Genomic DNA, 72,089 nt, shown 5'->3' with positions numbered 1-72,089 from the left:
AATACTCTTTGCAAGTCTTGTGTTTGATAATAATAGCAGTTCTGATGTCCTCAGACAGCTCCTTTGTCTTCACCATTGTGACAAAGGAACAGGGTCTACAATGTGGCTTTTTAAACCACTGAAGTCATCATTCATGTCACATGGGCACCAACAATTAATCACAGGTGAATCTCTTTTGTGATTTACCACAGGAGAGTCAAAATGTGTTTCCATACTAAATTCATGTAAAGGGTACCAATACCAGTGACACAGCAAGCTTTAGGTTTTTCTATTTTTCCCTCCCATTGTTTTTTGTTTTAAATTATTGTTTATCATTTGCTCTTTTGTATTTAACACGAGTGCTCTATTCAAAAAAACTGTTTCACTTGATTGAGATATTCCACGTTATGTACTGTGAGGCAGTGACCGGGATCGTATACGAGGGACATTATATATCCCCCAGAATGTGTACAGAGACCTATTAAATCCATTGGAGTGCATTGCAGTCACAGACACACCTGCGGCTGCAATGCAGGAATGAAGGTGAGCATTGACCTGGTCAGTCTATCTGGCTTAGGCAGATTAAGTAAAACCCGGCAGGGCCTCCATTTCTTGGGGGAGGCTACAGGAAGGCAGTGGGTCGGCCTCCTCCCTCCAACCCGGGTTTTCCAGTGGCTCTTGCCACAGGTCCTTTAAAAACCCTGCATTAAGGGTTAGTGTTATTCTATGTTGGAATCTGCTAGGAGCACAGCAGGAAACCTCAGCAGGATTGAGTGTGGCTGAACCCACGCCTGGGAAGGCTCTGCACCTGTCAGGCTCTGAGCGGCCCGGAGTGGCCGTTGCCCACGGCAACCGTTGTTTAAAGACTCGTGTTAACCCGGCTGCGAACCGGAGGACTTTTCTGTTTACCCGTGAGTTGCTGAATAAAGCTGTTTATGTTGGACTTGCTTGGGTCACTGCCTCAGTTACTGTACGGTGTGAACACCGCCGCCTTACAGTACTTAAACTTCATGGGTGCCAATAACGATGAGCAGGACTGTACATGACAGAAACTGAAAAAGAACAGTTCTGTACACTATTTATTGGCCACTTCTGAGTACTCGGCTCCTATTAAAGTGAATAGGAGCTAAACAGCAATACCAGGACCAGCCATTAAAAGGTCTACGGAGTTGTGTTGTTCTGGTATTGTATCTATTTACATCCGGCAGCTTTTCTATGTACATTTTTTTCAAATGGAAAAGGCTCACGTACAGGTCCGATTAAAGGCTCTAACAAAAGTAGACATTTTGAGATCAGGAGCTCTCTGCAGTCTATGAGGAAGACTACACTAACAAGTGCAGGAGAACAATTGTAACACTGTAAAGCCTACATATAAGGAAGCGCCACAAAATCATGTCCCCAATGTAGTTGTTATCATAAATAAACAGTGGCAAACCCCTATAAGCAGTCACCCTAAGTCTTAAAAGGCTCTTCCAGAATGGGGAATCAATTAGTTCTTTACTGATGCAGCATTAACTGAAGTATTGGTGTCAATATCCCATAGCCTGTAATTACTTTTCTAGATCTGAAAGATATATTACCCAATGAACAAAGCTTGCACTCTTCACTCCTTAGCCTCATATTGACTCTGACCCATCCTGGTGTTCCTGCTACCTTTCTCCTACTGCCCTTACAGTCTGTCTTTTGCTGTTCAGTTGGGTCCGATTCTGTTTTCTCTTTACACCACTACATCACCTTCTTTCGAGACATCAGGCCCAATTGTCACGCAAGGTGTGGGAAAGACTTAGTGCAACACAAAGGGTAGAGGGAAAGGGAGCCCAGACTCTAGGGAAAGGGTGGAAAGTGGAGACCTTGTAGGTTGATCTAGTGTCACCCTGTTTCCCCTAACGTCCTTGTATTGGCTCTTAACCAATCGGTGCACGCGTACCTTGCCCTGTCTTTCTCTGGCGTTTGGCTCAAGCTAGGGAAGGGAGGAGATGAGCACTAGTCAATCTCCACTAAACACTATAGACAACAAGGAAGGACAAACAGGGGAAAAGTGCTTAGCTTTAGATGACTCCAGACAAATGCACAAACACGTCCTCTAGCACCAGAGAGGAAAAGGTACTGCTCTTGCTAAGCCTTCGCAAGGAATAATGAATATCCCCGGTACCTCCCTCTAGAACACACCAGGTATTTATACACCCAGGCCAGGGAGTTAATTAGCCAGAGGGAGGTAGCCTAGAGACAGCCTCTAAGGACCTCTATGAGTGGCCTCCGAACACTCAGGACCAGGTTTCTTAGGATAAGAGGTGTGGAATGAGCCAACCAATCTGGGAGCATTCACCTCTGACGCTGAAACCCACATCCTCTCCTCTGGACCATAGCCTTTCCAGTGCACCAAGTATTGTAGAGAACGACGTTGGAGACGAGAATCTACAATCCTCAAAATCTGACACTCCAGATTACCATCAAACATTACTGGGGGCAGTGGTAGAGGCGAAGGTTCAAGAGGTTCCACATACTTTTTGAGTAAGGACCTATGGAACACGTTGTGGACCTTAAGGGCCTGAGGAAGTTCAAGATGAAACACTGCTGGGTTAATGACGGAGGTTATTTTATAGGGACCAATAAACCTAGGTCCCAGCTTCCTAGAAGGAACTTTCAATCTTATATTCCTGGTAAACAAGCACACAAAGTCATTGACATTCAGGTCTAGACCTGGCAAGCGTTTTCTGTCAGCCATACGTTTATACCTCAAGAAAGAAGGAATTGTGCGGTGTTAGTGAAGCGCTAGAACAACTAGACAGGGGATTAAGTTATAACACACAAACCTTTTATTGTTTAATACGCTCTCTAACGCCACGACGTGTTTTGATAGCAGAAGCTATCTTCCTCAGGTAGGGTCCCCCGACCTGACACCACATCGGAGGGAACCCCGTGAAGCTTCACAATCTCATTGTAACGGGTCTGGGAGGCGGAACCTCTGAGCTACTATACAAGGGGGCGGTCCTTGTAAGGGAGCGGGTGGCGACCAGGGTAGACGGGCAGGCAGTCACAGCAGGTGACTGGGACAGTCTCTGAATGAACGGACAGGAGGTCACGGCAAGTGACCGGGGCAGTCTCTGGATGAACGGGCAGGAGGTCACGGCAAGTGACCGGGGCAGTCTCTGGATGAACGGGCAGGAGGTCACGGCAAGTGACCGGGGCAGTCTCTGGATGAACGGGCAGGAGGTCACGGCAAGTGACCGGGGCAGTCTCTGGGTAAAGGATTGGTACGACCTGTGGCGGCAGATGATAGACGTGAGCTCCCAGGTGAGCAGGCGAGAGTCTCTGGATAATCGGGTGGTCACAGCATGTGACGGCGGAGCCTCCAGGAAGACCAACAGACAGGTAGCAGATGAGCGCTCCCAGGTGAGCGGGCAGGAGTCTCTGGACAGGCGGGTGGTCACAGCACGTGACGGCAGAGCCTCCTGGTAGGCTAGCAGACAGGCAGCAGATGAGCGCTCCCAGGTGAGCGGGCAAGCTGGTCCTTAGACAGACTGACAGGAGTTGGAAGGCAGACCGTCGGACCTCAGGCAAGCAGGCGGGTAGAAGATGTGCGCTCCCAGGTGAGCGGGCAGGCTGGTCCTTAGACAGACTGACAGAAGTTGGAAGGCAGACCGTCGGACCTCAGGCTAGCAGGCAGGTAGCAGGATATCAGGCAGGAATTAGACAGCAGACTGGCAGGAATCTGGCAGGTATCTGGCAGGTAACTGGCAACGGGACCTGAGGGCTGAAGCAGAGTAGTGAACAGTGCTACAACATTGCTCGGGCACCTCCATTTTGGAGGAGGTGCCTTTTATATGGGAGGTCCTCCGGCAATTGGCCGGGGACTCCTTAGGACGGCGCGCGCGGTCCCTTTAAGAGAGGGGGAGCGCGCACGCGCGCGCCCTAAGCACACTGCCGGGGAAGGAGCGCGTGCCGGAAGCAGCGGGGAGAGCAGCGCTGGAGGACGCCGCGCCAGGAGCGGGGAGGTGAGAGGGACGGCGTCTCTGCCTAGAACGGGGCAGAGACGCCGATGCTACAGTACCCCCCCCTTTAGGCCCCCTCTTTTTTTGGCCAGAAAGAAATTTCTCAAGGAGAAGCGGGGCGTTGATGTTCTCCCTGGGTTCCCAAGTTCTCTCCTCAGGACCAAACCCCTTCCAATCTACCAGAAAAAAGGTTTTTCCTCTTACCCTCTTGGAGGCCAGAATACTCTCTACCTCAAAGATGTCATCAGCGGAAACCGGAGCAGGAGGGGCACCTGGATTTTTGGAAAAAAAGTTAAAGACAACGGGTTTGAGGAGAGATACGTGGAAGGAGTTGGGGATCCGTAGGGTGGCCGGGAGTTTTAATTTGTAGGCCACAGGGTTAATTTGCCTGAGGACTTCGAAGGGGCCGATGAATCGAGGACCCAACTTGTAGGAGGTTACTTTGAGCCGCACATGTTTGGATGAGAGCCAAACCTTGTCTCCCGGACGGAATTGGGGCGGATCCAGACGTCTCTTATCAGCATATCTCTTCATCCGCTCAGAGGAGAGAAGAAGAGCGGACCTGGTGCTCTCCCAAATAGTAGAAAATTCGCTGACAAGAGACTCCGCAGCAGGGTTGTCCACAGAAACGGAGACAGGAAGTGGAATCCGGGGATGTTGGCCACCGACTATAAAGAACGGGGATTTGGAAGAGGACTCGCTCTCATGGTTGTTATAAGAGAACTCGGCCCATGGTAGGAGATCCACCTAGTCCGAGTGGTGAGCATCAACGAAGTGCCGGAGGTAGCTGGACAAGATCTGATTGATCCGCTTCACTTGACCATTGGACTGAGGGTGGTAAGCGGAGGAGAAATCCAGGGTAATGTCCAGCAGCTTACATGTGGCTCTCCAGAAGCGAGAGGTGAACTGAACCCCACGATCCGACACGATGTGGAGGGGCAGACCATGGAGACGGAAGATGTGGCGGATAAAGTCTTTAGCCAGCTCGGGTGCAGACGGAAGACCAGGCAGGGGAATGAAGTGGGCCATCTTAGAAAAACGGTCAGCGACAACCCAAATGACAGTGCAACCGGCAGAAACTGGAAGGTCGGTGATAAAGTCCATAGCGATGTGTTGCCAAGGAGCAGCAGGTACGGGAAGGGGCAGGAGATGGCCGGCAGGTAGATGTCGGGGAACTTTGTTACGGGCACAGGATGAACAGGCCGCGACGAAGTCTACCACGTCCTTACGCAGGGTAGGCCACCAGTAATGCCGGGTAATAAGTTGGAAGGTCTTCTTTTGGCCAGCATGGCCAGCTAGTTTAGAAGAATGTCCCCAGCGAAGAACTCTCTCCCGATCTGGCACAGCTACGAACGTCTTACCGGGTGGAAGACGAGTCAGATCCAAGGGGGCCACATTCATCACCTTGGAGGAGTCGATGATGTGCGTAGGTTCCTCCTCTTGATCGGAGGACAGGAAGGACCGGGACAAGGCATCAGCTTTGACGTTCTTGTCCGCCGGACGGAAATTAAGAATGAAGTCGAAGCGGGCAAAAAACAACGACCACCGGGCCTGGCGAGGATTGAGTCTCTGGGCATTTTGGAGATATGCCAGGTTTTTGTGATCCGTGTAGATAATTACCGGGTAGAGAGCCCCTTCAAGCAGATAGCGCCACTCTCCCAGTGCCAATTTGATGGCTAGCAATTCCCGGTCTCCAATGGAGTAGTTGCGCTCCGACGAGGAGAAGATTTTGGAGAAGAAGCCGCACGTTACCATTCTCCCAGTAGAAGACTTCTGGGTGAGCACCGCTCCGGCTCCGGAAGAGGAGGCATCAACCTCCAGGTAGAATTGTTTATTACAGTCCGGACGGTGCAGGACGGGAGCAGAGGCGAAGGCTTTCTTTAGGGAAAGGAAGGCCTCCTCGGCTTCAGGCGACCATGTTCTGGGGTTAGCCCCCTTACGGGTAAGTGCAGATATGGGAGCAGTCCGAGACGAGAAGTGTGGGATGAAAAGACGATAATAATTAGCGAAGCCCAGGAATCGCTGTATCGCCTTCAAACCTTCAGGACGAGGCCATTTTAGAACGGAAGAGAGCTTCTCGGGATCCATTTGCAGACCTGTTTGGGAGATGACATAGCCCAAGAACGGAAGGGAGGTCTGATCGAAGAGGCACTTCTCGTATTTGGCATAAAGGTGGTTCTGCTGAAGCCTAAGCAGGACCTGACGAACATCCCTCCGGTGTGTGGGGAGATCCGGAGAGAAGACCAAGATATCGTCCAGGTATACCACTACGCAGGAGTACAGGAGGTCACGGAAGATGTCGTTGACTAGTTCCTGAAAGACCGCGGGAGCATTACAGAGACCGAAGGGCATCACAAGGTACTCGTAGTGACCGTCCCGGGTATTGAATGCCGTCTTCCACTCGTCTCCTTGACGGATACCGACCAGATTATACGCTCCTCGTAGATCCAGCTTGGAGAAGATCCTGGCGCCCTTGAGACGGTCAAACAATTCGGAGATGAGTGGCAGGGGATATTTGTTTTTTACCGTGATGAGATTGAGTCCTCTGTAGTCAATACAGGGACGTAGCGAGCCGTCTTTCTTTTTGACAAAGAAGAATCCGGCTCCAGCCGGTGAGGTAGATTTTCGGATAAATCCCCTAGCCAGATTCTCTTCAATGTACTCAGACATGGCTCGGGTCTCGGCTGCAGACAACGGGTAGATACGCCCACGGGGAGGAGTGGTGCCAGGTACCAGGTCGATCGGGCAATCGTATGGCCTATGGGGTGGCAACGTCTCAGCTTCCTTCTTACCGAAGACGTCCGCATAGGGCCAGTAGGGAGCCGGGAGACCAGGTAAGTTAGCTGGAGTAGGCTGAGGGCGAAGTGGACGGACCGGGACCAGGCAGGTCCTATGGCAGTCAGGACCCCATCGGAGTACTTCACCGGACCGCCAGTTCAATACGGGTTCATGTGTCTGGAGCCAAGGTAGACCTAGCAACAGGGAGTGAGAAAGTCCGGACAGCACATGGAATGAGATCTCCTCAGAGTGCAGCATTCCCACCTGCAGGGTTATGGGTTCGGTGACGAGCAGGATGGTCTCCGAGAGAAGTCTTCCATCCACGGAGGCGACTGACAATGGTTCAGCCAGGGACTTGGTGGGAATATGGTATCTCTCTACCAGAGACTGGGAGATGAGGTTTCCAGCAGCTCCAGAATCCAGATGGGCAAGTTCAAAGAGACGGTTTTCTCCCCAAGCAATAGAGACCGGTAAGGTCAGAGACGGAGAGGGCTTACTTTTGTCTAGGACGACCTCTCCGAGTGGTCCTAGACACTGGCGTTTCCCGGCTTTTCCGGGCAGGAACGGATGAAGTGCTTCATACTGCCACAATAGAAACAGCTTCCCTCGGCTCGGCGAGATTCTTGGCGAGAACCGACCATCTTGGTCTGGTCGACCTGCATAGGCTCAGGAGAGTGTAGCTGAGGAGAGACGGAGGGAGTGACGGGTTTCTGAAAAGTAGGAGCTAGACGTGGAAACCTCCTCTCACGGGTGACCTCTTTGGCATGCTCCTGGAACCGCAGGTCAATCCGGGTGGCAAGAGTTATTAGGTCATCGAGAGTGGTAGGAATATCCCGACCGGCAAGTTCATCTTTTATATGGCTGGACAGACCCTCCCAGAAGACGGAAACCAGAGCGTCATTATCCCAGGCCAGCTCCGAGGCAAGGGTAAGGAACCGTATGGCATATTGGCCCACGGTGAGACTTCCCTGACGGAGGCGTAGCAGAGATGATGCGGATGAGGTCTTCCGTCCGGGTTCGTCGAAGACTTTCCGGAAAGCCGTGAGAAAGGCAGGCAAGTCGGACACCAGGGGGTCTCCTCTCTCCCATAGAGGATTTAGCCAGGCCAGGGCCTCTCCGGTGAGATGGGACATGATGAAGGCAATTTTGGCCCTGTCGGAGTTAAACTGGTGAGACAGGAGTTCAAAGTGCAGGGTGCACTGATTTATGAAGCCCCGAGCCTGGGCGGAGTCGCCTCCGAAACGAGGAGGTGCAGAAAGCCGGGGTCCGGGGTAGGATACCATGTTATTAGTGGGCAGTGGAGCTGCCGGATTGCGAGTCATGGCACTGGCGGTGGTTGCAGGCAGAGCAGTCAGAGTGTCCAGGCGAGAATTGACATTCCGCAGGTGACCTAGGATGGACTCCTGTTGGGACCTCTGACGGGACAGTTCATGACACAGGTCCGAGAGCGAGGGAGCTTGGGTGCCACCGGGTTCCATGGCCCGAGCAAACTGTAACGGGTCTGGGAGGCGGAACCTCTGAGCTACTATACAAGGGGGCGGTCCTTGTAAGGGAGCGGGTGGCGACCAGGGTAGACGGGCAGGCAGTCACAGCAGGTGACTGGGACAGTCTCTGAATGAACGGACAGGAGGTCACGGCAAGTGACCGGGGCAGTCTCTGGATGAACGGGCAGGAGGTCACGGCAAGTGACCGGGGCAGTCTCTGGATGAACGGGCAGGAGGTCACGGCAAGTGACCGGGGCAGTCTCTGGATGAACGGGCAGGAGGTCACGGCAAGTGACCGGGGCAGTCTCTGGGTAAAGGATTGGTACGACCTGTGGCGGCAGATGATAGACGTGAGCTCCCAGGTGAGCGGGCAGGAGTCTCTGGACAGGCGGGTGGTCACAGCACGTGACGGCAGAGCCTCCTGGTAGGCTAGCAGACAGGCAGCAGATGAGCGCTCCCAGGTGAGCGGGCAAGCTGGTCCTTAGACAGACTGACAGGAGTTGGAAGGCAGACCGTCGGACCTCAGGCAAGCAGGCGGGTAGAAGATGTGCGCTCCCAGGTGAGCGGGCAGGCTGGTCCTTAGACAGACTGACAGAAGTTGGAAGGCAGACCATCGGACCTCAGGCTAGCAGGCAGGTAGCAGGATATCAGGCAGGAATTAGACAGCAGACTGGCAGGAATCTGGCAGGTATCTGGCAGGTAACTGGCAACGGGACCTGAGGGCTGAAGCAGAGTAGTGAACAGTGCTACAACATTGCTCGGGCACCTCCATTTTGGAGGAGGTGCCTTTTATATGGGAGGTCCTCCGGCAATTGGCCGGGGACTCCTTAGGACGGCGTGCGTGGTCCCTTTAAGAGAGGGGGAGCGCGGTTGCGCGCGCCCTAAGCACACTGCCGGGGAAGGAGCGCGTGCCGGAAGCAGCGGGGAGAGCAGCGCTGGAGGACGCCGCGCCAGGAGCGGGGAGGTGAGAGGGACGGCGTCTCTGCCTAGAACGGGGCAGAGACGCCGATGCTACACTCATTTATGAACACCTGAGCAAGTGTCTTGGCATTTGGAAGTGCAGGCAATGCAACAAAATGAACCATTTTACTGAACCTATCTACTACCACCAAAACCACAGTTTTCCCTGCAGAAACTGGTAGGTCACTAATAAAATCCATGGACAAGTGTGTCCATGGCCTACTAGGGATAGGTAGCGGAAGAAGAGTACCAGACGAATGGGTATGTGAAACCTTAGAATGTGCGCAAATACTACAAGCAGCTACATGCTCAATCACATCCCGATGCAACCCCGGCCACCAAAAAAAGACAAGAGAGGAGGTCCGCGTTTGCCTTACCACCTGGATGCCCAGCAAGCACAGAGTTATGATGTTCCTTAATTACTTTGTGGCGCAGATCAGATGGTACAAATAACCTTCTTGAAGGGCAGGAGGCAGGGGCATGCCCCCGAACCTCCAACACCTCACCCTCCAGTTCAGGAAACAGTGCTGAAATGACTACCCCTTTCTGTAATATCATGGCAGGGTTCTCATGGTCACCACCACCAGGGAAGCTCTGGGACAAAGGATCAACCTTGACATTTTTGACCCCTGGACGAAAAGTGACAAAATTGAACCTAGTAAAAACCAGGGACCACCTGGCTTGCCTAGGGTTGAGAAATTTAGCTGACTGGAGGTATGACAGGTTCTTATGGTCAGTATAACAGTAATAGGATGGACAGCTCACTCCAACCAATGTCGCCATTCTTCGAACGCCAATTTGATCGCCATAAGTTCCCTATTACCCACGTCATCATTTCTCTCAGCCGAAGACAATTTTTTAGAAAAGAAGGCGCACGGACACCATTTACCAGGGGACGGACCCTGAGACAACACAGCCCCAACCTCGAAATCCGACGCATCAACCTCCACAATAAAGGGTTGGGAAACATCGGGTTGACTGAGTATAGGTGCAGTGGCAAAATGATTGTTTAATGAAGAAAAAGCCTGGAGGGAAGCATCCGACCATTTGGAAAAATCAGTCCCCTTCTTAGTCATATCAGTAAGGGGTTTCACAATAACAGAGTAATTTTGGATGAATTTCCAGTAAAAATGAGTAAAGCCCAGAAAACGTTGTAGAGCCTTCAGGTTCTCGGGACGTTCCCAATCAAGGACTGCATGGATCTTCTCCGGATCCATCCAAAAACCTGAAGATGACAACAAGTACCCCAAAAACTGCACCTCCTAAACGGCGAAAACACATTTCTCCAGTTTGGCATAAAGTTTGCTATCCCTTAATATCTGGAGCACCCACTTAACATGCCCGAATGTGTCTTAAAATCAGGTGAGTAAACCAAAATATCGTCCAGATAGACCACCACAAACCTCCCCACCAAATTATGGAAAATATAATTTATGAAATGCTGGACTACCGCAGGTACATTGGTCAAACCAAAAGGCATAACCAGACTCTCGAAATGTCCTTCCGGGGTATTGAACGCTGTTTTCCATTCGTCCCCCTCTCTGATTCTAACCAGATTGTAGGCTCCCCTTAAATCCAACTTGAAGAATACCTTAGCTCCTACAACCTGGCTGAACAAATCAGGAATCAGTGGAAGAGGGCATGAATCACAGATGGTTATTTGACTTAATTCCCGAAATCTAAACAGGGACGTAGACCGCCATCTTTTTTCTTCACAAAGAAGAACCCTGCCACCACGGGCGAAGATGAGGGTCTGATATGTCCCTTCTCCAGACTTTCCGCAATGAAATCCTTCATGGCTTGTCTATCAGAGCCAGAAAGGTTATACAGTTTGGACTTCGGTAGTTTAGCTCCAGGGGTCAGGTTAATAGGACAGTCATAAGAACGGTGAGGAGGCAAATCCTGACATCCCCTCTCAGAAAAAACGTTGTCAAAACCAGACAGAAAAACAGGTAATATTTCCGTAGAGACAGTAGCAAAGGAAATTTTTAAATAGTTCTCATGGCAGTAATCTCTCCATTCAATAATCTCCCCGGTTTGCCAATACACCAACGGATTATGTTTAACAAGCCAAGGAATACCCAAAACAATAGGTGTGGGAAGATTGTCCAGGACATAGCAAGGGATTATTTCCCAATGATCTGACCCCACCCTCAGTTTTACATTATGTACAATCTGAGTAAATGCTTTCTGTGAAAGTGGCGCCGAGTCGATGGCAAAGATAGAAATAGGTTCAGCTAAAGCACAGCAAGCAAGACCGTGAGTTTTCACAAACTCAACATCAGCCATGCTGAATCCGGGTCCACTATCAACAAACACAGAAATTTTCTCGGTTTTGCTCTCTAGCACCACCTCTGCTAACACAACACAGTGGGAACTGCAGGTTGGTAACAAATTAACCCCTTGTTTATCCAACTCCAGACTACCAAGAGTTAATCGAGTCTTCTTTTGTTTAGGAATTGAAGGACAGATCCCAACAAAATGTCCCCTTTTCCTACAAAAAAACACGCCTTTTTTCTTGTGAATCTCCGGGGAGATGTATGATGTAGAGACACCCCCTAACTGCATGGGTTCCTCCATCTCCCCCAGTACTGGTTCACCTCCAGACCGCTCCCCAGGCAGAGGTACACAATCCCGACAAGAAGGCCCTGGAGAAGGTGGTCTCACCCATCTATCCCATAGGCGTCTATCAAGACGTATAGCCAACGACATGGCAGCTTCCAAGAACTGAGTCACAAAATTGACTTCTAAGGGCTGAGTCATTCCATTTGGAATCCGTTGCCCATCTACGGAATTACGATCTGTAAGTCTCCACTGACCGATTTCCCTGCTGAAGATGACATAGCCTAGACTCAGTCAGGGTCATCATAGATGAGGGCCAAAACCCCGAAAACCCCCTCCACTACTGAGGATCTCCCTGCAATAGAGAGATCACAATACAAACCCGTTGCTCCTCATTTCCGGAGGAGTAAGGATGAAGTTTAAAATACAATTTGCATGCCTCCTTAAATACAAAAAACTTGTCCCTACCTCCTGAAAACCTGTCCGGGAGGGCAACCTTGGGTTCAGGCTGAACAGGCCTACCTGCAGAGACCCCCACATTGGCGACCTGTAACCGCTGATGCTGCTGCTGAACCTCACAGCAGAGGTCATTCAGATCCAGAGACAGACGGCGGAACTGCACTGCGAGCTCCACAACTGAACCCATACCAAGGGAGAAAGGAAAAAAAAAGGTCCACACCCAAAAACACACAGAGAGAAAAAAAAGCCCAAAGTGTCAGTTTTTTTTTTTTCCCTTTTAAAAATTTGCTCAGCCGGCGATAATGTCACGCAAGGGCAAGGTGTGGGAAAGACTTAGTGCAACACAAAGGGAAGAGGGAAAGGGAGCCCAGACTCTATGGAAAGGGGGGAAAGTGGAGACCTCCTAGGTTGATCTAGCGTCACCCTGTCTCCCCTAAAGTCCCTGTATTGGCTCTTAACCAATCGCCAAACGCGTACCTCGCCCTGTCTTTCCCTGGAGTTTGGCTCAAGTTAGGGAAGGGAGGAGATAAGCACTAGTCGATCTCCATTAAACACTATAGACAACAAGGAAGGACAAACAGGGGAAAAGTGCTTAGCTTTAGATGACTCCAGACAAATGCACAAACAAGTACTCAAGCGCCAGAGAGAAAAAGGTACTGCTCTTGCTAAGCCTTCACAAGGAATAATGAATATTGTCGGCACCTCCCTCTAGAACACACCAGGTATTTATACACCCAGGCCAGGGAGTTAATTAGCCAGAGGGAGGTAGCCACTGGGTCCTAGAGACAGCCTCTAAGAAGATGTCTGTAATGCCAAAAGTAGAGCTCTCCTGCAACCAACTGCAGGGCGACTGTCTGTCACCTCTGACACACCCGTGACACCAATGGAGTTATACTAGATTCTGATCAGTCCATTTTTCCTCAAACCTCAGGGTGGCACATAGTATCAGTCTTGTAAAAAAGGGTGCCATCTTTTTTAAGGTCTGCTAAACATAGATTAACCATAATGTTTATCATCTGTCTCGGCTCAAGGACCAGAACCTGCTACCTTCTCTCATGGATGCCATCCTTTGATGTGCTCAACGCCAACTTTCACAAGTTGCCCAGTGAACTCCAGTAACATCATTGCCCAAGTCCTTTTAAGGCCAACTCAGACACCCATACGTGCCTGAGTATTCAGTAAGCTTTGAATCCAGTTACTGTGTGCCTTGAAGTCTGTCCCATCAACCAGATATCACAGCAGTCAATCATGTCTGTAAACGCCTATTTGTTCTTCAATCTGCACCTTCTTCCTGGCTCTGATCTTCAACTAACTCTTCATCTGCTGTAAGAATAACACAAACATTAAACTCTTCTCTGGGGCTGTTCACATTTCTAATGCTGCCCCAACAGACTAAAATTTCTCTACAAACTAGTTTGTTCATCACTGCTGCCTGCGACTATCCATTTGCTTGCTGTTTAACCCTTCATCTGCTGTAAGCATACTGAACTCTGCTCTGCAACTGCTCACATCTTCAGTCTCTGTGTATGCCAATACTACTGCTTCTGTGTCTTCTACTCCGCTAGTCTGCCTGCTGTCCTTGTTGTTCCATATGCCATCTGGCAAGTCCTTCATGCTGTGTCATCGCTTTTGATCCTCGTTGCCCACCTTGACCTGAGGCTTATATAATCTACCTCGCAGGCAAGCCCATAACTTCTAACATGGCATGCTTATTGTCTGCAAACTACATCCACTCAGGCACACACAAGGAGGAATGAAACACGTAACATGTCCCTTTTTCCTCACCAGTCACTCAGCTAACCTCAACAGCAGACACAGACAGAAGAGGGTCCCTGTGCAAGACCAGTATATGGGCCCTTGTCAGTCTAATAGCTCATCATAATGCACAATTGCACCTGCTCTGGAGGTATAAGTGGGCCCTCTTACCTCTTAGGCCCCAATGGCATGTCCACCCCTGCTTAGTAGGCAGGCCTCAGGACACCTAGCCACTCTAGTCACTGCTCAGGCCAGTAATGTCAGGGCCAGCTATAGTACACAACACTCAGGCAATGGCTCCCCACATCCTTCAGTCTCTTGCCACCAGCTTGTCTCATGGTCGCTGTATACAGGCCCGCTGCTCTAAGACACACAGCAGAAGAGTACATAACACATAGACGAATAAAACAACCAGGGACACTGTAAAAAAAGAGGGAAGCAGTAACTGGGCAACAAAAAATTATGTAAAGATTAATAATACACTTTTTTAAAATTCTGCCTATTTTCATGATATCTCCGTGTTGCTGTTGGCTATGTATTGCTTTGTGTCCATGCAATGTGATGCCCCGGGGTCACCTGGCCCTCGCAGCTTTCTAGCTGTATATATGTTTTCTCCCTTACACAGGGCTCTGACCAGTGGCTCCTAATGCTCGTGTATACATTTCTATGAGATGTCAGCGGGGGCGGGCTTGGGGTCTGGCCTCTGAATTCAGGGGTGGGAATATTGCGTTGCACAATGGTTCCCGTTGGGTTGCGCAGCCTTCGGGTACATGCACAGCACACGTTGCCGCCATTGTCCCAGGCTCACTGTATGAGGTAAGTGCTGCAGTGCTGCTGGTGTTGTGCTGCCACCAGGCTGCATGAACTGTGAGTTACTCCAGTCACCGAACAGGTTAACCAACAAGCCCTCCTCTTCTTCCAGCTGGCACCGGAAGCTCTTAGTGCAGCTGGCGTTGTCTTCCTCCCGGAAACATTACACAGCTGTTACTGTAAGGAAAGCGACGTGGCCGCTACTGGGTGCTTGTTATTGTGTTCCCTTGCACCTCAGCGCTGCCCGGTCCGCCGCTCCGCAGTGTGCGTGCTCTCAGGCTCAGGACTGCACTGTGCACGGCGAATGGTTCCGGGATTTGTGGTTTCCTAGGGGAATGGAAAACGTATAGACACCGGGCCGGTCACCAAGAGCCACGTCTGATGGGAGAGGTCGAGAGGCAGAGGAGCCGGGAGCCAGTGACAAGGGGCTGCTCATAGCGGGTGAGTATAGTCGTCGTATATTAGTGGTGCCATGTCACTGCCATGTCCTCTGCTGTATCTGCTCTGTCACACAGTGATAACCCATGTCACGTCTGACTGTGCCACCCTGGTATCTGCTGCATCATAGCATACCCTGTCATATATCTAGCGTATTACTACACATCACATCCCCTACTGCCATATATCTAGCGTATTACTACACATCACACCCCCTACTGTCATATATCTAGCGTATTACTACACATCACATCCCCTACTGCCATATATCTAGTGTATTACTACACATCACACCCCCTACTGCCATATATCTAGCGTATTACTACACATCACACCCCCTACTGTCATATATCTAGTGTATTACTACACATCACACCCCCTACTGCCATATATCTAGTGTATTACTACACATCACACCCCCTACTGCCATATATCTAGCGTATTACTACACATCACACCCCCTACTGTCATATATCTAGTGTATTACTACACATCACACCCCCTACTGCCATATATCTAGTGTATTACTACACATCACACCCCCTACTGCCATATATCTAGCGTATTACTACACATCACACCCCCTACTGTCATATATCTAGCGTATTACTACACATCACATCCCCTACTGCCATATATCTAGCGTATTACTACACATCACACCCCCTACTGTCATATATCTAGCGTATTACTACACATCACACCCCCTACTGCCATATATCTAGCGTATTACTACACATCACACCCCCTACTGTCATATATCTAGTGTATTACTACACATCACATCCCCTACTGTCATATATCTAGCGTATTACTACACATCACATCCCCTACTGTCATATATCTAGCGTATTACTACACATCACACCCCCTACTGTCATATATCTAGCGTATTACTACACATCACACCCCCTACTGTCATATATCTAGCGTATTACTACACATCACACCCCCTACTGTCATATATCTAGCGTATTACTACACATCACACCCCCTACTGCCATATATCTAGCGTATTACTACACATCACACCCCCTACTGTCATATATCTAGCGTATTACTACACATCACATCCCCTACTGCCATATATCTAGTGTATTACTACACATCACACCCCCTACTGCCATATATCTAGCGTATTACTACACATCACACCCCCTACTGTCATATATCTAGTGTATTACTACACATCACACCCCCTACTGCCATATATCTAGTGTATTACTACACATCACACCCCCTACTGCCATATATCTAGCGTATTACTACACATCACACCCCCTACTGTCATATATCTAGCGTATTACTACACATCACATCCCCTACTGCCATATATCTAGCGTATTACTACACATCACACCCCCTACTGTCATATATCTAGCGTATTACTACACATCACACCCCCTACTGCCATATATCTAGCGTATTACTACACATCACACCCCCTACTGTCATATATCTAGTGTATTACTACACATCACATCCCCTACTGTCATATATCTAGCGTATTACTACACATCACATCCCCTACTGTCATATATCTAGCGTATTACTACACATCACACCCCCTACTGTCATATATCTAGCGTATTACTACACATCACACCCCCTACTGTCATATATCTAGCGTATTACTACACATCACACCCCCTACTGTCATATATCTAGCGTATTACTACACATCACACCCCCTACTGCCATATATCTAGCGTATTACTACACATCACATCCCCTACTGTCATATATCTAGCGTATTACTACACATCACACCCCCTACTGTCATATATCTAGCGTATTACTACACATCACACCCCCTACTGTCATTTATCTAGTGTATTACTACACATCACACCCCCTACTGTCATATATGTAGCGTATTACTACACATCACACTCCCTACTGCCATATATCTAGTGTATTACTACACATCACACCCCCTACTGTCATATATCTAGTGTATTACTACACATCACACCCCCTACTGTCATTTATCTAGCGTATTACTACACATCACACCCCCTACTGTCATTTAGTGTATTACTACACATCACACCCCCTACTGTCATATATCTAGTGTATTACTACACATCACACCCCCTACTGCCATATATCTAGTGTATTACTACACATCACATCCCCTACTGTCATATATCTAGCGTATTACTACACATCACACCCCCTACTGTCATTTATCTAGTGTATTACTACACATCACACCCCCTACTGTCATTTATCTAGTGTATTACTACACATCACACCCCCTACTGTCATATATCTAGTGTATTACTACACATCACACCCCCTACTGCCATATATCTAGTGTATTACTACACATCACATCCCCTACTGTCATATATCTAGGGCAGTTTGTGGGGAATATTTTTTTCATAAGAATTTGGGAAAGTTCTGAAATGTCCTATAAATGTCTGTCCTATTCCTGATCTAAGGGTCTAGACTTTTAGCTGAGATGAATCTGTGCTACAGTAAATTTATCACTTAAACATGAGCCATGTATGAGGGAGTCGGAGTCATGGAAATTGAGGAGTCGGAGGTTTGGCTTACCGACTCCACAGCCCTGCCTGCTATCCAACCTGAATTTCATGTTGTGTTGTACATGCTTAGATGCCATTCATGCTTAGTACCACATCCCATGTTTATCTCTGTGTCATACATCCTGCCTCTTTTTCTTCAACCAGATGCGTTTTTCTGTATCTAGTGCACTACGCTGTGTGCTTGATCTCCTGACTTCTTACTCCATATAGCAATATTCTTTCTCCTCTGGCTTTTTGTATGCTCCCAGTGTTGTGCTTCATGTTAGTTCCCCATTAACATGTTACTAATGGCATGTCTTGGCTCATGGACATTGTTCTAGTTACATACTATGAATTTTTGAGTTCATAGTTTTTATCGTGACATGCAGAGTCAGGATCTGTTATGGTGCTCATGGATAATATGCTTCTGTTTTCCAGGGAATGCATAGACTTAACAAAGTGGCAATACTTCTGTGGTGTCTGTTCACTGCCCGGTGTCAGTCTCTGTATGGCAGCCAGCCCAGCATGGTCATCCAGTGTCTCACATGAGATTAACAAAACATAGTAAAAGACAGAAGAAACGTATCAAATCAAGACTTTTCCATAAATAAAATAACCCGTAAAGAAGTGCTTTCATGCAGCCTGTGTCCGATTCATCTGGTGTCCTATGTGGCACGGTGACGGGAAATAACATTTCTGGTCACCAAGTGGAACTGGTAGATGCCAGGATAGAAATTGGGAGAAGAAATGGAGAGGATGGTAAGTGTTAATTTTATACTTTTTTTTTTTTTTTTTAATTATTATTTTTAGGCTATTATTATAACTATGTAATATTATAATGTTATACGTTTTAATGTCGTCTTGAAATTCTGACCATCTCAGGTGCAAGAAGTCTGTGCAAATCTATGGGAAATGCACAATCCCCATTTAGCTGGTTGATCTTGCTCACTCAGGGCAATAATGTTAAAGTGAACCTTACAGCAGTTACATGCTGCCCTATCCACAGGCAGCATATATCGGGCACTGGCTGTATAATCTCAGCCAGGTATGTCTTACTCTGAAATGCCGCGCTGCGGCGTTTCAGAAACAAACATACTTTGAGAGACCCCGAAGACTGAGCCATGCTGCACAGTAGTCGCACAGGCTGCTTCCCAGTGGCTTCTCGCTGCCCTGGATTGACGGGTCTCTGCCTATATGTGCACATAGGCAGAGACCCGTCAATCCAGGGCAGGAAGCAGGGAGAATCCGCCAGAGATCCGCATGTTCAAATAGGCTATATCGCGGCTTTTAAAGTATATTTTTCTCTGAAACGCCGCAGCATTTGAGTCAAACATACCTGGCTGAGAGCATACATCAGGCTATATGATATCTGATCCATGGGCAGCATGTATCAGCTGTCAGGATCATTTTAAGCACCTCAACTGTACCACAGTCACTAAAAAGGCTGTGTGCTTTATAGGCTCCGTTCTCATTGCAATAATGATTTCCAAGTTATATATGAGAAATCCTAATGATTTGTAATGGGCCCGACAGATTTTGCAGTATTGCTGGCTCAAGAAAAAGAGAGGGTGGGGTTGAGAGAAGTTATTTATTTTGTAGATATGTCTGCGTATATAAATTAAAAAGCCAAAAATAATGAGCTCATGCACATATGGTTTCATTTATTTTTTCCATGTTGAATAGTGCAGAATACTCCTTTGCTCTTTCTGTCAAGAACCACAATGAACTGCAACCATGTCACTAGTCTGAACAAAGCCTTTTTTTAATACTGTGTGAAAAATGTTACTAGAAATATTATTTTACTAAAACATAAGAGACAGATTTGCAAATTACAGTATGCTAGAACTCATGTTATGTGCTACATTTACTAAGTGTTATATGTACTTTTTGCTCCTTACTAGATACATTTCTAAACTATCTAGAAAAGGGGTTCTGGCTAAGTGTGTTCCAATTTTTGGTAAAAGAAAAAAAAAAAAGTCTTTTGGCCTCATTCAGACTTCAGCGATTTTTCACATAAGCAAAAACACAGTCCAAATGTCAGTGTTTTTCATCCGATTTTCATTAGTGTTTCAGTTTTTAGTTTTCTCAACAGTGATTTTCAGGTATGAAAAATAACTTGCAAAGCTTCTCCTATTTATTTACCATGTTTATCACAGATTGCACAGATCATAAACAGACATGTCTCTGATTTTTTTTTTTCCCATTTTTTTGCAAAAATACGTGGTCCGCAAAATAACACAGACGTGAACAGCTCCATAGATTATAATGAGTACATGTTCTATCTGTGAAGACCACTTACTTGGAAAAACAGACATCTTAATGAGGCCTAAAGTAAACTAACTAATAGGGGGTGTAAACTTAGACAGCATTGTCTAAAAATTCTTCAGATTTATCATCCAGCATGAGCCATTGTGATAAAAGTGCTGCATTGTATGATTATTATCTAGTCTGTTTACTCTGTCTAGATAGTAGGCAGGCTTAGTAATTCTGCTCCATCATATGTAAAAACAAAGTTTCCCTGCTCCATGTTCTCCTTCCAGAGCATGCTGCAGACTGGTTTAAGCATTTATATATACCAGCAGATAAGTCTAATGGCCCCATTCACATTAGGTGGCAGTCAGCTGAACGATGGCTCTGCAGCTCATTCGGCCGACAGCCATCTTAGCCTTCTCTCCCATACACCAGAGTGCTCGTTTGACCACGCGTTCCTTTGTTCTCTGTGAGTCGCTGACTTACACGTTAATTGGCGGCTTATCAACGGGAGAATAATGCGACCAGCAGTCCAAAATCAGACATACCTGATCGACATCTGCCCCGACCATCAGTCAGTTGGCGCTCCCATACACATAAGATTGTCTGCCAAACCCGTCAATATTAGCAGGTCCAACTGACACTAATCTAATGTCTCTGGGGACTTTAATCTTAAATTTATACAGAGTTTTTTAGAGGCATAAAAATCAATTTTTTTCAATTGGAATCTGCTTCAAGAAACGCTGTTTTTGGATGTGGTTATTTTTTTTGGTAAAGCGATTTTCGAAGGGGTTTTTGAAATGTTTTTGTTTCCCACATGGTGTTTTGCAGCCCTTTGCCTTGATGATGTCAAATTTGAAGCACTGAAAAAAATTGACAGGTCATATGTTAGTTTTACAGGGTATTTTTCAAAATCTTGTCTAGGAGGGAAAAAAAATGATGCTATGAACGGCAAAGTGGATTTTACATTGAAATGTTTAGTAAGAGTAAAAAAGTATTTGAAACATTTTTAGAACAGTTTGAGTAGTTTAACTTCAAAATACCCCTAAAACAAAACTGTGACCCTAGTGTAGGGGATACAAGGGCTTAGTTTCTCATAGTTACAGTGGGGAAAATAAGTATTTGTTACACTGCATATTTTGCAAGTTTTCACACCTGCAAAGAGTGGGAAAGAGGTCTGTAATTTTTATCGTAGGTACACTTCAACTTTGAGAGACCTGATCACAGAGCGAGCAAGGGACAATGATGAGGGCAGCGTTCAGCACCCGGCGCTTGGGAACAGCGCTAACTATATACTGATTCCCATGCGCCGGTACTTGTGCTCCTGATGGGGCACACTGTTGCCACACCTGTACCACACACGGACACATATATCTCCGGTATCGGAAAAATCAGGACATGCGAAACCGGCTTAAGGACACCAGGTGCAAAATTGTAGACCTGCACAAGGCTGGGATGGACTACAAGACAATAAGTAAGCAGCTTGGTGAGAAGACGACAACTGTTGGATGATCCAGAGGAGGCATGGGAGAATGTCATGTGGTCAGATGAGTCCAAAATAGAACTTTTTGGTATCACCTCCACTCGCCGTGTTTGGAGAAAGAAAAAGGATGAGTACAACCCCAAGAACACCGTCCCAACCTTGAAGCATGGTGGGGGAAACTTCATACTTGGGGTTGCTTTTTGCAAAGGGGACAGGACAACTTCACTGTATTGAAGGGAGGATGGATGGGGTAATTTATTTCGAGATTTTGGCCAACAACCTCTTTCCCCCAGTAAAAGCATTGAAGATGGGTCGTGGCTGGGTCTTCCAGCATGACTGACGCGAAACACTCAGCCAGGACAACTAAGGAGTGGCTCCGTAAGAAGCATTTCAAGGTCCTGGAGTGGCCTAACCAGTCTCCAGACCTGAACCCAATAGAAAATCTTTGGAGGGAGCTGAAACTCAATGTTGCCCAGCGACAGCCCGGAACCTTACAGATCTGGAGAAGATCTGTATGCAGGAGTAGACCAAAATCCCTGCTGCAGTGTGTGCAAACTTGGTCAAGAACTGCAGGAAACGTCTGATCTATGTAATTGCAAACAAAGGTTTCTGTACCAAATATTATGTTCTGTTTTTCTATTGTATCAAATAATTAATTTGCATTTTATTGCATGAAATATGTAAAAATCATAGTGTGTTTTTCTGGATTCATTTTTAGATTCTGTCTCTCACAGTTGAAGTGTACCTACGATAAAAATTACAGACCTCTCCATTCTTTGTAGGTGGGAAAACTTGCAAAATCTGAAGTGTATCAAATACCGTACTTATTTTCCCCACTGTATGTCATAGACCGCTACAGACATTACAGCTGAATGGTATTAGAAGTTGCTGGACAAGAACTTTCAGATGTCCTAAGTTACGAGTGTGGAATCTGGCATGTCTCTAGTGCAAACAAACGCCTAGTGAAAATAAATGCTAAAAAATGTCAAATGTGACTAAATATAGAAATCTGCAAATATTAATTTTAAGTATCTTCTTCAAGGTAAAGTTGCTACTTTTTGTAAAATCTACTGCAGTAAAAAGTCCAAAAATAATTCCTGTTGATAGTTCCGGAGTCTGACTGATTAATACTCCCTTCTATCCCATCACAGGTTACATTAATATCCAGGAGAAATATGAAAAAATAATCAAAGAATGGATTTATAGATTGAAGCAGTTTTAGTAATGGTCATGCAGTTATGCAGCAATATGACAGCTTACCTGTACCAATTAACTGTCAGAGTGCATTTTTTAGGTGCAATTAAATTTAACCCCTTCCAGCAACAGACAATTTTTGTTTCTGCATTTCAGTTTTTCCTTTCTCTTCTTGCAAAAGCCATCACTTTTTGAATGACATCATCTAGATTACCATACAATGTATTGGAAAACGGGAAAAAATATCTTAAGTGCAGTAAAATTGCGTGTGTGTGTGTGTGTGTGTGTGTGTGTGTGTGTGTGTTTGTGGGGGGGGGATACAATTCCGAAATTCCGACAATTTTTTTTTGGGGGGGTATTTTTACACTCTTCATTGTGTAGTAAAAATGATCTGGCATCAAGATTCTCCAGGTCAGTACGATTACAGAGAAAATGTTTTATTATTTTAGCGGTGGAAAAAAATTTTGATACCATTTTGGGATAAATATGATGTTTTGGTCAATTATTTCATATTTTTGCGGCATTATGGCTAGCCAGAAACTGCAATTTTGTTATTTTTTATTTTTTTTGTTTATGAGGTTTACTGGTCGGGTTAATGAATTTTATATTTTCATATATCCGGCTTTAGTATTGGTACATAGTAAAAATCAAGGTCTCTTTTGAAATCCAGCCATAGGGTGGGAATCAACGAAGCACCATGATGGCAGACACAGGGTTCTTCAGCAGACCCCTGACATATTAACCCATCCGTGCCTTACAATCGCGTCTCGGGGGGCAGGGACAATGGGTGCGTGGGCAGCGGCATTTAACAGGCGAACAGTTGTTAGAGGCAGATCCTGACTGTGTGCCCCCTCTGAGACTGCTCACAACTTGCACTGTACATGTACGGCGGATCTTGGGAAGGGGTTAAAGTCACACCTATTGATAAACTTTCCTGTTTGTTTGTGCTTAAAGTGCCTGTCATTATAGGTGAACTTGCCTGAGAATGTCTTAGTTAGCCTTTAGCTCCTCCCTCCCTTTCGCCATAGAACTTTATACAAAAAATTCACAATGTATAAAAATTATGATCATGCTTAATAAAGTATAATTATTGATTTATTCTGGCTATACCTCCTTCTCTTACTTTTTTTCTGTTCTATTTACTCTTTACAAGCTGTTTGGGTGATATCATCGGCACATCTATACCGTGGTACCAGCACGTGAACCCAGCAAAACAATAAAAACTAGTGACTTGAGTTAATCTTTGTGACCTTCACTATAGGTGAAATATCGCCTTAAGGAAATCTAATATAGTTCTCTCTATACTTACAGAATTATTTGAAAATATATAACTAGCAATAGCACCTTTTGTGTTCATTTGTCTTTGATTTTTTTCAAACAAGGATATCCTATTACAGGTCATGTTGGACTTGAGAACAATCAGCTATTATTGCCAGAACACACTGCAAGGTTTAGCATTGGCGTTCTTTATAATTGCCTTTCTGCTGGGAGCTTGTTGTAACCTTTTAGTGTTTGTGTGATTTTTTTTCTCTCTTAAACCAAAGAAGTTCTGCAACTTTCTAATATACTATGGGGCCTATGCATTAAAGTGTTTACGCTAGAACACGTGGCGTCATGCCAAAATTTGGCGACTTTTGGCCTTTTCACGCCAGTCTCAAGCAGCTCTGACAAATTAGGTGGAGCTGAGGAGGAGTCGGGATGTCTACCTATGCCCGTCAAATTCATGGAAAGTAGCGGTATTTCTTATGCCAGAAATGTTACTCCAGTCAGTGATTGGAGTAATTTTTCTGATGACGCGTACAGAGGCGCACACCACTGATAAGTTGCTGATTATTCCTACATGCCCCTCAATAACGCTGGATCGTTTTGGTTTTTTTTTGCTCTGTTCGTCACCATTTTTTGCTTTTTTTAGCTTGCTGTCTGTGAATAAACACACTCTTGTTGATGTTCAAAGCCTGTAAACCTATAGCTAGTTCTGCTCTCAGCTGAGAAGTGGATGCCATTGCATGCAGTTTATATATTGCATTTATATAATCTATGTAAGCAAAGCAACTTGCAATCCAGTGGACTGAGACTTTGTAGCAAACATCATAGATTTGTGTAGTTGCTCATGCGTTTAGGTTAAAGCATTGGCTAGGCTAGATACAGTTGTCTACTTCTCAGCTGAGAATAGGAGTAGCTGTGCAGGTGGTAGCCTTAGTTTCAGAGTCTAGCAATGTGCCCACGATGCAGAAATGCTCCGGATTTTTTCCTGAGCGTTTCTGCATCTCCCTGGCAGAAAAAAACGAATGCGGGATTGTACATGCGGATTGTACATGCGTTTTTCCTGCCAGGGACAAGCGGATGTGAAGCGTTCTTCACATGCATTTCCGCATGCGGGTTGTCAAGCGCTTTCCAAGCGATTTTAGCATCACTTGGAAAGTGCTTGTCAACTTGGTCACACTATATAAATCCATGCAAATGGCATGGATTTATATAGTGTGACCTTAAAGAATGGTTAAAAATAAAAAAATTAATCTATACTTACCTTCCGATGGCCCCCGGAGTCTTGCTTTGCTCCGTTCTCCCTTGCCGGCAGATCGCGGTACGCTGTACTGAAGGACCTGCCGTCACATGACTATGACGTCAGCGCAGGTTCTTCAGTCCACCGTGATCTGCTGGCAAGGGAGGATGAGCGCATCGGGGGCCGTCAGAAGGTAAATATAACAACATTTATTTTTTATTTTATTCTTTTTTCACAGGTTCTATAGTACCCGGGTCCGGAGGAGAGTCTCCTGTCCTCTAGACCCGGGTACCATCCGCACATTGGAACGCGTGGAATGCGCATCTGTATATGCAGTGATGCGTAATCCATGCGTTTCAATGCAAGTCAATGGCGGCGAAAACGCAGCACTTCTGCAAAATAATTGGTAGTGCTGCGTTTTTTCCCGCAATGATAATCCGCAGCGGAAATCTCCGCAGCATGTGCAAAGCACATGCGGATTATCATTGGGGAACATGGCAGGCCTTCTACCATGCGTTTTTTAAACGTTTCTGCAGCGGAATTGCCGCTGTGGAAACGCTTAAACGCATCGTGGGCACACAGCCTTAAACGTTCTCATTCGCTAACAGCAATCTAATATCTTCTTAACTATGAGAAAATGAAATATAGTGTAAAAAAATATAAATGTTTAATTTACAAAGTGATACTCCTGCTTTGACAACCTCCTCTTAAATGCAACAGTGCCTATATAACAGAAAAACACCATATACTCACTTCCCAGACTGGCACCCTTCGAGTGATGTCTTGCCTGCCGGTTACAGGTGATCTCATAACATTATGTAATGAGTGCTGCAGACCATCAACGTTCTGGGAAGTGAGTATATGGTGTTTTTATCGTTCATGGGACACTGTTCCGTTTTAACTTTATTTTTTTTATTTTTATTTTTTTTACCTAAAACAAGAAAAAAACTTTTTAATGTATGGTAATCCTCTTTATACCCGCAGCATGCTAACATGTAGTATTTTTAGTGGAAAGGTGTACTACTAACTACCAGGGCTGTGGAGTCAGTAAGCCAAACCTCAGACTCCCGACTCCGACTCCCTCATACATGACTCATGTTTAAGTGATAAATTTACTGTAGCACAGATTCATCTCAGCTAACTACGATTCTGACTCCACCAAAATGGACACCGACACTGACTCCACAGCCCTGCTAACTACTACGACTGTTTTTTTTAATGGGGTTTCTTTTTTTTTTTCTAAAAGTTAGAGAAGTTGAAAAGTAAAAATGTTTATGTTCATTTTGGGAGAGAATAAGGGATTTCATTCAGTGGATGCATCAAAAAAATTACCTTTCAGAATACTTTGTATATACATTCTGATTTTATATCTGTTCAAAATTAAATTGTTGTTGGAACAAGTTTAGTATTTCCGTCACATTTTCACAATAGCTGCCCAATAACTTGTGCATATCGTTGGTTAGTAATTGATATATTTGTAGCCTCCTTCTTGGCCACAATTCAAATGGTGTTTTTTTTTTTTTTTTGGTGTGTTAAATGAAAAAAAATCTCATGCTGTACTATCATTTGATTTTACAAAATATTGTTACATTTGTCCTGCAGCACACAATAGAACAGCACAACATAAAATTATATGGAAAAGCTTTTATATAAAAAAAAAAAAAATAAATATATGGTGCAGAAAATTGAACAGACATGCTCCAGTGAGAATATTTTACAGTAACACTGTATAAGTTACACATTTATACATTTTCTTTTTTTTTCCTTTTATGATCTACCTGACATTTGTTTTCTAATTGTATGATCGCAGTATATATAGCTGCTCTACATTCTTTGGATTAAAGGCCACATTGCAAGTGAATGGAGTACAATGAAAGGTGTGACCCTGAGAGAGGTTTATTACATATTTTATGTGTAGGTCTACATATACAGTTTCCTAGGTTCTGTCCTTAAAGGGATGGTCCAAAGGCCAAGTAATTTTCATTCTAAATCCCTATCTATTTAGTTCCATAATCTAAACTGCTTTCTATTATGCTTGCATTAGAAATTCCCAAACCTTCATTGACTACACTATCTAACTGCTTTTCTATTTTTTTTCCCCTACATCCTTTTACATGACACTTCGGTTGAGAATCCCAGTGCATGCTGGGATACGCAAGCAAAGCGACATCAGGGGGCGGTCATTGCCACAGCTCCTGCCACCTTTTTAAAATGAGCTTCATCAGTTTCAGGGGATTGGCTAGTTCCTGCTTACTGTGTAATGTGCGCAATGACAGCGTGTTCTCTGTTGCCGGCAACACAGTGATGTCATAATATCTGGGGTGCAGAGACGGGGACTGCGCAGAAGCACGCTCTCATTGTACTAGCCCAGCCCCTGAAACGAGTGTCACTGATGACTCTTCGTTTTAGGGAGGGGGCAGAGGCTGCAGCAGTGAGCCCACTTCTGCCCCATTGCTGACCCTTCTTTGAGTATCCCAGCATGCACTGGGATTCTCAAAGGAAGCATCATTCAAAAAGAAATAAGAAAAAAAAAAATAAGAAAAGCAGTTAGATAATGTAGTTAGGGAAGGCTATGAAATTTTTAATTCAAGTATATTAGAAAATAGTTTTGATTATGGCACTAATTAGATAGGGATTTAAAATGAAAATTACTTGGTCTTCAGACCACCCCTTTAACAGTAAGTCATTTCAAAGTCTGACCGAGGCTGTAATCCACAAACTGTTGATTGCTTACATTGATGCCATAAACATATATACAGTTGTGCTCAAAAGTTTACATACCCCGGCAGAATTTTTCCTTTCTTGGCCTTGTTTCAGAGAATATGAATGATAACAAAGAAACTTTTTCTCCACTCATGGTTATTGGTTGGGTGAAGCCATTTATTGTCAAACTACTGTGTTATCTCTTTTTAAATCTTAATGACAACCAAAAACTTCCAAATGACCCTGATCAAAAGTTCACATACCCTGGTGATTTTGGCCTTATAACATGCACAGAATTTGACACACAAATGGGTTTAAATGGCTACTAACGGTAACATCCTCACCTGTGACCTGTTTGCGCGTAATCCGTGTGTGTGCATAAAAGCTGAGTGAGTTTCTGGGATCCAGGCAGACTCTTGCATCCATTATCCAGCCACTGACTTTTCTGGATTGTGAGTCATGGGAAAAGCAAAAGAATTGTCAACAGATCTACGGTAAAAGGTAGTTGAACTGCATAACACAGGAAAGGGATACAAAAAAATAACCAAGGAATTGATAATGCCAGTCAGCAGCGTTCAAACTGTGATTAACAAATGGAAAATCAGGGGATCTGTAAAAACCAAACCACGGTCAGGTAGACCAACAAAAATTTCGGCCACAACTGCCAGGAAAATTGTTCAGGATGCAAAGAAAAATCCACAAATAACATCAGCTGAAATTCAGGACTCTCTGAAAACTAGCGGTGTGGCTGTTTCAATATGCACAATAAGGAGGCACTTGAAGAAAAATGGGCTGCATGGTCAAGTCGCCTGAAGAAAGCCATTACTGCGCAAATGCCACAAAGTACAATATGCCAAACAGCACAGAGACAAGCCTCAAAACTTTTGGAACAAGGTAATTTGGAGTGATGAGACCAAAATTGAACTTTTTGGCCACAACCATAAACGTTACATTTGGAGAGAGGTCAACAAGGCCTATGATGAAAGGAACACCATTCTTACAGTAAAGCACGGAGGTGGATTGCTAATGTTTTGGGGATGTGTGAGCTACAAAGGCACAGGAAACTTGGTAAAAGTTGAAGGAAAGATGAATGCAGCACGTTATCGGCAAAATACTGGAGGCAAATTTGCACTCATCAGCCCGGAAGCTGTGCATGGGACGTACTTGGACGTTCCAACATGACAACGATCCAAAACACAAGGCCAAGTCGACCTGTCATTGGCTACAGCAGAACAAAGTGAAGGTTCTGGAGTGGCCATCTCAGTCTCCTGACCTCACTATCATTGAGCCACTCTGGGGAGATCTCAAGCGCGCAGTTCATGCTAAACAGCCCAGGAATTTACAGGAACTGGAGGATTTTTTGCCAAGAAGAATTGGCAGCTTTACCATCTGAGAAATTAAAGAACCTCATGCACAACTACCACAAAAGACTTAAAGCTGTGATTGATGTTAGAGGGGGCAATACACGGTATTAAGAACTGGGGTATGTGAACTTTAGATCAGGGTCATTTGGATGTTTTTGTTTATCATTAAGATTTAAAAAGAGAAAACACAGTAGTTTCACAATAAATGGCTTCACCCAACCAATAACCATGAGTGGAGAAAAAGTTTCTTTGTTATCATTCATATTCTCTGAAACAAGGCCAAGAAAGGAAAAATTCTGCCGGGGTATGTAAACTTTTGAGCACAACTGTATGAGCCTGTTCAATATGTCCTTAAGAAGACCGAGCACTTTCCTGACCCAAATGAGAAGTCCCTATTGGAGAACACCACTAGTCTCTCTATCTCTCTCATAATTCAAATAAGCTTCTTACAGGGACTCTAGCACCAGGCACTACTTGATCGAGTATTGAGCAGTGCCAAGCTTGCTTGCCCATCAATACTGCTTGTCCATTGTTTGTTTTTTGTCATTGTAGTGGCTATATTGAAGTGGATAGGGGTGTGCTGCAATACTGCACACCACATTTGCACACTTGTGGCGCTCTTATTCAAAGACAGATGCCTTGCATGCATAAATGGGTCCATACAACTCATTTATTTATCTATAGCTTTTATATCTGCACAGGGTAGACACATACTGTGGAGAAAAAGCCAGTCCAAAAAGGTTAGGCGCCAACAGCAAATTTGTAGGTGCATTACTTACTTGGCTGTCTGTCATTAGAGCAGATGGAGCACCATGCAGTTTACCCATGTTAGAAGTAAATTACTTCCAGTCCGTGTGTTTAGACCCTTGGGGAAGAGAAAAAAGCGTGGCTAAATAGTATATCTCTTGACTGCAGAACAGCTGTAACATAAATATCCCTGAGGAGTACAAGCCAAGAACACAGCTATAACGTGCAATGACGTGTTCCGACTCAGGGCAGCCATAATATACGCAGCTAGAGTTTATATCTGAGGAGCTGACTCGCATTGGAATTCAGACGTTCCTTTATAGAAGCCTAAAATGATTACTGACAAGTGGTTATTACGAGCCTGGAATATAATTATCCCATGCCTTTTAGTTACAGACTTCATTTGTCATCTTTTATTTATGGGAATAGCTTTGCTGTCACCCACATTACAAACTAATAAGGAATAGCAGATGCAACCATTTTCAGTAGTGGGCACCATATTCCCCAACAGACAGGCACACATCTGGGAATATGATTCTAATTACTCTGATCTAATTTGTGCCTCATTTGTACTGTGTATTTCTCACAATGACTGACTGTAAGATTGTCATAAAGAAGTTGTTCCATCAGGACCACTTTCAATTTCTAAATATATTTATTTTCATCCCTGATGGGACATTTTTTGTTATCCCCGTTAGGCATATGCACTGCAGCTCTATTCTGACTACTGTGCCATTCATTCTCTATGGGGCTGCTGGATAAACCTTAGCACAGCACTCAGCAGCCCCACAGGGAATGAGTGCAGCAGTAGTGAGGCATGCGCCCTGCAGCTCCATTTTAACAGGCATAAAAGTGCTCTGTTCTTCTGACTCAGATCCCCACCAATCAATAAATTATTTTATCAATAAGTTATCACCTATGCTCTTTTTTTTTTAAAAAAAATTTTCATACTACCCCTTTAAGGTTTGTTTACACGAGCCCTAGTGAAAGAGAGAACTAATTGATTGGTGCTTGTTTAAGGTCCGATTCAAACTTTATGGGGACCAAATGTTGTTTACACAACCGTTTTAATATTGTCAGCAGCATGTCTCTTGGTTACAGTAGATAGACTACTGACAATGATGTTTAGTCCTACATTAAGGCTGAGGCTACACAGCAATTTAGGGTGTGACACAGGCCAAGTAAACAAAAATGTCTCTATTCTGCTGCTACAGAACAGCGTGATGCTGGTGAATGAGGTCGAATTCTGACTTGCAAGATACTGCAAAGGTGATAAGCAAGTTGCAAAAAATGTGACTTTTTGTGACTTGCTTGTCATGATTTTGCGAGTTGTAATGCGATCCCATTCACCGGCATCCTGCAGCGATGTAATAGCAGCATAGAGTGAATCTTAGCTGCAGCGACCTGTGTCACAGCCAAAATTTCCATGTAGCCCAAGCCTAATGCGTTATTCTGATGTTTTTTTTGCTCTGGTTTAGGGAGGTAAACATTGTAAAACTAAGCCCCACTTGCAATTACAGGGGTTTCCCCCAGTCAGAAAACTTTCTGCCATAAGCAGCAATAGTTATATAAAACAAACAAGCTAAGTATTGCCGTAACCGGGTCTAGAGCCGGTTTTCTGCCATTCCCCTTTCTGTCTGCGACGGGGGCTGTTAGGCTAAAAAGGGCTCATACACTGTTTTGGAACAAGAGGCACTCACCTGTCTTTGTTCACCCCTGAGCAGGAATAATGTGCTACCTTTCTACCCCCTTCATTAGCAGCAGTGATGTGCTACCTTTCTACCCCCTTCATTAGCAGCAGGGATGTGCTACCACCTACCCCCTTCATTACAGCAGTGATGTGCTACCTTTCAACCCCCTTCATCAGCAGGAGCGATGTGCCACTACTTCCCCCATTATCCGTAGGAACAGTGTGCCACTTTCTCTAACTACACAGGTTTTGTTTGTAGTTTGTTTACCTGGACAAAAATAGGTCTGTGTTGCAGCTGTAGATACAGGACTTCTTGCAAAAGTCATTGTTCATTTTAAATGTATTAAGAATTAGAGTTGGGAGAGTGTACAGAACGCTTACAACTGAGGCCTGTGTTGGTTCTACTATAGATTTACTCATCATTGTTAGTTGGCACTGGGCAGGTTTGATTTACTGCTAGGGTTAGCCACACCACAGATGTCTTCACAGTCAGAATGTGTACCAGGTCTTTCTTCCTATAAAAGCAGAAGCATAATAAATATTGCAGTAAAATCTTTTTTTCTTACCTAAAATATAAATGTAGCTTTGCTGCTTTTATGTATAAAAGTTTTTGATGCGCTGCAGTTCATGTGATTGTCCGTCAGGTAAAAGAACCTGTATATTTATTCTTCATACTGTCCCAAGCTGCATGTGCTTTCCTGTGTGAACAGGTCAGGCATATTTTAGAAGCCAAAAGCATTAAAGTCAAGTGACCACTCTTGGATCTTTGAGCATTGGCTTGTGTTGTTCATTCTGTTAGATTAATAATAACTAAATTGTCTTATTTTATACTAACTGTAACATTTCTTTCTGTGATAGGTATGCATTCAGAAAAACTGCCAAAACTAGGGGGCAGTATGGAGACCAAGAGATCTGGAGACTTGTGTCAGAATGGGCCTCAAGCACATTATTCAGAGCATCCTCCATCCTCGGCCTCTGTCATCGGCTCCTGTAGTACAGCAGCACACCCAGGTGTGGCTGGTTTCAATGCCATCATATCGGAGTCTAGTACTGAGGGCCTAGTTCTTAGAAAAGAAGCTTTGCAGTCGCTCAAGCTAAGCCTTCATATGCAGGAAACTGACCTGTGTAAGCACTTTTTCTAGAAAGCAATTCCATTTATTGCCTTGCACCTTTCAACTTTCTTGCAAATTCTGCATGTAGTGATTTTAGTGTAAAACTAAGTCGCAATAACTTGCACAATAATTATTGACTGATCTTTTATTTTAATCTAGCAAGTAATTAACTACTTGGAAGTATAGAAAGTAGCATATTTGCATTAAGTTTAACATTAAAAACCACTGACAAGTCTCATTCCTCCTTGAAATTGTATGAAGAAATTGACGATTAGTCGTTACCATTACTTGTTTCAATGAAGCGTCCCCACAAACTCTGGCACAATCTGGTACCGATTAGGCAGTGTCACAGTGGGAACTATGCCATTGACAGCTATCAGGTTTTTAATCTATTTGCTAGCGGAATAATGAAGATGCAACAAAAGCAGACAAGTGAGATGCACTCCTTTTAATGTTGCCTCTCTTAGAAAATTGTATTAGATTGTGCTGACATAACAACATAAAATGCTGCTTTATAATTTTTTACATAGTTTTACACAAGTTGCAATTTACTTAAGGCCCTTTTATATGTGCTGATGCCAAATGTATAAGGATCAAATGATTGTTTGGTCACCATACAGTTTACTTATTGTCAGCAGCCTATCCTTATTAAATGGGAGATATACTGCCACCATCAATAATGTGTAGACCCTATCAGCCAACGAACAAGCGGTTTGTTTCTCAGCCAATGGCTGCTATGTTTGCACAGGCTGACGATCAGGAATGAGTATTCTTACAAACGCTTGTTTTGGTTTATTATTATTATTGGCCCATATAGCAGGGATTTAGGCTTTGATCAAATTTTGTTAATGGATCATAACATATCCTTCATGGATCCTGTAAAAATTGAACTTAGTAAATAGAGCCTTCTACTTTTGTGCATAAAAATTTGAAGGAAATATCATATTCAGATAAGTAAACTGCACGATTTTATCAAGTCATGTATAAAAAGTTGTTCCCTAATGTATACCAAGCATTGGAATTGATGACTTTCTAAAAGGGAGGATGATAGAGCAGAGAAGCTAGTGAGAATATTGAAGTAATCTAAAAACATGTCTTTTGCAGAATCTAAACATATGAATCCCCTTCCCTGAGCTCCACAGCTCTGTCTTATTATTGCATTTACTTCACATATAAATGGAGTAATTTTAATAATCAATAATAATACGTTTAGTTCCTTATTATTTAAGCAAGTACTAAAGGTAAATTGATATCGTTTGCATAGAGCAAATAGTTTCCCAAATTCATATTCGACATAGCTGACAAATGAATAAACACATTTCATTTTTTGTACAAAGGGAACCTTTCATGTCTAAAAACGCTATATGCTTGCAAATATAGGGTTAATCTGCAGGTAAATTGCATTAAAATCCTGCCTGGTTCCCTTACTAGAAGAGCAGCTACAGGAATATAATGAAATTATATGCTCCCTGTAGCCACTCTCTTTCAGTCATACAGGACTGTGCCAAGAATGGTTCCAGTCTCCATTTACTATACTGAGTGCGTGACTAATCACTCCCTGGGAGTGTGATAGGATGCCTGCCCTGCACGCACAAATGCTGCACAGCAGGCAAGGTCCGGGGAGTGAGTAAAGTAGCACTCACTGGGTAATGAGCGAGTGACTGTAACCGCTCCCTGCAGCGCCCCTGTGACTGAAAGCAAGCAGCTGCATGGAGGATATAAGTTCATTTTCTCCCTGTAGCCACACTTCTAGTAAGGCAGCCAGGCAGGATTTTAATGCTATTTACCAGCAGAACCTTAGATGTGCATATAAATAGTGTTTATGGACATTACCGGTTTCGTTAAGTATTATACGGTAGTTTCTACCCCGCAGTTAATTAACAAAATCTACATTTACACAAAAGTAGATCTTAAATGAATGTGGATCAGGCAGCATGTATCAGCTGTCAGGTTCACTTTATCAGTGTGAGAAAAATTCATTAATGTAGGAATATAAGTATCAAGCCAGTCTGTGTCCTCTTCAAAGCTGTATATTAGCAAGATGAGTATAACCATCCATGAAGACTCTCACTATTTTCCTGTTTGTCTGCATCTTTTTGCTCATCTTGCATGTCAAGCTTATTGCATTGCCTATTTAAAGGGTAAAAGACTATAAAAAGGAGAAGCAGCAAATGCTGTAAAATCTCCCCATCCCCCTAAAAAAAATACTAATATCTTGAATCCCCCTCCAAACCAATGCATATGCTTCTGTGGTCTGGCGCTGACTTTTACCACTTGCCTGTGATCTGATGTCTCATCAGATGACCTCTGGAGCTAGTCAGTGGCATCAGCAGATATGCTCACTGGCATGACAAAGCAGTGATTGGTTGCAGAGGTCACATGCTGGCAACTTGTAAAGACACACCCTAGATCACAAGCAGATGTAACATTATATTTTTTGTTAGTTTTTTTTTTTTTTTATTAACTAGGTGCACTCTAATGTTCTCTCTAATTTTCAAACGTATGTCTGCTCTTTAGCCTCCAGTGATGCTCCTCTTCCGCTTGAGCGAGAGGAGCAAATACGTTTGCAAGCCAGGCGTCGCTTAGAGGAACAGCTAAAACAGTACAGAGTCAAGCGCCAACAGGAACGGGTGAGCACAAAGTTTACATCTGAAACTCCTCTTTATTAATGAACATATGAGATAAAATTTGAATATTAATTGACCTGAATGTGTTAGGCTGTGTGCCCACGATGCTTATTTGGTGCTTTTTTTTTTTGTGCAGATTTGCAGCGCGGAAACGCTCCAGAAACGCATTGCATACCTTATCCCATGACTTTCTATGAAATTCTGCAAGTTCTGTGCCCATGGTCAGGATTTTTTCTGCACGGATTTTACTTGCAGAAAAAATCCGGATATGACCAATTCTTGTGCGTTTCTGCATGCAGATTTGCCTATACAATGTATTGGAAAAACTCATGGCAAATACGCATGCAAAAACGCATGTAAAAACTGTATGCGTTTTTCTGCCAAGGAGATGCAGAAATGCTCAGGAAAATTTCTACTTCATTTCTGCATCGTGGACACTAAAGCCTTAAGGCCCCGTCACACTTAGCGACGCTGCAACGATCCCGACAACGATACGACCTGTCAGGGATCGTTGCTGCGTCGCTATGTGGTCGCTGGTGAGCTGTCAAACAGGCAGGCTCACCAACGATCAGGGGAGCAGCGACATCGTGGAAAGAATCTTTCCACGATGTCCTGCTCCTGGTTACCAGCCTGCTGAAGCAGGAGCAGGCTGGTAACCATGATAAACATCGGGTTACTAGGGGCACATGCGCACCTAGTAACCCGTTGTTTATCATGGTTACCACTCTGCTACGGTGAGCAGGAGGTTACCGCTCACTTTAGCAGGCTCTTAACCATGATAAACAACGGGTTACTAGGTGCGCGTGTGCCCCTAGTAACCCGATGTTTATCATGGTTACCAGCCTGATCGCTGCTCCCGCTGGTCACACACAGCGATGTGTGCTGACCAGCGGCAGGGCAACGACCAAAAAATGATCCAGGACACTTTGCAGCGATCAGCGACCTCACAGCAGGGGCTTGATCGCTGCAAAGTGTCACACATAGCGACATCGCTGGTGAGGTCGCTGTTGCGTCACCAAAACCGTGACACAGCAGCGATCTCGATAGCGATCTCGATAGCGATATCGCTATGTGAGACAGGAGGCTTTACTGTGACACCTCAGGTCTGACAGTGGCTGTTATCTCTATATTTACATGTAGAGATAACATTGCCTTTGATCAAGCACAGGGCTGAGCAGTTCATGGGGAAAGTGAGCAGTGATAAGGAGAACTAGTCTGATAAAGCAACCAATGGGTGGGGGCCACAACCTTGTGATTTTGCAGGACTGATAACAGCAGCTTTGGATTTGAAGCTGATGGGGGGCGAGGTCAGCACTGTCTAACCGCTCTATAGAAATTAATAGGCTGGAGAGTGGTGACTGGGATTTCAGGAGTTAACTCCTTGAACTGAAATGTAGCTGTAAACCATGTAAGGCTATGTTTACTCGTTGTGGTTTTTATGCAAATTAAAAAATGTTTTTTACAGTACCAGCAAAAGCTATGAGATTTCAGAAATCTCATGCACACTTTTTTTTTCCTGACTGATTTGAAAAATCGGTGCGTTTTTTTAAAACTGCATCATGTTAATTCTTTCAGTATTTTTGCAGTATTTTTTTACCAATAGAAAACAATGATCAGTTTTGGCAGCATTTTTGGTGAAAAAAACCCGCAGGTACAGCACATATTTTTGTGATTTCATGCCCTACATATTCAATGCCCTACTAATGATTTAGGTAAGTAATGTCAGACCAATGCAACCCCCCCCCCACTGTTTTTACATTTACAATTATTTATTTTATCATGAACTCACATGAACTCTTATTGTTCAGAGTAGTCACTATATTTTCAGATATAAAAAAACTTTCCCTACTAAATAATTTGGTCAACTAGTCCTTTATCCCAAAAATGTTTTATGGTTTCACATATGTCTTTCATTTATGGCCTAACTCCTTATACCCTAAAAAATTCAGCAAAAAAAAAACAAATGTAGCAGATCCTATGTTCTGTCTTCAGCCGTTTTACTGCCAAGAGATTACGGTAGGTTTTGGCTGCAGCAAAAAAGTAACGTGTGAACATAGCCTAAGACAAAAGCTCTCCTGGCAGAAAAATGACAGCTGATAGAAAAAGCAAGTCAATTGCAAGCTTTCTTATTTTCATGCCATCTAACTATAGCAACTCCTAGCATGAGAATAAGGGCTCGCTCCCACTTGCAATGCAATCGGACGAGTGGAATCCGATAAAAAAAATCAGATTGCACTCGCCCCAATGTTACCCTATGGTGCAGCTCAAATCTGTGATTATTTTCTCATGCTGATTCGCAAATCGGATTGCATGCATCCATATAAGTCTATGGGTGCTTGTGAAACATTGCACTGCACTCTTATGTCACCTGAGTGCAGTGTGATTCCCGCCGACTCCAGCAACAGAGGAGATGGAGAAATTACTTTCTCAGTCCCCTCCGCAGCTGGGCTGTTATTCCCTCATGTGAGCGGATCGGAGCACAGAGCACTGACACTCGGATCACGCTCGCAGCAAAGCAGGGGCCAAGTGTCATTAGCTTATCGCATCCGATGCTCTTGCATCAGATGTAATTCGTTAGTGTGACTCCGGCCTCAGGCTACATTCCCGCGATAAGCTTTTGTTGCAATAATAAGTGATCAAAAGATCGTATCTACACCAAAATGGTAGCAATAAAAACGTCAGCTCGGTGCACAAAAAATAAGCCCTCACCGTCCCCGGATCCCAAAAAATGGAGACGCTACAGGTCTCGGAAAATGGCGCCATTTTTCTTCTTTTTTTTTTTTTTACTTTGGATTTTTTTTCTCCACTCAAATAAAAAAAGAACCTATACATGTTTGGTATCAACAAACTCATAAGAACCTGGGGAATCACGATGGCAGGTCAGTTTTAGCATTTAGTTAATATGGTAAAAAAAAAAACCAGTTGTGTAATCTGACTTTTTTTGCAATTTCATCACATTTGGAATTTTTTTTCCCGTTTTCCAGTACACAATAGGGTAAAAACAATGGTGTCGTTCAAAAGTCAACTCGTCCCTCAAAATACAAGCACTCGCATGGCCATATTGACTGAAAAATAAAAAAGTTATGGCTCTGGGAAGAAGAGGAGCAAAAAACGAAAACACAAAAAATGGGAAAGGGCTGTGGCGTGAAGGGGTTAAAGAAAATCTTTCACCGGGTTTTTGCTACCCCATTTGAGAGCAGCATGATGTACAAGCAGAGCTGCTGATTCCAGCAATGTGTCACTTAGTTTATTGGGTGCAGCAGTTTTGATAAAATCTTTTTCTTTGCTGCAGGTGTAGCAGAGCTTATAAATTGGTCTGTGTATATTCCTGGCCACACCCCTGATTGGCAGCTTTCGGTGTACACTGTGCATTGAGAGAAAGCTGCCAATCAGTGGTGGGGGCAGGGTTACACAGAGTTTTTGGTCAAGGAGGCACAAGAAACCTAATCCTGTAGTGATAATCTGCTGCTGATAAAACACTGATTTATTTAAACAGCAGCACACAATAAAGTAAGTGATACATCCCTAGAATCGGGGTCTCGGCTCCTACATCATGTTACTCACACATTACATAGCAAAAACCTGCTAATAGATTTCCATTAACGCCCCATAACTGATACATACGTTATGGAGTGTGTCCCCACAAAAGGAGCCACAAGTTGAGGACCCCTGCTCTATATGGTAAAATTAATTGTTGTTTTGAATGACACGATTTGTCCAGCAAAAAAAAACAAGACCTCACACCTCTCCTCTATGTTGATGGAAAAATAAATAAAGTTATGACTATTTGAAAAAGGGGGAAAAAAACAAAGCACAAAAATACAAATTGACTGTGTCCTTAAGGGATTAAAGTAGATCCTTTACCAACTCTTAAATGTAACATTTTTATGAGAAGATGACCAGCCGAGCAAACGTTCATGGGAATTCTAGGTTTGCAAGTCATCCCCATGTGTCATGGGTTGCGTTGTAGAGAATCTACAAAAACTGTATTAGGCTGTGTGCCCACTATGCGTCTTTCAAGCTTTTTTGATGCGGAATTTCCGCAGCGTAAACGCTTGCAAAACGCTTGGTAATCCGTGCCCCATGATCCCCAATGAAAATCTGCATGTTCTGTGCCCATGATGCGGAATTTTCCGCAGCAGATTTTCCTTGCAGAAAAATCCGCAGCATGTCCATTATTTGTGCATTTCTGCATGCGGATTTGAGGTCCCAGTGCATTTGAAAAACGCAAGTCAAATCGGCCTGTAAAAACGCGCCAAAAACACGTGTAAAATCCGCAAGCGTCTTTACTGCCAAGAACATGCAGAAACGCTGCGGAAATTTTCTGCATCGTGGGCACATAGCCTAAGGATGAATGATTATAGTAATGATCTTTTGTCCCCATACAGGGTGCACGTTCGGATGATTGCCGCATGAAAAAAGTGCATCTAATAATCTTCTTTAATCTGTTTATATTTTCTTGAAGTCTAGCCAATCAACTCTTAAAAATCGTCCATCAAGCACTTTGGATCCTGAACTTATGTTTAATCCTGATAATCTTCCTCGGGCTAGCACTGTGGCATTGACTAAGGAGTATTCCTTCTTACGCACAAGTGTCCCACGAGGACCCAAACTGGGCAGTCTTGGCCTTCCTTCGTCTTCCAAAGAGAAGAGGTCATCTAAATCCTCAAAGTCTTCCAGTAAGATCCGTTCGCTGGCAGATTACCGCAAAGAATCGGCAGAAACAAACAGTGCTAGTGTAGGGTATTCCGATTCTTCTCCTGGATCTCTACAACCCAACAGAGGAAGTAATACATCCGTAGTGTCGGAGATCAATGTTGAAGGAGGACAGCGACCTGAAAGTATCGGTTATTTTGCGGACAACAGTTCAGAGTTCGATGGAAGTGATTTGAGCATAAGGCATGATGGAAATGAGAGTGATGGCTCTACTCATAGCAGTGTGTCTGCTGGACAAGGTGTTTACCTGAGTGCGGTGTCTCCGAGGCGGGAAGAGGAATACATTGTTAATGGTCAGAGCATACCTGCAGAAGATGTCGGACAGTTCCCATCACTCAGAGATGTTCTACAAGCAGCTGCTGCAGAACAACATGCTGTGGACGGTGAAGTGAATGGGGAGCCTAGAAGCCGGAGAGACAGCATATCGAGCAGGTATGAAGTGTTCAACTTCCCAATCATGTAAAAGGTTTTGAAAACAAATAATAATTACCAGCTATCTAACAACACTTTTCTCTCTCTGCTATTCAAAATCTAATATCAGAACCTTTATTAATGTAAATTAAAAGTTCTTCTATGAGAGGAGAAAGTGGTCGTCACATGACTGCGAGGATGCAAATTGTATGACAGAGCGGAATCCTAACAGTGTGCATGTTTCACAATGTTAGGATTCCCAATGTTAGACCTGCTTGCTAATTTTCAACTTGGGCCAGTTTGTCCCTTTTAAAGTAGTGTTTATTTTATTTGTTTTATTATTAGTATTGCTATTTTGAGCCTGTATCAAAAAGAGCAGCAGCCTGTATCTGTTAAACAGAACCGGTCAGTGGATTCACACTTCCCAAACCACAGGCAACATGAATCCGCCTGGCTGCACAACTGCAGACAGGTATGTTTTTCTCTGAAACACTTCAGCATTTCAGAAATACATAGTCTGAAAAGCTGGCTAGGGACTATAGGAAAAGACATTATTAGCCCGGTACCACCCCTGGACAGCTTTATATAGGGAGAGTGATGTTTATATAGGGAGCGACCTGTCAATCAAGTAGACTAGTGCATTCAGACACCATCTGGAGACTGCATCGGACTAGTCTTATATCTTCCTATAGTTTACAGCTGACTATTAGAAAAACATACCTGCAGCCAGGCTCTGATTCATAATGCCCGTGGTTTGGACAGCATCAATTAACTGACAGATTCCATTTAACAATGATTTGTTTGTTTATCTTTTATGTGCAGTATTTCTATGGAGAGCTCCATTGCTGGCACTCATGATGAACTACTTCAGGTCCTCAAGGAAAAGATGAGACTGGAGGGGCAGCTGGAGACTCTATCAGCAGAAGCTAGCCAGGTAAAAAGTGTCTTTTTTTATTCTCTTTAAATACTGTAGTCACTACGAATACAAATTCGGTAAAAATTAAAGAGGATCTGTCCGCTCTCCTCATAGAAATATATCTGTGCCTCCGAGGTGAGAAGGCCATGCTACCCTACATAGTGCAGCATATTTACCTGCATCATATTTCTACTAGTATAAATGTGTCTATAATATGTGTGAAATTATACTGAAAGCTATAAATATGTAACAATTTTTATTCTCTTCTGTAAAAAAGATAATGGAATGAGTGGTTTATACAAATCAAGTCTCATTACAGAGAATCTGTAATGAAAGAATGAGAATCCGTTTTCCGTCTGTGACAAATAAGATGAAATGGAAGAACATTACTAATTGTACTGTATGAATTGTGTGTTTTATACATGTTGATGTAAATACTTTTATGCCCAAAAATGACAAAAGTATTCTCGGAGTGATACCTTTATTGGCTACCCAGAAAAAAAAAAATATATTAAAGCTTTCAGAGCACAGAGACTCCTTCTTCAGGCAATATTACAAATGAATTCATAAGACAAGAGTCTCAACATTTAAGAGATGTTACAGCAAGACATTTGTTTGTGAGGTGGAGGGGGTGATGCCTCCTAATAAGTCAAAGAGATCAAATTTCAGGTTTTTAGTTGCAAATGGCAAGTCTGTGGGAATGTTTAATTATTTGGAGACCATTTGGTGGAGGTGTGAATTGGATCCATGTAGTGAGTCATAAATCCAGGTATTAGATTGAAAACCCTAAATTTGATCTCTTTGACTTATCATTAGGAGGCATCACCCCCTCCACCTCATGAACAAATGTCTTGCTGTAACATCTCTTAAATGTTGTGCCTCTTGTCTTATAAATTAATTTGTAATAATGCCTGAAGAAGGAGCCTCTGTGCTCTGAAAGCTTGCATATACAGCTCTGGCAAAAATTAAGAGACCACTGAACAGTTTTCTATTGGAAAGCATGGAAAGACTGGCGGAAAGCATTCCAAGATGCATGAAAGCTGTGATTAAAAATCATGGTTAGTCCGCCAAATATTGATTTCTGAACTGTTCCTGAGTGAAAACATGAGTAACTTGAAGTCTAAAAATTTTGCAGCGGTCTCTTAATTTTTGCCAGAGCTGTATATATTTTTTTCTGGTTAGCCAATAAAGGTATTGAGAATACTTTTGTCATTTTTGGGCATAAAAGTATTTACATCGATTTTTCTGGCTAACACAGTACCACAATATCACTTTGTATTGTATATCATGTGTTTTATATAGGCACTTAAAGAAAAGACTGAACTTCAAGCCCAGCTAGCAGCTGTAAGCACCAGACTTCAAGCAGAGGTTGAGCACAGCCTGGCCAGTCAGCAGAAGCAGGAGAATCTAAGCTCAGAAGTTGTGACCCTGAAGAAGTCATGCACCGATCTAGAGAGGGCAATGGCCGATCTTCAGAACAGCTTAGAGGCTAAAAGCAACAGCTTGGTTTCATTAGGCAATGATTTGCAGGTTGCAGAAGAACAATATCAGCGTCTGATGAGCAAAGTAGAAGAGTTACAAAGGACAATCCTCCAGAAAGACAACACTGGTGAGACTAAAATATGGTACCTATATACACTGCTCCAAAAAATAAAGGGAACACTCAATTAACACATCCTAGATCTGAATGAATGAAATATTCTCATTGATTTCTTTGTTCTGTACAAAGTTGAATGTGCAGACAAAAAAATCACACAAAAATCATCAATGGATGTCAAATTTATTAACCAATGGAGGCCTGGATTTGGAGTCACCCCCAAAATTAAAGTGGAAAAACACACTACAGGCTGATCCAACTTTGATGTAATGTCCTTAAAACAAGTCAAAATGAGGCTCAGTATTGTGTGTGGCCTCCACGTGCCTGTATGACCTCCCTACAACGCCTGGGCATGCTCCTGATGAGGTTGCGGATGGTCTCCTGTGGGATCTCCTCCCAGACCTGGACTAAAGCATCTGCCAACTCCTGGACAGTCTGTGGTGCAATGTGACGTTGGTGGATGGAGCGAGACATGATGTCCCAGATGTGCTCAATCGGATTCAGGTCTGGGGAACGGGCGGGCCAGTTCATAGCTTCAATGCCTTCATCTTGCAGGAACTGGACCCACTCCAGCCACATGAGGCCTGGCATTGTCCTGCATTAGGAGGAACCCAGGGCCAACCGCACCAGCATATGGTCTCACAAGGGGTCTGAGGATCTCACCTCGGTACCTAATGGCAGTCAGGCTACCTCTGGCGAGCACACGGAGGGCTGTGCGGCCCTCCGAAGAAATGCCACCCCACCCCATTACTGACCCACTGCCAAAACCGGTCATGCTGAAGGATGTTGCAGGCAGCAGATCGTTCTCCACGGTGTCTCCAGACTCTGTCACGTCTGTCACATGTGCTCAGTGTGAACCTGCTTTCATCTGTGAAGAGCACAGAGCGCCAGTGGCGACTTTGCCAATCCTGCTGTTCTGTGGCAAATGTCAAGCGTCCTGCACGGTGTTGGGCTGTGAGCACAACCCCCATCTGTGGACGTCGGGCCCTCATACCACCCTCATGGAGTTGGTTTCTAACCGTTTGTGCAGACACATGCACATTTGTGGCCTGCTGGAGGTCATTTTGCAGGGCTCTGGCAGTGCTCCTCCTGTTCCTCCTTGCACAAAGGCTGAGGTAGCGGTCCTGCTACTGGGTTGTTACCCTCCTATGGCACCCTCCACGTCTCCTGGTGTACTGGCCTGTCTCCTGGTAATGCCTCCAGCCTCTGGACACTACGCTGACAGACACAGCAAACCTTCTTGCCACAGCTCGCATTGATGTGCCATCCTGGATGAGCTACATTACCTGAGCAACTTCTGTGGGTTGTAGAGTCCGTCTCATGCTACCACGAGTGTGAAAGCACAACCAACATTCAAAAGTGGCCAAAACATCAGCCAGAAAGCATTGGTACTGAGATGTGGTCTGTGGTCCCCACCTGCAGACACACTCCTTTATTGTCTTGATAATTGCCAATAATTTCCATCTATTGTCTATTCCATTTGCACAACAGCATGTGAAATTGATTGTCAATCAGTGTTGCTTCCTAAGTGGACAGTTTGATTTCACAGAAGTTTGATTTACTTGGTGTTATATTCTGTTGTTTAAATGTTCCCTTTATTTTTTTGAGCAGTGTATAATTCATATAAAGAACACTTGAAATAATAGTTTTATTTTCCTGTATTATGGTGACCAATTTGATCTAGAACCCAGCTGCCCACAGGAATTAACAAAAAAAAAAAAGTTTTGACTGACCTTAACCCCTTCCCACCACAGCCAATTTTCTGTTTTACATTTTTGTCCCCCCCCCCCCCTTCATCCAAGAACCATAACTCTCCTCTTTTTGTCCGTCCAGATAGTTGTATAAGGGCTAGTGTTTTTTTGCAGGATGAGTTGTAATTTTGAAAATACCATTACATTTATTTTTCGCTTCTGGTTAAATTATTTTATATTTTGATACTTCAGTCGTTTACAGACACAGTGATACCGAATGTTTGTTTAATTTATTTTTTAAAATAACCTTATTTTTAATGGGGAAGGGGAGGAATGGGTGATTTGAATTGGTATTTTTTTTTATACTTTAATAAACTTTTTACTTTTTTAATCTCCTTAGAGGACTTCAACCTGGGATCATCTGTTTGCTTGTGCAATAATAATTGTAGCCTTCTATTAAGCCTAGGCACAGCCTGAGTTTCACAGGAGCTCAGTTATGGTAGGCACAGAGACCTTCAGTAGCCAGTTGGTTGCCATTGCAACCCATCAGTAACACACAATCACATTGCATGTAGGCCAACAGAAACATGAAATGCCCCCCCCCCCCCCTTCCCAGATCCTGCACCGTAAATGCCGCTGTCAATGATTGAAGTAACAAGAGTGATTAGAGGTCAGCTTGATCACTCATGTAACAGGCAAGTGCTTGCTGTGTGACACAGCCAGCAGCTGCCGGGTATTGTACTGGCTTAGTTCCTGATCCCGCTCCATACACCCACAGCCGACTTACTACATACATGTACTGAGGATGTCGGGAAGGGGGTAAATAAATATTAATTGGGACTCTATAAGGCAAAGTTATAAGATTAAATTTTTTTTAAAAAAGTTCTTAAATGGCTAATAGTTTCAAGTGATGGAAATACTTTTGTTTATCTTCTTTGTATTTCAAATAGTTCATGATCTGCGACAACAAACTGTGTCCCTTCAGTACCAATTGCAGCAAGTGCAACTGGACCGCACAACATTAACTAACAAGCTGAAAGCCTCAAAGGCAGAAATAACGTCTCTGCAGCAGACACGGGAGTGGTACCAGCAGCAACTCACACTAGCTCAAGAAGCACGAGTCCGACTCCAAAGCGAGATGGCAAACATCCAGGTAAATCCCTATGTCCTTAATATTGGGAATTCAACTGATTTAAATAAATTGGGATGATTTTTTTCACTTTGATATGAAATGTTTCCATAGGTTGGGCAGATGAGCCAAGCTGGTGTTCTGGAGCACCTGAAAATAGAGAATGTGACTCTTTCACACCAGCTGACCGAGACACAGCACAGGACAATCAAAGAAAAGGAACGCATTGCTGCACAACTGCAAACTATTGAGGTAATGGAGCATCTCTTAACTAACTCCGAACCAAAACTCCCAAACATTGTACGATACGTACACAGTCTTCTCTCTTTAGAAGTGTTTTACAGATTTTAGATGATTAAGAAAAAATTTTGGGGAACAACAAACCCAATATCTTAAATTAGGTAGAAATAAGATGTTCCTTTCAAATGTTTTATTCTTCTAAATTCCTCATAGGCTGACATGCTGGACCAGGAGGCCGCATTCCATCAGATACAAGAAGCAAAACACATGGTGGAAGAAGACCTCCAGAGAAAATTGGATGAATTTGAGATGGAAAAAGAGCAGCTTCAAAAACTTGCAGATTCTGCTACTGCTTTAGAACAAGAAGTAGAGCAGGTTTGGCAATTTATTGGCATGTATTTTAAGTTGTACCTGTGGTCACTTGAGCCCCAAGTCATCAAGACCAGCGCTGTTCACACCGGTCTTAATGAAGGAGCGTGTTGGAGTCAGAGGCACTTGATTCATTAACAGGCGCATGGCTCTTAATGAATCAGGCGCATCTGAAAATTGACATGCACCTCCGTTCACCTTGCCACAAATCTTACTCTAGTCAAGGACTAGAGTGAGAGTTGTGGTGTAAGGCTGGCCGGCTGCAGCTTGTCTGGAATTTGAGCAGGCGTCATGCTCCTGTCCCACCCAAACTTCACCAAAATGGCATGAACATGGCAAAAGATGTGAAATCTTTTGCACAATTCCACTTTGCACATCAATTTTGTGGCTTTAAAAAGTGTTTTACAACATAATTCTGTCATAATAGCTTTGATGAATTGCGGCCTAAGGGTCTATTCACATTGTGTTTGTAGTGTGTGTATGTTTTGAGGATTCCAGATATATACAGTGCCACTATAAAAATGACTCCAAATATACCACTATATAGCCATGTAGTGTATGTTGCACACAGGCCTTTTTTGCATGATGCTCCTGTAAGGGCTAGGACAGTAAAGATTTTTTGGATCAATAGCATGTGCAGGGAGGTGTATCTGTCGGGTTTAAAAGAAAAAATGACACATCAAGGGCTGCATATATTCTTCCTTATGTAGGAAACTAATGAATCTAATTAAGATTTACTTTTTTTTTATTAGTTGAAGCTAAATTTGAACCAGAAAGACCTGCAGCTTGAAGCACTCCAGAAGGAACATCTTGAGATCCTGAGACAGCTTACTTCAACACAAGAAACTCTTCACACCAACGATCAGTCGATGAACGATCTCCAAATGAGATATGATGAACTTGAAGCTAGGCTTTTAGAGCTACAAATTGATCTTTCTTCAAAAGATGATTCAGTCCAGTATCTTCAAAACCAGAAAATTGTTCTAGAGGTTGCACTACAGGCAGCTAAGATGGAGCAAAATGACCTAGATCAGGGTACCAAAAAACTAGAAGAGGGAACTGAAGCTGCAGGAGAAATCTTGGAAAAACTGCGACAAGATATTGCTATCAAATCTGGACAGGTAACAGAAAAAGGGGGTTTAAGGGTTGATTCCATTTTTTATTTTAAATACTTCATAAAATAGGATGTCCAATTTATTTTAGTTGATTTTACACTGAACAGTGGAATTAGTCTTAAGCTATTTTTATTTTTTGTAGGTGGAAACCCTGCAACAAGAAAACAACAATCTAAAGAAACAAACCCAGAAAGTAAAGGAACAGTTTGTCCAACAGAAGGTGAATCATAAATAAATCTTTATATTGCAATGTTTAGTTCAGTATAAGTATTTTACACAGTTTTTATTGTTTTGTTTTTTTCTTTGTATATTTACATCAATTTCGATAAGTTCATTAAAGGGGCCCTGTCGTAAAGCTTTTATTTTTTTTATTGCTTAAACCCATGTAAATGTCAAGTGTAATCTACTTACCGATCGCCATCTTCCCCAATTTCCAGCGATGCTCTGGTCCTCTTCTGGGTCATGTGACTTCTATTCCTACTTGCCAGATCACACTTGGGTCTGTGTATGAGCCTATGGAGTGTAAGTGTGAGGCTGCACGGGCTTACATTGCTCTTACAGGCTTACAAACTCCAGTGTGATCCAGCAAGTGAGATTAGAAGTCACATGACCCAGAAGAGGACCAGAGCGGCGCAGGAAACCAGAACGTCGCATATATGGGCAAGCTAAAGCACTCTCTACTTGTGCCTTGTTTAAGCCATTCATGATAAGCAACTGTGCTTTAGACTGCCCATGTATGTGACATTGTTTGTGACCACACATGCATCAGGGAAAACCCCGAGCAGGCAAAGTCATGTCCATGATGTATATGGCATATGATTGGGAACATCGCAGAGAGGGGGGCCAAGCATTACCCTTGTACAGTGGATCTTGTTTATATTCCAAAAATACATACCTTAGGATTTAAAGCAATTTTAAAAAAAACTTGGATCTGATAACCTTTTTTAATGTACAAAACATGTAAGAATGTATATGTGGTAGTATGGGTAGATGTGCAACTCGGACAACAATTTTGTTACAGTTAATATTGTTTTTATCAAGCTTAAGAGTCCATAGTAAAGTACTAATTATTAGGAGGATTGCAAATAATTTGCCCTGTGTTTGTCAATATGTGTCCTATGTAGGCTATATAAATTAAAGCACATGGTGTACAATGCAGTAAAAAGAAAGCCTCAACTCATGGTAACGCCCAGTTGTAAAAGTCAGGCTAAAGTAAGGCAAACTATGAACTTTTTTTAATGCAACCTTGTCATGAAGGAATGCATTTCTTAACAACATTGTTAAATGTTTTGGTCTTTTTTTTTTTTCATTCTAGGTGATGGTAGAAGCCTATCGCAGGGATGCCAGCTCCAAAGACCAACTCATCAGTGAGCTGAAAGCTACCAAGAAAAAGTTAGATTCAGAGGTGAAAGAACTTAGAAGAGAGCTACTAAGGATTCAAGGTGAGAAGTCTGTAGCAGAGGTAGAAAAAGCCCGGGTTATGAAGGAAATGGCTAAGTTGCAACAGCAGATGGAAGAACTTGAATCCCATCTCCAAGCTGCACAAAACGACAGAGATGAAATGGAAATACGTTTACAGGTTTGTGTAAAGAGGCATGAGCTTTCGTAGGATGTTTGTGTGGTGGATGGCATTTTGCCTGAGCCAGGATACATGCTGTTTGCACATCCTGAATATTTACGAGAGTGACTCATAGAGAACCATTTAATGAAATTGAAATATTGATGCAGGCCATTACTCCTGTATTTCTATGATTTCAATTATGATATACGGCTGAACAACTGATACTTTATTATGTACTAATTAAATATATAGAGATTTTATTCCATGCATTAAAAAAATCTACTCTTGAGAGACGTGGCCTAACAATCTGTTAGATTTTTCATAGTAAGGGCTCATGTTTGTACTCGGAGTATGGTGAGACGCAATTCTCATGGAGTTATGAATATATGACTACTACCTTATTTTCTATGCTGCAGCAGAAGTTTTGTGTGAAGTCTGCACCAATTTAAAAAAATGCAGTGTTCTCTGTTGGATTTAATGCACCTTATAGTCTTCTCCTTTTAGAAGCATTGTCTCAGTGCTTTTATAAGGGAAAATAGTATAATGTACTGTACACATAAAAGACTGAAGTATGGTACCCTTTCTGACCAGCATTTTAAGGTCTGTGATGCACACATATGATCATAATCAATCAGGTGCTCATGTAGCCTACAAATATAATTGCTAAAATGCCTTTGTTTTTATGTCGTGAGTCCAGACATGGCGGATTTGATTCACAAATACATAAAAAAATTACAATACATGTGTATGGAATATTGAAAACTGAAACCACATGTAGCAAACATTTTCTGTGTTGAAAAGTGGGCATGGGGCAGATTTCCTAATCTACAGCATGCTCATTTTGTTGAAGAAATGCTATCAATTTCGCAGAGGAATCGCTGCAAATTTGCCATGAGATCCATGCTGAAATATTTTTGAACTTCCTTAAAGCTGTGTGCCCACTATGCGTTTTTCAAGCGCTTTTGCTGTGGAATTTCCGCAGCGTAAATGCTTGCAAAACGCTTGGTAATCCATGCCCCATGATCCCCAATGAACATCTGCATGTTCTGTGCCCATGCTGCAGAATTTTCCACTGCTGATTTTCCTTGCGGAAAAATCCGCAGCATGTCCATTATTTGTGCATTTCTGCATGCGGATTTGAGGTCCCAATGCATTTGAAAAACGCAAGTCAAATCCGCATGTAAAAACGCGTGTAAAATCCGCAAGCGTTTTTACTGCCAAGAACATGCTGAAACGCTGCAGAAAATTTCTGCTTCATTTCTGCATCTTGGGCACATACCCTAAGTGTTTAAAAAAAATAAAACTGTAGCTGTCGAAAATCACCTTTATTGCCCTTATGCAGGTGGTCAAGAAGATAGTTCTGTATGCAATCCTATATTTATTCTAAGTGTTTGTTTTTTTTTGTTGTAGTCCATACAGTTTGATAAAGATCAGCTAATATCTCTAACCCAGGACAATACTGCGCTAAAGGAACAAGTAGAACTGTTACAAAATGAGGCTAAGAAGTAAGTCCTTTTGGCATAATTTCCTAATGTAATATTGTTTTTTTTTTAAAAAATGTAATTCTTATAACATTCTCCTGAACATCAGGGCTGTGGAGTCGGTGTCCATTTTGGTGGAGTCGGTATAAAATGGACTGACTCAAACTCCTAAAATATATAATAAATTGGGTACAGTAGTTCAATGTTGTTTGTGGGGAATATTTTTTTTTCATAAGAATTTGGGAAAGTTCTGAAATGTCCTATAAATGTCTGTCCTATTCCTGATCTAAGGGTCTAGACTTTTAGCTGAGATGAATCTGTGCTACAGTAAATTTATCACTTAAACATGAGTCATGTATGAGCGAGTCGGGAGTCTGAGGTTTGGCTTACCGACTCCACAGTCCTGCTGAACATAATAAAAACTATTGGAAAACAAGGTTGAAGTTTGCATCAATATCTTGTGACCTCACTGAAATATATTATAAATATTAATAAATGAAACTTATTTGAAAGAATATTGGGTTATTGCACTAAGAAGCAAGATCTGGCGAAGGTAATAGAGATTTTTGGAGGGTAGTATAGACATATGTTTTAACATAGTTACATTGTCAAACTGAAGAATTCTAAACTAGCCTTTCTTTACTGCACCTTAAGAGCAATTACAGAACAGAAGCAGAGAATGAAGAGACTGGGCTCGGAGCTGACAAGTGCGCAGAAGGAGATGAAAGTGAAACACAAAGCATATGAAAATGCTGTTGGCATCCTGAGCCGACGTCTTCAAGAAGCACTGACTGCCAAAGAAACCATGGAATCGGAGCTCAGTAAGCTGAAAGCGCAAATATCAGAAGGAGGCGACAGTCACGCTTTTGAGGTATCTTGAAATTCATGCAAAAGTATGGTAATGGTTAGTCCTAATCATAGATATAAGTGAAAATAACTATCTCCATTTATTTAATTTTTTTCTATAAACATGCTTTTATTATCTTGTATGCAGGAAAAACTGACTGGATTGAAAGGTGAATTACAGGCTGTAAGCCATAGTAAGGCCATGCTGGAGCGTGAGTTGCAAGAGGTCATATCACTCACAAGCCAGGAACTTGAAGAATATAGAGAGAAGGTTCTTGAACTAGAAGATGAGGTGAGAAAAACAGAATACTTATGCAGTTAAGGAATTCTGTATTGTTGTGCTGCCTATATTCACTATGAAAGTACTGTAAAATTGTATCAGTGGTAGGAGCCCTTTAAAAGAAATATGATGGAGATTTACTAAGCAAGATGCAACAGAATTTGGACATGAATTGCATCAATATTGGAGTATATAAAGTCGATTTAATTCAGAGGATTTGTCCGCTCTCCTGAGATGTCTGTTTTAACAAATGCTGGTGTTTCCCATGCTCACATGTTCAGTTTCCTCTGTTGTTTTATTCTTCTTTAAAAGGTATGAATAAATTGAAAGCTATGTGTGATCATTACTCATGTCAAAAGGGTGTGTCACTACACATTAAGCACTGAATGGTTAATAACCGACAGCTACAGGGGACACACCCCATCTTGTAATGGCCAACATCCAGTTGTCAATTTAAAAAAGTATTCCTAGGAGGACCAACACCGTGCAGAGCTTCAAGAAAAGATGTTCCTGAATTGGTATTTTATAAGGAATACAAATATTAGGATAAAATAAGCCAACCATGAGATGGTGTAAAGGAGGGGTGACAAACTCAAATACACAGTTAAAAACTTGGACAAAGTCGTGGGTCAACTTTTTTTTTAAATAAATATCAATGTCTACAATTGAGTAAGTTTTTCCTTATCATTCAATATAACAATGAACCTTTTCATATGGAAACAAATTGAAAGGGGTTGTCCCACGAACAAGGTACATTTTAATCAATAGATCTTAGAATAATAATTTCCACAATTAAATGTGTTAAAAAATGTTCTTGTGCTGAGATAATTTTATAAATGTGCCCCTGTTGTGAACTGTGTAATGGCTGTGTCTGACTGTGCAGGAACATGGTCTGATCATACCACATCTCCTGGGCAGGGAAGGAAGCAAAAGTGTATACAGTCCTGCTCATCGTTATTGGCACCCATGAAGTTTAAGTACATAATGTGAAATATCTCTTGAAAAACATGAATCAAGTGAAACAGTTTTTTTGTATCGAGCACTCGTGTTAAATACAAAAGAGCAAATTATAAACAATAGTTTTAAAACAAAAAACCATGGGAGGGAAAAATAGAAAAACCTAAAGCTTGCTGTGACTATGGTATTTGGCACCCTTTTACATTAATTTAGTATGGAAACACATTTTGACTCGCCTGTAGTAAATCACAAAAGAGATTATCCTGTGATTGTTGGTGCCAATGTTTTAAAAAGACACATGGTAGGCCCTGTTCCTTTTTCACAATGGTGAAGACAAAGGAGCTGTCTGAGGACATCAGAACTGCTATTATTAGCAAACAAAAGACTTCTAAAGGGTACAAGGCCATCTTCAAAAACTTTGGTATCCCAGTTTCAATAGTGCACAATGTTATTAAGAAGTTTTCCAAGCATGGAACCGTCAAGAACCTCCCTGGACGTGGGGGAAAGAGGAAAATTGACAAGAGATGTCTTCAAAGGTTGGTGCAATGGTGGAAAAAACACCACGTCAAACACCTGACCTGAAGGCCAACCTGGAACAGTCTGGGGTCATGGTTTCAACAAGTACCATACACTGCACACTAAACCAAGAAGAGCTTTATGGGCAAAGGCTAGAGAATAAACCTTTGCTGAAGAAAAGACCTAAAAAGGAATGACTGATCTTTGCCATAGCGTCCCTTGACAAACCACAATCCTTCTGGGAAAATGTTCTGTGGACAGATGAAACAAAAATAGAACTTTTTTGGGAATGCAAATCAACAATTTGCGCCGTCTGTAAACAATGAAGCTTATAAGGAAAAGAACACCTTGTTAACAGTTAAGCATGGTGGAGGATCCATAATGCTGTGGGGTTGCTTTGCTGCATCTGGTACTGGAGGCCTTGACCACATCACAGGAATCCTGAAATCAGAGAATTATCAAGAGATTTTAGAGTGAAATGTCCTACCCAGTGTAAGAAAACTTGGTTTGAGTCGAAGATCATGGGTCCTCCAGCAAGACAATGACCCAAAACACACATCCAAAAGTACACAAGAATGGAAAAATAAAAAATGGACTGTTTTAAAATGGCCAGCAATGAGTCCTGACCTCAATCCCATTGAAAATCTTTGGGGTGAGCTGAAATCTGCCATTGGGAAAAAGAACCCTTCAAACATTCAAAAGCTTGAACAAACTGCAAAAGAAGAGTGGGAGAAACTTCTAGCTGAGAAGTACAAGAAGCTTATAGATGGCTACAAGAAACATTGGGAGGCTGTCGTCAATGCCAAAGGCTGTGCAGCCAAGTATTAACTAGAGGTGCGTTTGTTGCTGCACATGCTGTTTATTTTGTTTCTTCTTTGAAATTGTAACATGGAAGTTGAAGAACAATGTTTTGTTGTATTACTTTGGACCACTAATTAAAAATCCTGAGGATATAACTTTGGTACATTTCCATTTATTTCTGAAGATATTGTACAGTCTATGAAAAAAATTGAAGGGTTGCCAATAATGGTGAGCAGCACTGTACAAACATTACAGCATGGGATCGAAGCTGATTCTTTCTGACAGTTAAAACAAGGTTTTCACCAGGCAGGGAAATGTTTTTCCTTACAGAAACCAGTAGCTGCGATCCCATGCTGTAATTTCTGTATACTTATTTGCTTCCTACCCAGGAGCTGTGGTATGATCAGACCATGTCCCTGCGTGGTCACACACAGCCATTACACAGTACACAGCCGGGGCCTATGTATAAGATTATCTCAGCACAGGAACATTTTATTTAAACACATCCAATTGTGTAGCTTATTATTATTCCAAGATCTATTGATTAAAGTGTACTTTGTCCGTGGAAAAACCTCTTTTAAGATTTGCTTAAACATTGAATCTAGAGATCTAGAAATGGAGATGAGATGGAAGTCAGAAAAAAGGCAGGTAAACTGTGTAAAAAAAATAAATAGATACAACTTTTATTTTATTTTATTTTTTAAGATTAGTGGTGACCTATGCAGTACATAGGTAAAAATATGGGGGTGTATTAGAGGGTGAGGGAATATGTATGGGTAATGGTAAATGAGACGAGTAATGAGGAAGAATGCTGATGCATAGGTATAAGTGAAAGGATAGGCAGAATGGTGAAAATGGTATATAGTCAGGGAGCAGGTTTGGCTATATGGAAAGTCGGGATAAGACTAGTGGTGAGGCATTATGATAATGCAAGAGTATGCACATCGCAAGGCAGAATGGTAATAACAGCAGGTAGTCAAAATGGAGGCAGAAGAGGGTCAGTGGATGCGACACTGAGCAGGCTGTGGGAAGGAGTGTGTGGAGCCATGCATGTATTTGTGTGTGGGACACAGGCACCGGAACAGAGAAGTGATTGCAGTGCCGCATCATCAAAGGAGTGATGTGAGGTGTTGAAGGTGTGTATTGGGGAGGGGATGGGTGCTCTTCGTCTTTGGTGTGGTCATTTTGAAGTCACTTGTTGGGATTAGAGGCAGGAGGGGGCGGGTGATGTACATAAAGAATGATTTGTAGATTTAGCATGTGCTGCCTATTACGGCAGGCCAGCTCTAGTAGACATTGGGTATTTCCTCATGGGCCAAATCTAATTGCCATTTGGGTCAGAGTTTGACATGTATGGTGTAAAGAAAGAAAAAATGATATATGAAGCAAGATGCACCACATTTATCATTTGGTGTGCACCTCTGCTAAATTTGGCACCGTTTTTTCTGGTCTGGTTTTATGCAGTCTAACTTAATTGGGACAGTAATAATAAGTCTGTCCTAATGCTTATAAGGCTTGGTAAATGACAAAAAAAGAAGTAAAGCCACTCAGAACAGAATACATCTATGCAAGCAATCCTTTTATTATAGATCAGATCGTTGTACACCTGCTAAACAAAACAAAGAAACGTATGAAAACAGATTACAAATTTATATTGAAATGTACAGATTTAGTTTGTTGTGTAGACTGAAATTTCTTTTTAATGTTTCTGGTAAATATTAAGGTTTTCTGTACTTAGGTAACAGATGTATAATCTTTTTATCACTTTATTGTATGCTACAGCTGCAGGAATCTCGTGGCTTTAAAAGGAAAATAAAAAAATTAGAAGACCTCAACAAAAAACTGACGCTGGAATTAGAACATGAACGAGGAAAGTTAACTGGACTCGGACAATCCAACGCGGCACTACGTGAACACAACAATATACTCGAGGCTGCTCTGGCAAAGAGAGAGGCAGATTTGGTACAATTAAACCTGCAGGTACATACATTTAAATTCAATCAAAATGCTTTACTCTTGGAAAGTAAAAGATGTCTTGAGATTATAAGTTATTTAACTAAATCTAATTGAACGTGGCTTATAGAAATGTACATGTGTTATAGTAAAGTTTAATATTCTAAATTGTATTAACCCCTTACCAACGTTGGATGTACTGGTATATCCAATATCAGCTGTGCCCACATGTTTGCCTCCAGATGATGGCTGTGTTATTCAGCCATCATCTGCCTCTAATAGCCTTATGTCGAGCGGAGCTGTGCCCACTGCTGTTTATGCTGTAAATCTGTGACGGCGGCATTTACAGTGCGTTTCCGACGGCGGCATTTACAGTGCGTTTCCGGGGGCGCACTGTTCTAATCACCCATCGGTGCCCCTGCAAAGCGATCACAGGGCACCAATGAGTTGCCATGGCGGCTTTCATGAAGACTGTTGGAAAACCCCATGTCTGTCATTCATAAGAGACTGTGATTTTTCTATATATATGGCAGTACCATGGTATTGCTGTATATAGCACAAGCAATTGGCCGATTGCAGATTCAAGTCCCTTTAAAGGGAATCTGTCACAGCACCCCTCCCTATGCACCTACTCTTATGTATGTTTCCAAGTGCCTTAACAGCGTCAGCCTATGGCACGCACCTGGTCCTTTTACCTTCACCAGGTCACACTAGCACGCTCCTCCTACTGCTTTTTCACAAGCTGACGAGCTTCGTGCCAGTCGGTGGGTGTATACTGCTGAGGAGGAGCTAAAACTTTTTTTTCTAGCATAGTGTCAGCCTCCTAGCGACAGCAGCACACACCCATGGTTACCTGTGTACCCCAATGAAGGCTCCAAGAAAGAGATTTTACGGTAAGTACCAAAAAAACCTCTATCCCCCCCCCCCCTCCCCTGAACGTCACAGGGCCCTGTGACGTGCAGTCAAGAGCTGAACATCCCGCGCATGCGCAATGTGCCTATAGCTGAAGGCGCTTTTTTTTTTTCTCCCTGCACTAATTTACTTGTCTGCTCCAGTGCACAGGCGCCGGGAGTCACTGTGATTTCCACACTTCCACTCCAGTGACCTCTGGCGTGCACAACAATGAGGTTTGGTCACCATTTTTTCCCGGATAGCAGGATGCGCGGGATGTTCAGCTCTAGACAGCACGTCACAGGGCCCTGTGACGTTCAGTGGAGGAAGGGAATATTTAAATTAAGCATATAGGCAGGCATTTCTTGGCGTCCCCCTGACGCCAAGCCTAGAAAAACTGATCGAATAAAAAGAGATTTCTCTGCAATCAGACCTGTAAGGATTGATTTACATTTCTATAACCTGTATGCCTATATTAGAGGTCTGATAACTAAGGGGTGGCAAATTCCCTTTAAGGGAACTACAAAATAGTAGTATAATATATGAAAACTAGTTTGAATTGCCCACCTTTTCCCTTCATTAAAAATTAAGAAATAAAGCAATGCAATAAGAGGCTGTCAAAACATTGTATTTAACCCAAATTGGTATCAAGAATAAATTAGCTGTCACGCCGTTCCAATGACATCTAGTCCCATTTGATAGCTGCAGGGACTGCAGGTTTTGATGTCCCTCATGCACTCAATAGAGGGAATTCTGCCATAAATCTGTGCCCAATTCGCATTAGGGCTAGGAACATTGCTGACGTGAAAATACCTGCAGCGTATGGATGACATGACTTTGTTGCTACTGTATTTTGCAGTAGATTTCACCACCCTTGACCAAACCCTAAAAGTAAGCAGCATTGCTAGGAATTTAATATTTCCCTGTTACTTTGTTGATAATTAAGGCAGCAGAAGTCTGTTTTCTAAGCAAAAGCCTGCAGAAAACAGTGGCCTGTAGTCAAAGTCTACATTGTAACCCAGAATTACAATTTAAAGTATGTTATCATCTGAAGCTGACTTCAGCGTGCAATCGGCAGGAGCCCATGACGTTACTGCCATTCACCCCCAGTCATGTGCATGCCGAGGACGCACATCCAGTTGAAGTTTGTGTGGGCGTTGGCGGGTCCCTCACGGGCCCGGTCGCAACCACTGCCACCGCGGTCGTTGCGCCTCTGTTTCCACACTATACATATATGCATTAAGGGGCACCGAAGTGGAGCTTTCATTTAAAAATTAATATTATTATTATTTATTATTATAGCGCCATTTATTCCATGGCGCTTTACATGTGATAGAGATATACATAGCAAAAACATTTACATAATCTTAACAAAACGAGTCAGCGACTGGTACAGGAGGAGCGAGGACCCTGCCCGCAAGGGCTCACAGTCTACAAGGGATGGGTGAGGATACAGTAGGTGGGGGTAGAGGAGGTCATGCAGTAATGTGGTGGAGCGGTGGTTACTGCAGGTTGTAGGCTTGTCGGAAGAGGTAGGTCTTCGGGTTTCTTTTGAAGGCTTCCATGGTAGGCGAGAGTCTGATGTGTTGGGGTAGAGAGTTCCAGAGTAGGGGGGATGCATGGGAGAAGTCTTGTATGCGATTGTGGGAAGAGGAGATAAGCGGGGAGTAGAGAAGGAGATCTTGTGAGGATCGGAGGTTGCCGCAGGTAAGTACTGGGAGACTAGGTCACAGATGTATGGAGGAGACAGGTTGTGGATGACTTTGTATGCCATGGTTAGGGTTTTGAACTGGAGTCTCTGGGCAATGGGGAGCCAGTGAAGGGATTGACAGAGGGGAGAGGCCGGGGAATAGCAGGGGGACAGGTGGATTAGTCGAGCAGGTGAGTTTAGGATAGATTTGAGGGGCTCAAGAGTGTTGGAAGGGAGGCCACAGAGCAGGAGGTTGCAGTAGTCGAGGCGGGAGATGATGAGGGCATGCACTAGTGTTTTTGCAGAGACTTTGCTGAGGAATGCACGGATCTAGGAGATATTGGAGTCGGCAGGAAGTGGAAAGGGCTTGGATATGTGGTTTGAAGGAGAGATCAGAGTCCAGGGTTACCCCAAGGCAGCGAGCTTGAGGGACTGGGGAGAGTGAACAGCTATTGACGTTGATGGATAGGTCAGATGGGGGGATATGAATGAGAGGGTGGAAAGATGATGAACTCTGTTTTATCCATGTTGAGTTTTAGAAATCTGGCAGAGAAGAAGGATGAGATGGCGGACAGACATTGTGGGATTTTGGTTAGTAGGGAGGAGATATCGGGTCCAGAGAGGTAGATCTGTGTGTCATCAGCATAGAGGTGATACTGAAAGCCGTGAGACTCTTATGAGCTGTCCCAGGCCAAAGATGTAGATGGAGAAGAGTAGAGGTCCTAGAACTGAGGGGGGTGTGGGAGAGGTGGAATCCGCCATATGAAAGTGCAGCTGGGGAGGCTGTGTCAGAGGGGGTGAGCCAGGTTTCGGTGATGGCGAGGAAGGAAAGTTTGTTAGTAATGAAAAGGTCGTGGATGTAGGAAAGTTTGTTGCAGACGGAGCGAGCGTTCTATAGAGCTCCTGTTAGTGCAACTGAGGAAGTGGGGATTAGTGGTATGGGTATGAGGTTAGAAGGGTTGCGACAGTTTGTGGAAGGTCGTGGATAGGAGGTCGAAGTAACTGTGGGGATATGGCGAGGAGGACCAGGATTTGGAGAGATATCTCCAGCAGTGAGGAGGAGCAGAGAAAGCGTTAGCAGGTGGGAGCAAGAGAGAGCATGAGGTGGCTGTCTGTGTTTGGAGATCCAGGATTGAATGTTGAGGAATATTTCGGAGGAGGAGGTGAGATGAATGGGGAGGATGGAGGGAGAGATGAAGAGTTTCTTACTAGGTGTAGGGATTTGAGGGGTTAATAGAAAGTGGAGAACTATAGAGGAAAAAGTGAGAGCTAACAGAAACATGGTTAAAAGAGAGTAAGTGGTCAAAGTGTTGGTTACCTGACTCCTGCCCTGACTAACGGCCTCTGAAATAACTGCCACTTATCTCCGAAGCCACTTTGCACAAGAAGACGCGTGCACAACCCAGCATGCATGCACCCCTTAAGGAGCTTCTAAATATATAGGGCACACTAAACCATCAATTGAGGGGCATTGTGGGAGCTGCTTGTGGCTAAATTAGCAGCTGCTCATCTCACCAGGAGATGGCTGGGTGATCAAAGACAGAGCTAGGACTCTGTAGGCTCTGCTGTTTGGCACCTCTAAACATCAGATAAAATCTACAGTGGGGAAAGGGCAGACATAAAGCAGAAATATCAAGAGGAGAATTCTACCAGTGAGTTGAATCAGGGGAGCAGAGTATTAGATGGCGGCATATACAGAAAGCAGAGGAATTGTGCAGGAGAAGAGCATGTACCAGTGAGTTGAATCAGGGGAGCAGAGCAATAGATGGCGGCATATACAGCAAGTAGAATGTGCAGGAGAAGAGCATGTACCTGTGTGAAAAGAGAAGAAGATGGGTGTTAGTCCATGGCCTCTGAAATAACTGCCACTTATCTCCGAAGCCACTTTGCACAAGAAGACGCGTGCACAACGCATATGAGCCTGCACTAAGATTTTAGCAGGTTCCATATGTGTCCTTGTCATATAACAACTGCTGAATTAGTTCTCTTCTAGATGTATCATAGTTAACATGTTCAACAGGTCCAAGCAGTCCTGAAGCGTAAAGAAGAGGAAGACAGACAAATGAGAGATTTGGTGCAGAGTCTGCAAGATGCTTTGGAAAAAGAGAAGACCAAAGTCACCAACCTGGCTGAGCAGGTAAAAGATGTTCTTTCATGGGTAGAGTAAAATGCATAGTCGGTGACTGGTCCAAATATTTTCTTATAAATGTATCTTTCTGAACACTGATATGGATTTGATTGATACTGGTCTAACATGTCGTATTTTTACTTAGGGGTTGTATCATCTTTTTTCTTTATGAGCGCACCAATCCCTTGACTACTGGCTTCCTCCTTACCAGGGGTCGGTGTGGTGCTGAAAATTGATAGTTTGGATCGGCAGCATGGTTGTCACTGGTCTGACAGTGACACAACCATGATGCTGAGGCAGCTTTTGGCCTTTGCATCATGTGAGAAGCGCAAGGCCACTGATGCTGACCGGATCCAGTGGTTCAGTTCTTGAGAACAGAGAGAATGTTTAATAAGGGATTGCAAGTTGCTGGTTTTTACAAGCACTTTGGAATTTCAACATTTGAAAGATAAAACAACCTCTCTAATTACAAGAATCTATCATGATTGCAGTAAGTTCTAATAGAGCTTCTCCTTATCGTCTGCTAACAGGTTGCTGCTGCTAAGGCAGACGCGGCACACAACAGGAGGCACTATAGGGCTGCAGTGCTGGAACTAAGTGAGGTCAAGAAAGAACTTCAGGCAAAGGAACAGATGATTCAAGCACTTCAAGCTGAGGCTGAAAAACTGCAGTAAGTACTGGGAAAAACCTGAATTTTTCTTATACCAACTACAAATAAATTGCAAGTAAATAGCCATGTGTAACCTAGGTTTACTACTCTACAGTCTAAAGCAGCATGGGTTATTTGAGCTTTACTCCTTGTTCTACAATTAGCTATAGTGAATATTTATATCCTGAACTTCAATATGATGATGTCTGTTTCATCTTGCAGATCTCAGGACGAGAAGCATTCTCAGGAACTGTCGCGGTTTCAGCAAGAATTGGCTGAAGCACGGTCGCAGTTGATAATTCTCCAGAAGGAACTAGATGATCAACTTGTTAAGAAGCCACAAGTTAATCAAGAGGTAAAAAAGACTTGAAAAATGTCCATATAACCTTTGGAATTCCCAATGAGGACTGAAGTTTCTGTAGCCATAATCAGCTCAGAACATTGTCTAGTAATAAAGGCTGTGATTTGTATTTTCTCCTAAATCTACATTATCTGCAAGTGCTGGTGGTTGGCTCTATAGCCTGCTACCTCTTTTGTGCCTTTTAGACCACTGGAGGGGAACCTCATGACCTTTTCTTCGGCCCTCGGGCAGATTCCCAGGGATCGCAGTGCTTGGGCCAGCAGCTGTGTTTTGACTGCCTCCAGCCTTTCAATTTCATCTTGGTCTGTGAGCACGCGCACACAGTGATCACTACTGAAAGCTGAAGCACATGCAATGAAAGATTTAGTCCTGACATCCGTGCCAACGTCAGGACGTACTTTGTGGGAGGATTAGCGCACAATTTGTACGGTCCTCGAAGGATGGTATAAATATCCAAATGGCCCTTGGCAGAATAAAGGTCCTGTTTTAGACTTTGAATGGTATAGTACTGTTCTTTTATGACCACTGCTCCATTCAAACAAGGAATGGGAGCTCTGGACAGCGATTTTAATGACTTATGGGGGGTCCCCTAGGAATCATTTGTGTTGTAGAGAAGTGTTTTTTGTGGACTAAGCCATTTAAAATTTCGATGACTTAAAAAAAATCATTCCTTTGCTTTTTTAGACTGTGTTCTACAGATGCATTTGTACATTCAATACATCATTTGTCTCTCTTTTTTTTCCAGGTAGAAGATCTGAAGTGGGAGGTTGAACAGAAGGAGCATGAGATTCAGTCCTTGAAGCAACAGTTGGATATGACTGAGCAACGTAACCAAAGAGAATTGGAGAACGTTCAGACGTTGCTTCAGGTATGCAAAAGCCGTCATTTGTTTTCTCTTTTTGATATTTCAGCAGGTACATAATAATGTTTAGGGATTTTTTTTTTCCATCTTTTGAACATTATGACTTTTTATGACCTATTGCATAAGTAACCTCTGGGATCCCTGCCAGCTTTGAAGTTTCTTTGGCTTTTTTTCCGGCACATCTCGGTGCTTCTGACTACCCGGCTGTGTGGCAATGAGGTTGTGTGGCAGTTCCCTGCACTATGTTTGACCAGAAAACAGTAAAACCCTGTTTCATCAGTTTTCAACAGAATTTTAAAGTGTCTCAATTTTTTTGTACAACTTACAGTTGCTACGTTTGGCTTATTTACTACAGTCCTGGTTAGCTTTGCCAACTTTTTGAAAAGTGCGCAGAGATTAGCCAAAAAATGGTGTGTCCGAGCACTGCTGCAAATTCATCATAAACTATGCCACCAAAGTGGTGTAAATTAAGGTAGAAACATACTTCAGTCCCTTACTTGAGTACATTTCTTTTGGTGGTGCACAGTAAATTGAGAGATGCGCCAAATTCATTAAGGGGCGCACGCTTCTTATTGAATGCCACGTGACACCTCTTAATCCAGCACATCCATTATCAAGACTGGCGTGCAAAATATCAGTCTTGATGAATCTGGGCCTAAGAATTAGTGGGAGTCCCAGCTTTTTCTGCCCTTACTGATCAGTAAGTGATGGCATGATAAGAAAAACATTAACATTAGTGAAGTACGGAAGACATTGGGGATCCATGGGGATTTTTTTCTTGTATCCGCAAGTTGAATAAATTGTAGTTTGCTGACCAACATTGCCATAATGTGATTTTTCCATTGGTTATAATAAGTGTAGATTTGTAACACTGCCCTTTTGCTCCACTACAGAGTCTTAAAGCTGAACTTGAGGTTGTACAAGAAGATTTAACCATGACTCAAAAGGACAAGTTCATTCTGCAGACGAAAGTGACTGAGCTAAAAAACAGCATGAAGACGTTGCTACAGCAGAACCAGCAACTAAAATTAGATCTTCGTCAAAGTCGGACTAAAAAGGTTAAAAATTAAAAAAATAAATTGCTGCCCACGTTTTAAATATATTACTTTCACTAATTGTTTGTTTAAGCATACAATGTTAATAATACATATACTTTTTTTTCCTCTATAGACATAATTATTATTCTTGTATAATGCTATAATAGTTGGGTCACAGAGAATAAAAAACACAAGAACATGTTGTAAAGATGATTCTTGTGTTTTACAATTTAATTTCTTGTTTTACCAATACCTCTTGGTCAGTAACACTTTTAACGAGAACAAGGAATGGTCTCATTGTCACAAGGTTGTCTGACAACCTGTTGGAAACCCTGGGCATTATTGAGAGCTTCTTATCATGGTGGAGATAATAATAGGTGGAATAATAGTTGTGGACTGTAAGTGATAATAATTCAAGTAAATCTCCTGTAAACTGAAAATGCAAAATACATGAATGCAGATCTGACTGATTCAGTGGATTGCAAATGTTCCCAGTAATACCTACCAGCTTCATATTCACTCATTTCTATACATGATGTACATTGCAGTAATTACTGTGATTGACAGCTTGGCTACCTCCTGTAGTGGCCAAGATCAGAGAAATTTCTGATCCAGGATACTTAAACCCTTAGGGTATGTGCACACAATATCTTTTTCAGGTGGGTCCTAACCGGAACCTTCCGAAAAAGCACTCCAAAAACACCCAAAAGAATGAACATATGCATTTCTATGTTCAGGTATCTGAGCAACTTTTAACCACTTTAGATTTCTAAAGACACCAAGTGGTTAACCCCTTCACAACCTTGAGATTTTCCGTTTTTGCACTTTAGTTTTGTGCTCACCTCCCCAAAGCCATAACTTTTTTATCTTTCTGTCAATATAGCCGTATGAGGGCTTTTTTTCTGCGGCACTAGTTGTACTTTTGAATGACACTATTGATTTGATCATTTAGCGTACTGGAAAACGGGAAAAAATTCCAAGTGCAGTGAAATTGCAAAAAAAAAAAAAAAATGCAATTCCACAATTGTTTTTATTGAGTTTCTTATTTACCATGTTCACTAAATGCTAAAACTGACCTAGCAATATGAATCCCCAGGTGGGTACAAGTACGCAGATACCAAATATGTATAGATTATTTTTTATTTAAGTAGTGAAAAAAAATCTGAAATTTGTAAGAAAAAAAATGTACTTATGTCACCATTTTCAGAGACCCGTAGCGTCTCCATTTTTTGTGATTTGGGGCTGGGTGAGGGCTTATTTTTTGCGCCCCGAGCTGACCTTTTTATTGATACCATTTTGGGATAGATACGATATTTTGATCGTCCATTATTACATTTTATTGCAATGTTGCAGCGGCCAAAAAAAAATTATTTTCTCATTACGCCGTTTACTAATCAGGTTACTTTACTTTTATATTTTGATCGGACATTTCTGAACGCAGTGATACCAAATATGTGTACTTTTTTTTTGTTATTGTTTATTATTTTCAATGGGGCAAAAGGGGGGGTGATTTAAACTTTTTTTTTTTTTTTCTTTTTAATATTTTTTAAAACTTTTTTTTTTTTTTTCACTTTTTACTGGTTTCAATAGTCCACTTAGGAGGCTTGAAGCTGTGATCCTGTGATCGCCTGTTCTACACATAGCAGTGCTACAGTCTAGTCTGAGATTCATAATGACAGGCATAGGGGTCTTCTACAGACCCTTGGCTATCATGACAACCCATCAGCGCCCCACCATCACGTGGCAGGGTTGCCAATGGGTAGGACTTGTGACTCTCTTCCTGCAGGTGCATGTTAAATGCCGCTGTCAGTGATTGGTTAATAGCCAGGGGTGGAACTCTGATCCACACTCGGCTGTGATTAGAACAGCTGTCATGTGCGGTGACAGATGCAGGCTCAGCGTCTGAGTCCACATCAAATAAAAATGAAAAAAGCATATACAGAATGGGTGGAATAGAGCTAAGCAACAGTACATGTGAAAAAGACTTAGGTATACTAATAGATCATAGACTGAACATGAGTCAACAGTGTGATGCAGCAGCAAAAAAGGCAAATACAATTCTGGGATGTATTAACAGAAGCATACAGTCTAGATCACGTGAAGTCATTATCGGTCTTTACTCCTCTTTGGTCAGACCTCATCTGGAATACTGTGTACAGTTTTGGGCACCACATTTTAAAAAAGACATAGACAAACTGGAGCAAGTTCAGAGAAGAGCGACCAGAATGGTGACTGGTCTGCAAACCATGTCCTATGAGGAACGGTTGCAGGATTTGGGATTGTTTAGCTTGCAAAAAAGAAGACTGAGAGGAGACTTAATAGCTGTCTACAAATATCTCAAGGGCTGTCACATTGTAGAAGGATCATCTTTATTCTCATTTGCACAAGGAAAGACTAGAAGCAATGGGATGAAACTAAATGGGAGGAGACACAGATTAGATATTAGAAAAAACTTTTTGACAGTTAGGGTGATTAATGAGTGGAACAGGCTGCCACGAAAGGTGGTGATTTCCCCTTCAATGGACGTCTTCAAACAGAGGCTGGACAGACATCTGTCTGAGATGATTTAGTGAATCCTGCTTTGAGCAGGGGGTTGGACCAGATGACCCAGGAGGTCCCCTCCAACTCTACCATTCTATGATTCTATGAAAGGCAGGGACTTGTCCTTTGATGTACCTGTATGTCAAAGGTCATGAAGGGGTTAAAAGAAGTGACCTGGCCATTCTTCTGGTGTCTTCTGCTTGGAAGATGCTCAATACTTTATAATACAAGTCAATGGGAAGGATCAAAGGACGCATCGGGATCTTTTTGAACATTTTCCCAGCTTTTTCACTTCAGAAGACAAAGCCAGTAAAAATAACAACCCAAAACCGATAGAAAAACGCTCAAAAAACCCCCACTGGTCAAAAACATCAAAGCAATGCTCAGGAAACGATCAAAAAGATGCAGAAAAGGCACTTTAGGACAAAAAAACACCAATGTGTCTTGAAGCATCTTTCTCTTAGAAAACCTGGTGGGTTCGCTCATGTGCACAAACCTTTAGCTGCTCAAGAGAGGAAAGGGACTCCTCTACCTGCTTGCCCCCTCACAAAATGGGCTAGTCAAGTCCCAGAATACACCAGTCCTTAAATGGTTAATAAAATACTTTTTTTGATGATCAGTTTTATCCATGTTTTCTAATTAGTGCATGCCTTACTTATCTTTTTTTATTTATGTACCTTTTCTTGCTGTTTCCTACAGAGGAAGGATTTTAAAGGAGACGTTACAACATCTAATCCTGTGACTCCGGTTAAGATCCCTGACTGCCCTGTTCCAGCTTCCCTGCTAGAAGAGCTCCTGAAGCCTACAACGATCAGCAGAGAGCCTCTGAAAAACTTGAATAGCTGTCTTCGCCAATTAAAGTATTATTATTGTTTCAAGAATCCCATTCTATAATTATCTGATTGATTGTGAATGGCCAAATACACAAGTATTTTCCTATTAGAAGATCTAATTTAGATTTCACGATCCCTGTACAGTTCGCAATGCCCAGACTGACTGCGGTTTCCCAACATTACATCCTCTGATACATATATGGCTGTAAGTGCTTGACCTGCAACCAGACCTGATATTGAGGTCTGTACACGGAACTAGAAATATGCTGAAGTATGTGAACCTGGTCTTATGTGTAGGTTTCCATATGGTGTTGGTCTCTATAGAGTGTTGTCCTTTCGTCCATGTATGGATTTATGGCATAAACATTAATGTTTGCTGAAACTAACTTCATTACTATTACATCATTGAGCATGTCAGGGACTTTGGGCAGATGCTGGCTATATTATATAGCTGACATCTGCACCTAACTATAGCAATCGTTGCGCCTGCCAATCTCTGCTATTAGTCTCTTAAATGCTGCTGTCAGTCACTGAGCAAATGGGTTGCTATGACAGCCATGGGCCGGCTGAACGCCCGCGTACTTGCTGTGATCTTTTCTATGGCTGGGAAACTATCCTTTTCACTGAATACTGTGGTATTGTTCTATATAATACAAGTGATTAGATAATAATAAAGTGATAGATAGGTTTAAGTCTATTACAGGAACTAGCAAAGTAAAAAAAGGGAAAAAAATTTTTTATAAAAATTCGAATCGCTCTTTTATCATGAGTTGACAATGGAATGTAAAAAGTAAGAAAAAATATACATACTTGGTAACACTGTCCATAAAAGTCCGATCAATCAAAATGTAAAATCAATTAAGCCAATTGGCAAATGCCATAATGAGAAAAAAAATCCTAGCACCATAATTTGGTTTTTTTTCGGTCGCCACAATAATTCTAAAAAATGCAATAAGAAGCGATCAGATCATATTATTATGTACCAAAATGTTGTAAATAAAAACACCAGCTCGCCACTCAAAAAACACAAGCCCCCCACACACAGCTCCATTGAAGGTAATATTAAAAAGTTTTGGATGTCAGACAATGGCGACACAAACCAAATTTTTTTTTATTTTAAACCAATAAAAAAATTGACTAAGTTTGGTTTCTCTATAATCGTACTGACCTTGAGATTCATATTTTCAGGTCATTGTTACGGTACGATAAATGCCGTACAAATAAAACTCAAAAACCAATGGCGGTATTGCGGGTTATTTCACCATATTTGGAATATTTTTTTTTACAAGCTGTCATATGTCTATCTGTGCAAAAATAAAAAAGTTATGGCTGTTTAAAAGGGAAGGGCTGAGGAGGGAAACCACTCCTGCTGTTTCATTATTTATGACGATGATTAATATTGTAGATTTTATTTAGTATGTTACAAGTACAATAAACATGACAAACGAATGATGGAAGGTTACATGGGGAAGAAGGCTCAGGCATGGAGTGCTTACCATCTACTATGCTACACCATACATGCTTGTCGGCACATATACAAGAATATTATCTTGTTTTTTAAGGGGAGATTAAGCTTTCTGCCTCCATGGGATGAGAGTTTATTTGTAATTCTTTTCCGTAATGTCTGCATCTTTGATTTTATTAGGTTAATCTTGTAACATTTACTTTCCAGGCAAGAAATGGACAGTCTCCAAAAGCAAATGGAAGAGCACACCATAACTGTGCATGAATCGATGACTACCTGGACTGAGGGCCAACTACAGGACTTTTCATTACCCGACACACCAGTTGTGTGCAGTGCAAAACTTCAGGATCAGAACCTCAACACTAATGACACCGAAAGACAAGAGCAGGCCTTATAGACTGTTGTTCCCTAGTGTGGCTGCTTTATATTTCTTGAAGGAAACATTTCTATCTGTATAGCAGACTGGTATGAAAAGAGCACAGCACATTTTTGATGTTCAAAAGCAAGAGACCTAATATAGACATATGGGGATTTGATGACATGTATATTGTGTAAGTCACAAACATGTTATGTGCCTTTTGTAACAAAGGATGGATGTAGCTTAATTTCCACATTTTTAATGACCCTACACTTCATTTTTATTTATGTACTTTCCAACAGAAAGCACAGAAATATTGAAAGTAGAATATTACCAGAGGAATAGATATGTATAAATGCTCTCCCCCCTTCCACCCATGGCTGTTATAATACATATTCATAACATTAGGTCCTAATTATCTTGAGGACCATTAGCAATTCCCGAATAGAAGTGATAAGTGAACTGCTTACGGATGAGAAGTATCTGCGGGACTAGTGCACACTGTAAGATGAAGGTGGCATGTAAACTTCACCATTTAAGGTTTACTTATTTATTATATGCCACAGATAGAAACCTATAGTCCTCTTCCATCATCATAACATTCATAAAAAAATTATTATAGTATGTTACTGGCAGTCTCCTAGTATTAATTGGATCTGAAGGATATATATTTTTTTATGTATGGTGGTGGTGTGAATTGTTCTCAAATGAGATTGTTGGGACTATACAAGTGAATAAAAAAGTTTGTAAATGTGTCGTTGGTGCCATGTGGGAGAATTGAATCTGATCTTACACATGTGACTATGAGCAGTGTAAATGTGTCAGTTGATGTTAATTTAGGTGAGTTTTTCTGTTTGGAGATTTAGAATATGTGACTACAATTTTAATATGGTAATATTGGCTTTTGCACCTTTAACTAAGGACTATTCATTGAAACTGAAACCCCCTGGCATCCGGTGTATTAGCTGGTAGCTGTATATTAATCCTGCTGGAGATAAGAAAGGAAAAATATGGTACTGCATGGCTGTGCCAAGTCCTTGAGAAAGGGATCAGTGGTCTACAGTAGCTCTTTGTTCTGACTAATTGAGGAAGGTCTTACACAACAAAGGTACGGGACAATGCAGCGTTCAAAGAAAGTGTTTAAGCATTGTTATTGTATGGGAAGTCTAAACTGACCTGTCTAGAGAGATGACAAGCCCCATTTAATGTGTAAGTTCATGTATAATATGCCAATAGTGAACCCGTACTTGTTATCATAGCCAACGCCAATTTAACAGAGATTGGTCCAGTAATAGAAGGGAATCCCCATTATTACCCTGTGCAACCTCCATGGTTTCCTGCTCTCAGAACCAGTGTATTAGGGAATTACTGTACATGCTGTTTATCCAGCCTATATTCTTATCTCAATAGTTAGGTGTGGCATAAATTATTAGTGGGTATGTATTCTTCACACCCAGGAAATCCAGTCAAAATTGTATCAAAGCCTTGTTACTATTGTAAAGCATTTTTGATCACCTCATTCATTTTAGAACACACGACAAATGCAAAACACGAACATGCAAAGCCCCAAACATTTCGGGGTTTTGCATGTCAGCTATAACTGGCCAGTAATGTAATGACTGATTCCTTGATAGTGTTGGGAAAGTCACTAAATAACTTTCCATAATTGTAGATGTATAAGACCCGGAGGTGCGCTAAACCCTATACACGTGTGCATTCAGGACATTGGTGTGTTCTCATTTGTAAACTGATCTTTTCTATTTTGTTTCATCTGTATATGTTGTATGTTCACGGTTATAAAGTCACAATAGTTTATATTATTTATGGTTTTTCCTATGTTGGTCCAGAAATCTACTAAAATAGGTTTATAGTGTGTGTTACCTCCACAGTCAAGCACCCATCTGACTGTATTTTCAGGCAATACATAGCTGTCTGTGTTGATTGTGGGTCACAGGCATACTTAAGAAATGAAGGATGCTGTCCATATTCCGAAGTATCTAGTAAAAAAACGAATGGGTTTTAGATTTCTCGGTGACATTTCAGTGGCAGTTTGGAGCACCTGACTTCGGGTTCCAAGGTGAAGTTTACCTATAACACTACCATCACAATAAGGGATACAAAGCGCTAACTTCCCTAAATTAGTATATGCAGAATTGCGTTTGGCAATATACTTTCGCTTTTATTTTTCTCAGACTGACACTTAGATTTTGGAAACTGATACTTTGCAAATAAAAAGGAAAAATAAATTCCTGCAAACATGAAGACTTCTAGCGTTTTGTAGTTGATTCTGAATGGTTTGTGATGTTATGGAAGTCTGTGGCATATATTGATTACTATTTGGTGGATTGCTAAAATACATATTGCAATGTAATATTTTTTTTCATTAACAATGTTTAATGTGCTTTTATTTATAGAGAGAAGAAAATGTATCTTAAGCAAATGATAAAATGTGGAATATCTATATAATATAAGATTACAACTTTTAAACTGTTAAAACTGTACATAATATAATGCTCTGTAAAGCATGTGGATACAATATGTGCATAAGATTCCTTTCAAAGTTTTTTTTCTGTGCAATAAACTATTTTTGTTAAAATACTGAAGTTTTGTCGGTACATGACACCATACATCATCTTTTTAAAGGGTTATTATTCATTTTCGTACCAGAAGTCTTAAAAGGATGTAATAGGTGTTTTAAAGTTATTTTTGCTTTTACATATCCCACTTGGTCCTGTTACTTATTTGTGCTACTGGGACTCACTTTGAGCTGAATCAGTCTTCTACCCCCTCTGGCTGCTGACAATACAGTCCTGTCTTACCTCTCTTACAAATTTCTTAGCTTTACTAGGATGCTACTGCAAATGGGACTTTGATCCTAAAAATAAAGGTTTTAATCTGGTCCCAGCAATCGGACCTACAGCTATTACATTCATCACCTATCCTATGGGAAGGGATGTAAGGGGAATATTGATGGAAAGAGGGAAAAAAAGGAAGGGATTTTATCTAGAGTAAGGGCTGAGTGGAACTCAGTCAGAAAAAGTGCACTCCTTACCAGAGACTGGGTGAAGGACCCACCCAACCCATCGCAAAGCTATGGAATGCGATGTGTAATACTATGTGTTAAGCAAGTCTATTTGTGAAAGTACGCTTCTGTGATGTGCCATGTTGAGATAACCACTAGCTTCATGACAGGGAGAACCCACTCATGGGAGGGCTCTAACTGTGCAATAATCCCTCAAAATGTTTTGTGCTTGCGCAGTCAGCCATGAGTCAC

The 72,089-nt window shown here is 42.5% G+C and overlaps 1 protein-coding gene across 2 annotated transcripts; it reads left to right on the top strand.

The window, feature by feature from the left end:
- The first annotated feature begins 14,679 nt into the window (after window positions 1–14,679).
- GOLGA3 (golgin A3) lies at window positions 14,680–71,411 on the top strand. 2 transcript variants are annotated; one of them, XM_073675873.1, is made up of 25 exons: window positions 14,680–14,785; window positions 14,892–15,220; window positions 18,187–18,507; window positions 32,541–32,693; window positions 35,312–35,424; window positions 39,887–40,569; window positions 41,371–41,482; window positions 42,767–43,073; window positions 45,703–45,905; window positions 45,996–46,133; window positions 46,335–46,496; window positions 47,243–47,611; window positions 47,748–47,825; window positions 48,921–49,184; window positions 50,577–50,671; window positions 51,302–51,518; window positions 51,642–51,785; window positions 55,830–56,027; window positions 60,602–60,718; window positions 61,240–61,379; window positions 61,581–61,713; window positions 62,465–62,587; window positions 63,475–63,639; window positions 66,859–67,019; window positions 68,665–71,411. In XM_073675873.1, the coding sequence occupies exons 3-25, from the start codon at window positions 18,384–18,386 to the stop codon at window positions 68,852–68,854; spliced, it is 4,389 nt and encodes a 1,462-aa protein (XP_073531974.1). In that variant the 5' UTR covers window positions 14,680–14,785; window positions 14,892–15,220; window positions 18,187–18,383; the 3' UTR covers window positions 68,855–71,411. The 2 variants fall into 2 exon arrangements, with proteins under 2 accessions (XP_073531974.1, XP_073531965.1); XM_073675864.1 differs by having other exon boundaries at window positions 32,541–32,807.
- The last annotated feature ends 678 nt before the right edge of the window (window positions 71,412–72,089 follow it).

Source organism: Phyllobates terribilis, unplaced genomic scaffold (genome assembly GCF_046119375.1).
Source record: "Phyllobates terribilis strain yellow unplaced genomic scaffold, ASM4611937v1 Scaffold_1__5_contigs__length_1240528914, whole genome shotgun sequence".
Lineage (NCBI taxonomy): Eukaryota > Metazoa > Chordata > Amphibia > Anura > Dendrobatidae > Phyllobates > Phyllobates terribilis.
This window is presented reverse-complemented; position numbering and strand designations above follow the sequence as displayed.

Bases quoted from the DNA above. Each gene is read 5' to 3' on its own strand.
- GOLGA3 (XM_073675864.1), top strand. From the start codon at position 18,384: ATGCAGCCTGTGTCCGATTCATCTGGTGTCCTATGTGGCACGGTGACG. The intron at 46,134-46,334 runs GTAATGGAGCAT...AATTCCTCATAG, and splicing joins CACAACTGCAAACTATTGAG to GCTGACATGCTGGACCAGGA. The intron at 61,380-61,580 runs GTAAGTACTGGG...TTCATCTTGCAG, and splicing joins GCTGAGGCTGAAAAACTGCA to ATCTCAGGACGAGAAGCATT.